The sequence below is a fragment of the Notolepis coatsorum genome, assembly GCF_963971535.1.
Source record: "Notolepis coatsorum genome assembly, chromosome: 11".
Classification (NCBI taxonomy): domain Eukaryota; kingdom Metazoa; phylum Chordata; class Actinopteri; order Aulopiformes; family Paralepididae; genus Notolepis; species Notolepis coatsorum.
In genome coordinates this window covers 118,826,336-118,898,424 of record NC_140175.1, presented here as the reverse complement: position 1 = coordinate 118,898,424, position 72,089 = coordinate 118,826,336, and the positions used below count along the sequence as shown (strand labels likewise).

At 42.5% G+C, this 72,089-nt stretch overlaps 1 protein-coding gene and 1 pseudogene across 2 annotated transcripts in view; one reads left to right on the top strand and one right to left on the bottom strand.

The window, feature by feature from the left end:
- LOC311237254 (uncharacterized protein) overlaps window positions 1-17 on the bottom strand; it is a gene marked incomplete at its 3' end in the record, with an annotated part of 25,935 nt that extends 25,918 nt beyond the window's left edge. The window contains exon 1 of the mRNA XM_084325060.1: window positions 1-17. This exon is cut by the window's left edge and continues 325 nt beyond it.
- Window positions 18-16,800: 16,783 nt separating this feature from the next.
- On the top strand, window positions 16,801-43,423 carry LOC311237253 (annotated as a pseudogene). Its single transcript has 6 exons — window positions 16,801-16,823; window positions 17,078-17,219; window positions 18,082-18,308; window positions 18,398-18,525; window positions 42,403-43,174; window positions 43,418-43,423. The product of its transcript is annotated as an uncharacterized misc_RNA (transcript).
- Window positions 43,424-72,089: the final 28,666 nt, after the last annotated feature.

The window sequence follows — 72,089 nt, the reverse complement described above, 5'->3', positions numbered from 1 at the left end:
TAACAGCGACGCGCGGCCATCTTGCCAAACCACTCGTATTTCCGCGTTCCCGTTTTGCGCTCTGATTGGCCACGCACGTTTCTGGTCATGTGACATGTGCGCCAATCGTGGGACGGCAGCGTGATTACATATACACGCCGCATTTCTCGGAGACGCTCTCTGATTGGCCGACGCCTGTTTCTACACTGGTTAAGCTTAGGCACTCTTCGAAGTTGGTTAAGGTTAGAGTTTGTCTTAGAGCATGGCCAGTGGTGCAGTCGCGGTCACACCCGGTTGCGTGAATATTAAAGGCAACCTGTCGTATTCGATTTATATAGAATAATCTTCAGGACGAAGAGATAGCGTTTATATATTTATTCAAAGGTAAGTATCGTTCAGCATGAGTGTAGCTCCATTCACGGCTGGCAGCCAACTGACTGTCAGGACCCCTGGTCAGGTATACATAAGCAAGGTGCGCCTGGCGCGCCTGTCGTAAATGATATATTCACAGCATGAATAATATAGTAAAGATATATTCAAAGCATGAATATTACATCCTCCTTCTTTTAAAGAAAGCTTAATAAGCTATGAACAAAATTGAAATTAAGAAGGGTTGTGCAATACTCTGTAAGAGTTTCTTTGTAAACAATAACAAGTGCGTTACCTGTGTCAGGACCAGGCAATGTAAACAGGTAGGATTAATATGTTAAACATAAAGATTCATGTATCAAGGTATTACAGTTCGTATTGTGTGCCCTCTTCTTCTGGATAGTCTGCTTTAATATTTGAATACTTCAGCTGTGAATAAGGTATGTATTCATGGCTTATTTGGTCGTGTCTCAACACTCTTACCATATGCAGTTCTTATTTGTAGAAGTAGCTTGCTAACAAAATGGGAATATATCGACAATTAGAAAGGTAAGTAGGTCATAGATTCAACACATATAGTAAGTCATCATTTCAGCATACATTAATATTTGTTACATTTCACCACCCCTTTTTTTTTTTTCAATGGGGCAAATGGTGTTATAATAGGGCAGCGATCCGCCTGCACCCTGTACATTTATAGGTCTAAAATGTCCCGAGGCTTCACTGCTCGCCCGGATCTGGTGTAGTATGAAGCTGAGTTCTCTTCTGAGTCCTCTGACAGTTCAGGGTCGTTGGTCTCCGGCGGTTGATCGACGCACTCTGGACTTGGCATACCGTCGCTGTCCTGGAAGTGTTCCTCTTTTGTGTCCCTCAGGTGCCTGCGGTTGCGGCGGTATTCGCGTCCATCTTGGGTGCGAACGTGGTATGACCGCGCAGTGTCGGCTGGTTGTATGACTACTGCTGGCCTCCAGCGTCCAAGTTCTTGTAGCCTGACAGATTCACCACACTGTAGTGGGGGCAGCGGTCTAGCTGACCTGTCATAGTATTTCTTCTGGTGCTTTTGTCTCTGCACTCGCTTGTCATGTCCATCTTTTTGGCTTACTACCCCTGGCCGCAGCTGTTGGTTGGTGCTCGGGAGGGTTGAGCGTAGCCTGCGGCTCATCAACAGCTGTGCCGGCGATTTGAAGTTGTCGACTGGGGTGTTACGATATTCCAGGAGGCTTAGGTACGGGTCTCTTCCGTCTGCCTTAGCCTTGTCCATGAGTGATTTTGCCGTCTTCACGGTTCTCTCCGCTAGTCCGTTGCTTTGCGGATAGTGTGGGCTTGACGTGACGTGTGTAAACTCCCACGACTTGGCGAATGCCTCGAACTCTTTAGACTTGTATTGTGGTCCGTTGTCTGAGACTATGGTCTCTGGGACGCCATGCCTGGCACAGGCTGCCTTTAGCTTGTGGACAACAGCTGCCGATGTGGTGCTGTGAAGTCTGTCTAGTTAGAAGAATCTGCTGTAGTAGTCGACGGTCACAACATAGTCCTGGTTGTTCCAGTTAAAGAGATCTGTCCCTACAACCTGCCAGGGGCGGTCTGGGATACGATGAGGCATCATGGGCTCCTTGGTGTTTGATGGGCGGCGCTCTTGGCATATTGAGCACTTCTCCACGACTTGCTCTATATGTCTACCCATTCCAGGCCAGAACATGATGTCTCGTGCTCTCAGTTTGCATTTTTCCATTCCCATGTGGCCTGCATGGATCTTGATCAGCATCTCTCCTCTGAGGCTGGTAGGGATGACTATTTTCTCCCCTTTGAAAATTATTCCATTCGTTTTGGATAGTTCATCTCTGTGATTCCAGTATTCGGTGATGTTCTGGGGGCATTGTTTTCTTTCCTCAGGCCATCCCTCCAGGATAGCCTGGCTGAGCAGCTTTAGCTGTGTGTCATTGTCTGTTGTTTCTCTGATCTCCTGTAGCCTGTCGTTGTGTACAGGTAAGCTGTTGTATACCATGTGTACCTGAAGGTCCATCCCTTCACTGAGACCGTCGTCGTGAGAGGTGAGTGATTTCCTGGACAGCGTGTCGGCTACTGGGATGTCTTTCCCAGGGCGGTGCACGATCGTGAAGTTGTACTTGTGTAGTTGTAGTATCATCCTCTGTAACCGCGGTGGGGCTGCGGCGATCGGCTTCTTCATGATCGACTCCAGGGGCTTGTGGTCAGATTGCACCATAACATGGCGACCGTAGGCATATTGGTGGAAACGTTTGAATCCATAAAGGACTGCGTACATCTCCTTTTCGATTTGTGCGTAGTTGACCTCGCTGTCCGTGAGTGATCTGGATGCGTAGCTAATGGGCCTTCCTTCCTGCATCAGCACAGCACCTAGACCATACTTTGATGCGTCCACTTGTAAGCTGAGCTCCTTATCTGGGTCAAAGTAGATGAGGACTGGCCCAGGTTCACTGGTAAGTATGTCTTTCATCTTTTGGAATGCAGCGTCGTGCTGCGCGTCCCACAGGAACTCATTCGATTGTTTAAGCAGCTGTCTCATGGGTGCGTTGATCTCGGAGAGGCTCGGGGCGAATTTCGCCAGATAGTTGACCATACCTAGCACGGTCTCCAGTTCTGCACGGCTCTTTGGCGCCTCCATCTCCTTGATGGCAGCTATCTTGCCTGGGTCAGGCTTCATGCCGTCAGCTGAAAGGATGTGCCCGAAGTAGCTCACTTCGGTGGCTCCGATGGTGCACTTGTCTGCGTTGAGCCGAACGCCTCTCTCCCGTGATCTCACCATCATTGCATGTAGGTTCTTATCGTGTTCCTCTCTGGTCGCGCCATATACAAGGATGTCGTCTACTATAGCTGCTACTCCGTTCAGTCCCTCGTATGTCTCGTCGATTTTTCGTTGGAACTCGTCCTGGGCAGAAGCGAGCCCAAATGGTAATCGTAGGAATCTGTATCGTCCAAACGGTGTGTTGAACGTCGTCAGCTTCGATGATTCTGTGGAGAGCTTGATGGACCAGTATCCCGACCTTGCATCCAGTACGCTGAAATAGCGTGCGCCTGTTAGTCTGGGTGTGATGTCCTCTAGTGTCGGCAGAGGGTAGTGCGGGCGCTTGATAGCCTTGTTTAGCTCCTTAGGATCCAAACATAGTCTGAGCTTGCCTGTGCGTGGTTTCTCAACAATGACCAGTGCACTGACCCACTCCGTTGGTTCGATGACTCTAGCGATGATCTGTGTGTCTTCCATACTCTGTAGCTCCTTCTTTAGTCGGCCACGCAGGGCGATCGGTGTCCTTCTCAGTGGGCAGACTACTGGCGTGGCGTCTGGGTCTATATGGATGTGACACTCTCCTGGGAATAGTCCTATCCCTTTAAACACGTCGTGGTATTCTTCCATGATGGTCTGTTTGTCTGTGTGTGCATTTACTGACAATACTAGTTTAATGAGGTCCATATTCAGGCATGCCTGTAAACCTAGAACTGGGGGTGCCTGAGTGTCTACTATGTAAAAGTCTAACAACATGCCACGCTCTTTGTATTTACACTTTAACGTGCATGTGCCCTTTACCACTAGCTTCTCTCCACCATATCCTGTCAGTCTGCGTGAAGTAGGCTGTATTTTGCGTTTATCTTGTAAACTGTGATACTCTCTCAAAGGAATTACATTTACTTGTGCACCTGTGTCTAGCTTAAATTTAAGCTCTGTGCCCTGTTTTCCTACTTGTATGTCTGCGAACGCTTGTTCTGTTGCATCAAACCGTCTGTCTGTCACGGTGTCTACATACAGTTCGTCTGACTCTTCTCCTGACTCAGAGCGCATGCTAATCTCGTGTACTGACTTCTTCTGGAAACTACCGGCCCTGCAGACTTTGGCAAAGTGGTTCCATTTTCCACACTTCGTGCACTGTTTCCCCCTAGCTACACAGTTATCCCCTTCCTTGTGAGCTCTACCCCCACAGTATCCACAGTTCTTACGTGTGTCTGTGTCGCTCGCTCTGTTCGCTCTCTCTGTCCACTCTGCTCTGGGGCGATATCTCTGTGCGCTATACGTCTGTTCATGTCTGTGTACCTCGTGCACGAGCTGCTCCTGCGCGCTGCTCGTGGCGCCAGTAAAGCTCTTTATCTGTGATTGTGCTAGCTCGTGGGCTCTAGCTATATCTACTGCTTTGTCTAACGACAAGTCTGATCCAACGTTTAGTAGTTTCTCTCGTACTTTTGCTGAGTGTATGCCAAACACTATGCGGTCTCTAACCATCTCATCATTGTTCACATATGCACAGTCTTTCACCAGTAGTTTCAATGCAGTGACAAATTGTTCGAATGACTCGCTCGGTTGCTGGGTTTTCTCATGGAATTTGTACCTGGCGAAAATTGTGTTCCTCCTTGGAAGTACGTATGCTTCGAAATTGTCATAGTAGCTCTTCAATACCTTTGCTTCATCTGCACTGAGAGTCCATGTGTTGTGAATGTCTCTCCCTCTTTCTCCGCTCCACAATAGCAGGTAGCTACATTTCTCGTCCTCTCCTTTCTTCTTGAGTGGGCCCGAAAACATCAACTCTGCATGCTGCCTGAACTTCTTCCATTCTCCCGGTAAGTCCAGAGAATCCCAATTCATCCGTGGCGACGGGACTCCATTGATATCCATGTTCATCCTGCTTCTGACACCATGTCGTATTCGATTTATATAGAATAATCTTCAGGACGAAGAGATAGCGTTTATATATTTATTCAAAGGTAAGTATCGTTCAGCATGAGTGTAGCTCCATTCACGGCTGGCAGCCAACTGACTGTCAGGACCCCTGGTCAGGTATACATAAGCAAGGTGCGCCTGGCGCGCCTGTCGTAAATGATATATTCACAGCATGAATAATATAGTAAAGATATATTCAAAGCATGAATATTACACAACCAACTTGTGTTCAGCTTTTCGTTCAGCGTTTCTCTGATTGGCCACACGGCCAATCAATCAATCCACTAGCACACGCCCTTGCGGCAGAAGCGCTGGTCGAACCAGCGGTGTTCTGTTGTGTGACTGTACTACAGCGGTGTTCTGTTGTGTGACTGTACTAAACTCTTCCACCACATGACCGACATTTGACATACAGTACACCGCCTATTTATGTTGGGATTATGTTTGGTCATGACAAAACAATAAAAATCGCTACTGTTAGTAATGCTGCCACCACCCACTTCAATGACAGAGCTCTCATATTTGCGAATGCATAAACTATATCTTAAATTATGGCGATGTGTCTAATATGGCTGTCGCGAAGTCATTGATAAGCGACAGCCATATTAGACACATAGCCATAATTTAAGATATAGTTTATGCATTCGCAAAATATGAGAGCGCGCCGCTGTCATTGAAGGGCTTCCTACAACAGAGCACCGCTGCTGCTGCTGCTGAAGCTGTATCAAGCCGGCGGCGGCGCACGAAAGCCGGGGATAAACCACCGCGTCGCCCCGCTGGCGCTTCAGGCTCAGCAGCCTCCACGGGCGAAATAACATATAACGTTACACTTCCACACTGATGTACAGTGAGTGTCTAATAGAGTGTCGCGAAGTCATGCCTCTCCCTCTGACAATATCATAATGATGTGTTTTCTATATTATATCCACAATCATTCATCTAAAAAATTGTATGGGCTTTGATTAAACATGTAACCTACACCTACTGTAACTTACTGTACCTCTGCTTCCTACAGCACAGCAGGTAATGGCGTTAATCAATGGAACGCGAAACATAATAACGTTACGCTTTCTAGTTCAGCGCATTTCATAACTGTATGGGCTTTGTTTATACACGAGTGAATCTGGTAGTTGGTTGTTAAAAACGCGAAACATAATAACGTTACGCTTTCTAGTTCAGCGCATTTCATAACTGTATGGGCTTTGTTTATACACGAGTGAATCTGGTAGTTGGTTGTTAAAAACGCGAAACATAATAACGTTACGCTTTCTAGTTCAGCGCATTTCATAACTGTATGGGCTTTGTTTATACACGAGTGAATCTGGTGGTTGTTAAAAACGCGAAACATAATAACGTTACGCTTTCTAGTTCAGCCCATTTCATAGCGCTCCACTGCTACCGCAGCCCAACACAAGTGCGTTGGAACAGCAGCCACAAGTTGGTTGCCCGCGCTGCCGCTCGCGCGCGCTCCTTGGATTTCATTTGGGACTTGGGACGACTGCGCTTGCCTGCGCGTGGGGGCGGGGGGAAGGGCGCGGCCAATCAGAGAAAAGCCGAACACAAGTTGGTTGCCTTTAATATTCACGCCACCCGGTTACACGCCGTGTTACCAGATCACTGAGGCAGAAGTACGCGCGATCGCGCACGGATGCGTGTACGCGCACACAAAAATGCGCTGTATCCATTCGTTGTGACTAGTACCCGGCCGCGTGTACCTGTTCCGCAACAGTAAGTGACTTCCGGGGTAGGCCTGATTGGCCCCGACAGGCACGTGACGCGGCAAACTCAGGACGCGCAACGAGGCTGCTGAGAGCTGTCGCGCGGAAATAGGCTGTCTATTGCCATTCTCTAACACAAACTCTAACCTTAACCAGCTCCTTAACAGCGCCTAAACTTAACCGTTCTAACCTTAACCAACTCCGAAACAATGCCTAACCTTAACCTTAACCTTAACCATGCCTAACCTTAACCATAGAAAGAATATTGCCATTCTCTAAGACAAACTCTAACCTTAACCAGCTCCTTAACAGCGCCTAAACTTAACCGTTCTAACCTTAACCAACTCCGAAACAATGCCTAACCTTAACCTTAACCTTAACCATGCCTAACCTTAACCGGCGAAAGAATACACGTTAAAAAAAAATCACGTTAAAAAAAAATATTTGATGGGATTCGAACTCACCAACAACGGACCGCAGGATCGCAGGACCGCTGCTCTGCCAGGTGAGCTATAGCGCCGAATGAGAGTCATGGCGTATTTGGACGGTTACGTAATTCCGTAAGCTCTGCCGCTCGGCTCCGCGGAGCGTGCCGCGCGGCAGAGAAAGTTGCGCGTCACGTGCCTGTCGGGGCCAATCAGGCCTACCCCGGAAGTCACTTACTGTTGCGGAACAGTTACACGCTACCCGGCCACCGTTTTACATAACAAAAAGCGCAGGTAGACTAAGTGTCTGGGTGTTGGCTATCTGAATGCATCTCCCCCTTCATTCTGTGTGACACAGGCAGTGGAGGTGAATACTAATGTGGCTCGGAATTCGTGATGGGGGTCTACCTGCTTATGATATTGAATCAAGCGTCTGTGCTGCGCGCCAGCTTTCCACGCGCACATTCACACAAATAGAGAGCAAGAAGAGCTTGTATGATAGAAAGATTGCACTTGCGTATATGCGCTTGTGTGTGCGTGTGCGTGCGTGTGTGTATAAATCAGTTATGTGCGCATGCACGTACCCGCGCGTGCGCGTGCACGTGGCGTGGCGTGTTACCAGTTCCCATATTAGGACTGCACCACTGAGCATGGCGATAGAACGCCAGGTAGTTTGCAGGCTGTTTGACGTGGAAATGGGCAAAGACACAGCTCGTCACGGTTTGGGCAAACGCGTCAGTGGCCAATCAGAGAGCGTCAGTCAGTGCCAATCAGAGAGCGTCTCCGAGAAATGCGGCTAGGTTTCGTAATCACGCAACTGGTTTTAGGCGCCCCGCGTGCCTCTATCCCTTCTACAACGGCGCTCAGGTTCCGGGTTCCTCTGATTGGCCACGACGCCCACGTGACCCTACGCTAGCCTGCCCCCTTCCTGCCGCGCGGCAAGCGCCGCGCTCCCTCAGCTTCCGCGCTCCCTCAGCTTCCGCGCTCCCTCAGCTTCCTCAATTTATAACGAATCATTAAAAAATATACCGTTAACTGGAATATTGTAGTGACTACATTATTGGTTCGTGTTCTCCTCTGACTGTGTTGTGTAGTGGGAGGGAACTACTAATCTGGCACCGCGGCCAGAGGGGACATCTATTGCGGTGGCACTCGCTGTTGTCATTCATTACTGTGCTGGCGATTACATGTGCTGTTGTTCTGTGTTGACTGACGTGGCTTTGTACATTAACCAAGCATTCCGTTACCTCCGTTTATTCCTCTTTCCTCCGGCACTACAGTACAACCATTAATAATTTACAGGAAATGTATTGCTCATGAAAAAAAATACATTGTTTGAATTAGTGATTATAAAAAGACACATTTTTACAAAAAAGTCACTCAAGGATTACAATTATGAGTCCCATCATTTCTGCAGTGTCCTGTTTGTTGTGAGAGTCAGTCTGTGTGGTGCTGCCCTCTGTCTCTGAGCTGAAAGACTGCGGTGGTGGTGTCTCCAGCCTCCATCTGATGCCGGGGAGCAGGTAACAGCCTCAGGATCCACTGGGTAGGAGCTTTTCCCCTCCTCCTGCTTCTTCTCTGACTCCCACTGACTCTCAGCTTCCTGCCCACCTGCTTGACAGACAGCTCCTCTGGGGGTCAGGAGGGCAAAGCTCCAGTTTGTATGAGACTGGCTGGATGGCCACAGAGGCTGGGACACACTCTATCTGCAGAACTCCACTAAGTGTGTCTGACTCTTAACCACCACTGGCTGACTGATTGATTATGACGATTATGATGCCCTCCCTCCCACAGGTGATTTTCTTTTTTTTCTTCCCCCCCCCCCAAAAGAATAATGATGTATGATAAATATAATAATAATTTTAAAAGTCCTGCCTCTGAATACCATAGTCCAATCGGTTGCAGCATCTAATTTAGTTCTGGAATGAATCTCAGAATCACTGTCTGACTCCATGGGCGACTTCTCTCTGGCTGCTGATCGCCCCTCAGTCCTCTCGTACATTCATGTGCCTGGTGCCAGTGTATGGCAGCCATTGAGCCTGCGTAGCCCAAGGTTGGGTGCTACCAGTGGTGGTGAAGGAGGCAATTTCCACCCTACATTGTGGGGAGCGATTTGAGTGTCTAGAAAAGCGCTATATAAATGTAATGAATTATTATTATGTGTTGGCATTTTTTATTTATTTTTTTACACCACAACCTCCAATGCATTTCTATGGGTTATTTTAGTGCAAGCCCTCACGGGCTTTCGTCATATGTAAGTCACACTAATAAAACAAATAGTCTATTGGCTGAGCGTGTGGCATTCGTTTGACATCACATCCGGAATCACGCCAACCAGGAAATAACTAATAGTTGTCGTCGATGAAAATTGATAATAATCACAAGATACATTCAGTGCTGGATCTAACTAAATGGATTTATAGACACATTTATGGAAAGTTCAAGCCCGGACCACAAAGCTTCTGGAAGGGTTAGCGCGACACGCAACGGCTCTTCCAATTTGTACGGCGATATTCTACTGGCAGCAACAAACATGTCACCTTTTTCACCTCTTATCAGTTTGCAGGTCTGGTTATATACTGTAGTTACTGAAACTGAGTGAATATGGCACAGCCCTGATTGATTGATTGATTGATTGAAAACCTTATTAACAGATTGCAGAATGGGTACAATACAGTACAGCTCAATACACACAATTGTTAAGGGGATGCAGACCAGAGAAAGACTTTCGTCTTGTTTACATCAGGGTCCCCCATTTTCAATTCATCAGGACATATATGACATACATGACATACAGATAGACAGTACTGCTACATCTATACATTTATGACATACCAGATTTGCAAATACAGTACTGTTTGTGATACAAAAAGAGTCAAGAAAAGGGAGTATATACATTTGACGTAGAAACTGTACATTGGAGGAGGTTGGGTGGGGTTGTGTGGGGGGGGTGTTGGGTACATTGGGATATTGACAACCATACTGGGTAATTTACATTATAACAACAACAAGAGTTTTATTTGTCACGGCATACGAGTATACAATGAAATGCGGGTGGTCTTGCCCGCAACAATGTGCAATACAGTGGTACAACATATAATAGAATCCAATACAAAAAACATTGTGCAATAACAGGTAACAGGTAACATGGTGTGACATCTCGGTATCTGTACATAGTTATTTACAGAGCATATAGGACATGCTAGGTAGCTTTGGTAGTGCAATACACTGTTACTGTTGCTAATACTAATTTAAAGTGGCCTTTCCTTTTGGCAATAAGTGTGGGTGTGTGCGGCATGAGTGTGTGCCCGCTCATGTTAAAGTGTTAAAGTGGCTGCTAGTGTGTGAGCGTGCACAGCGTGCGTGTCGTGTGTGTGCTCATGTGTGCTTATGTGTGGATAGTTCAGTGTTCTGTGGTACTCAATGTTCATTGTTCAAGACTCTGATGGCCTGGGGGAAGAAGCTGAGCCTAAGCCTCTCTGTCCTAGTAGCTGGGGTTCGCAGGCATCTGCCTGACCTCAGCAGCTGAAACAGGCTGTTATTGGGGTGGTGGGGGTCTTTCATTATTCTGCAGGCTCTGGATTTGCACCTCTTGTTGTATAGAACCTGCAGGGGAGGTAGTGCAATACCCGTGGTACGCTCGGCTGAGCGCACCACTCTCTGTAGGGCCTTCTTGTCCTGTGCCGTGCTGTTTCCATACCAGGCAGTGATGTTTCCGGTCAAGATGCTCTCTACAGCTCCTGAGTAGAAGGACTGGAGTATCTTCCCCGATACTCTGAACTTCCTTAACTGTCTCAGGTGGTAGAGGCGCTGTTTCGCCTTCTTTACTACTGTGTCTATGTGTGTTGACCATGTCAGATCCTCTGAGATGTGGACCCCCAGGTACTTAAAGCTGCCATTAGAGGTGGTTGGGGGGGGGGGGGGGGGGGAAACACTGTATAAACAAGCAAAACTGTACATTGGCGGGGGGGGGGGGGGGGGCGACACACTGTACAAACAAGCACAATTGTACATTGGAATATTGACAAAACTATACTAGGTAAATTACTGTACATTGGAGGGGGTTGGGTTAGGACATTTACAGGGGCCAGTTTCGAATTGCAGTCTCCCGTAGGTGTCCCTTGAGAGTGGTTTTGAAAGTGGGTAGTGATTCACATTCCTTTACAGTTTTGGGTAGGGCGTTCCACATTGATGTGGCATAATTGCGAAACGTGTTTAGTCCCTTGTTTGAGCCGAATCTGGGTTTAACATGATTTGTGGAGCTCCCTCTGGTGTTGTGATCGTGGTATTCACTGACCTTTGGGAAGTATTTTGACATGTACATGGGTACCTTGGTCGTGTAGTGTATCTTGTATCTTGTTTTGAGATGTTTGTAATTTTGTTTTTAGCGCCTTTGAGGCGCTTTGGTACCATGAGGTGCAAGCATAGTCGTAGTACCCTTGAATGAGTGCTCCTTCCAGAGTCTTCAGGGTATTCTTGTTTACCAGAGAGGCGATCCGGTACAAGAATCGAGTTCGTTGGTTGACTTTTTTTATTACATTGGATGCCATTTTGTCACAGGAGAGATTAGCCTCTAGGATGGAACCCAGGTAGGTAATTTCATCTTTCCTTGTGACAATATTGTCACCCACTGTAACTGAGAAGCTGTCGGTCTTGCTGAGTTTGTTATTTGAACCGAAGAGAATGGACTCTGTTTTGCCCATGTGTAATGATAGTTTGTTATCAGTGAGCCATATGCAGATTTTGCCTAGTTCCGAGGGTTTTTTCAACCTGTAACTTGTTCTTGTCAGAGACCAGCAGGGCTGAGTCGTCCGCAAACAGGAACAAGTTGCAGTCACAAGCTGACGACATGTCATTTGCATAAATTAGGAACAGTAGCGGTCCTAGTATGCTTCCTTGTGGAACACCACAGCTCACTGTGAGGGGGGGGGATAGGGTACCGTTTACCTCCACCATCTGTTCCCTCCCCTCAAGGTAGGATTGCATCCAGCTCACTGATAGACTATCAAAACCAATTGCTTTTAGCTTGTCAATCAGAATGGAGTGATTGACAGTGTCGAAGGCCTTTTGTAGGTCCAGCATGACCATGCCGCAGTATTTGCCCGCGTCCACCTCTTGTTTGATGTGGTCGTTCAAATAGAGAAGGCATGTGTCAGTGGAGTGGGATGTTCTGAAGCCAGATTGGAATTCGTAGATTAGATTTTTTTCCGCTAGGTACTTTTCGACCTGTTCGTAGACTATTTTTTCCATGACTTTCGAGATGGAGGTGAGAATAGAAACAGGGCGGTAGTTGCCTGGGTCTAATTTGCTGCCCTTTTTGTGCAGAGGGGTCACCCTCGCAATTTTGAAGTCCTTGGGGACGTGTCCCTGTTTTATGGAGAGGTTTATTATGTGTGTGATGACTGGGGTGATGGCGGCTGCTGAGTCTCTGAGGAATTTGGAGGGGATGTTGTCAGAATATTTTTCACCAGCCACCACTACACTGTTTTTCTCCTATTTTTATATTCAGAGTGAATTATATTGTTTACACTGTTTATTTGTTCTCATTTTATTGCCTATATTTATGTCTTTCTACTATTACCCTGCCCATACATGTACTTCCCCTCCACCATGCTGCCATGACGCCTGCATTTCCACAAGGGGATCAATAAAGGAATATCTTATCTTACAGTATCTTATCCTCCAAGATCTTGTGTTGAAGTTTGTGGAGCTGCTGCATGTTTCTCTGCAGTCGATCCCGCTGGCAGAGAAGAGGTGGGACCTCTGGCCAGAGACTGCAACATTAATAATAATAATAATAATAATAATAATAATAATAATAATAATAATAATAATAATAATAATAATAATAATAATAATAATAATAATAATAATAATAATAATAATAATAATAATAATAATAATAATAATAATAATAATAATAATAATAATAATAATAATAATAATAATAATAATAATAATAAATCTATCTTATATAGCGCTTTTCCAGGTGCTCAAAGACGCTTTACATGGGTAGGAGAGACAAAACTATGGCAAAACAAAAAAACAGAACAAAAACAGAATAAAAATAATACATGACAAAATAAAATAAAACCGACAGAATTAGAGGTCAAAAGCAAGATTGAAAAGGTGAGTTTTGAGGGCTGATTTAAAAGATGTCAGGGTGTTTGCATCACAGATATGGCTGGGGAGGGCATTCCGGAGGGAGGGGGCAGCAGCAGCAAAGGCCCTGTCGCCCCAGGTCCGGAGCCTGGTCGTGGGAGGTGTTAGGAGGTTGGCATCTGCAGACCTAAGGCGACGGGTGGGCGTGTGACGGTGGAGGAGGTCAGACAGGTAGGGAGGGGCAAGGTTGTGAAGTAGATTCTTTGAGTGTGAGCGCTGGTTTCAAGAAGAATTCAGACTGGAGATGGTTTTCAATGGCTCAGTTGATGAAAAAGGTGATTTAATGCAGCATACAAGCATAGGTTTCCACAGCATAGTAACAAAACGTCCATCCATGACCCAGCCTCGACTAGACTGAGTCCCTTACAATGGTCAAACCGGGTTCTTATCTAAATTGTTGACCCCTCTTCTCATCAAAAATGAGCGGCTCCAAATCACACGTATTACAAAGGTTTCTTTGATAAACAGGTTTTTAACAACAATGCTCTTGTGATCAGGGGTGGGTCAGGGCCCCACCCTAGCTGTCTGGGTTTCTGTGTGTGTGTGGGTGTCACCTGAGTCTGTGTGTGTCTCTCTCTCTCTCTGTGTGTCATTCATCAAGCTGGGACGATGTGTGTGTGTGGTCCACTTAACCTAACCAGCCTGTCTTGTTAGTTTAGACAGTGGTCACTGAAATGTCACATGAGAGAGTGTGTGTGTGTGTGTGTGTGTGTGTGTGTGTGTGTGTGTGTGTGTGTGTGTGCGTGTCTCTCTTCAATCAGGTTTGCCAAGGTCAAGCCAAACTGTGGTCAGCTAGCCATTCTGAATAATGCTATAATACTGTTGAAATAACTATTACTAATCAATCAAAAATACACTATAATATCAAATCTATTGGCCATATGAACATAAATTGTTACTACAGTTGTTTACATTACAATTACATAGTCATTTAGCTGACGCTTTTATCCAAAGTGACTCACAAGTTGTGTACAGCAAGTCAGCAGGAAGGGTACAACTCTGGCAGCTAAGTAACATTGTTCCTCAAACAGTGTTGAACTTGGGTGCTACAGTCTTGGGTGCATAGTAGTATAGACAGATTAGCATAGTAGGTAGTAATATAGGCAAGGTAGATTACTTTGTAGCAAAGTGCATGATAGTAAGATGGTACAAAGGTTAGTAAGTAATAAAAAATATATATATACATTTCAGATATTGATTGAAGAAGTGTGGCGGCGGTGGAAAATTGGGCGGGTTTTGTCAGTCCTGACTGGTGGGAAGTTTGTTCCATCATTGTGGAGTGAGGACTGAGAATAGCCTGCTTCTCTTTGATGACCCCCCTGAAGCTTAGGTGGGAGTGGGTCTGAGGCGGCCAGAAGATGTAGAGTGTAGGGATCTTGGGGGTGTAATTAGAGATTATTGACCGGAGGTAGGAGGGAGCTGTTCCCCTCCTGCATACAGTAAACATACAAAATAAATAGCAAAGACTATATTAAATAATAAGATAAAGTGAGTGGGCAGGTACACTATACCAGAAGTCTTTAGTGTCCAGGGTCAGGCAGGGTTCCCACTCGTCCTGGAAAACCTGGAAATCCAGAGACTAGATTTCCAGTCATGGAAAACCTGGGAAATTACCAAATATGCTGGAAAAAAGTTGATGTTGTCCTGGAAATGTACAATTGTATTTTAGCCCCTAGATGTGCATTTTGATTGAAACTCAACTGTTGGTAGGATTATAGCAGTACCGCCCAATTTTGGGCCTGCGGGCCCAAGTTTGGCCCACGTTCCCTTTGTTTTGGCCTAACATGGTATTTGACAAGCACATGCTTATTGTCTTATTATTTAAAGTGCTGTAAAATCCTGATGTAATGACTACAAAACGTACATTTTGTGATGGGTGTAGCAGGTACTTGTAATGAACATGAGACACTTCATCAGGAACCCTGCATAATTAAAAAAGGAGGAATACATTTGGGGTTAAATGTGTCAATACCAGGCCTACTGGTAAATTATATGACCGGTTGTGAGCAAGTGCTGTCCTGAATTGTCAAGAAAAAGTCCTGGAAAAGTCCTGGAAAACCTTTTCTCAAAAAGAGTGGAACGCCTGTCAGGGCAAATCTCTCTCCCTCTTTCTCCAGTTTGTAGGAGACTGGATGGCCACAGAGGCTGGACACACTCCACCGCCAAGATAATAATAATAATACATTTATTTTATATAGCACCTTACATAAGGTATCTCAAAGCACTTTACAGACATTGCATTACAGTACATGGACAGACACAGTACATGGACCTTTACAATGACAACATGGTGGTGACACTACAGAGAAAGGGAGACAGCTTAGAAACGAGACAGAGACAATTAAAAAAAATAATAATAATAGAAAATAATAATAATACTAATTATGTGTGTACAGATGTGAAAATGTAAGTGATGCAGGGGTTGGAGGGTCAGGAGTGAGGGTATGCAAGTTTGATTCAAATGACAATACTCCCCATGCTTGATCATAGTCTACAGATCTGCATGTAAGACCTCACTCCACAAACTTGATGTCCTCTACCACTCTGCTATCCGGTTTGCCACCAGTGCCCCTTTCAACACTCACCACTGCTCCCTTTACTCCTCCGTCAACTGGCCATCCCTGCACACTCGTCGCAATATGCACTGGTTCATGCTCATTTACAAAACCCTCCTTGGGTTGTCCCCCCCCCCCCCCCTTATCTATGTCACCTGTTGCAAATTACATCTGCCACTTACAACACTCGTTCTGCTCAACACATTCTCCTAAAGATTCAACAGACTGCAACACTGTATACCGTATACATTTATCTATATCAGTATGGATATATCTGCATATATACCTGTATACAATTCTGTACACTGTACACACTGTATATATATACTTTATCTGTTATGCACTCTGGTTAGAACTTATTTTCATTCTACTGAATTTGTGTGGTAACTTACAACCATATGTAAAGCTCAGCCTTTTTCATTGTTGTGCGACGAATCGAACAACAGAAAAAACGACAAAGAATTTGTTATTCTTGCAAGAATCTACGATGAGTCCAATCTGGAGGTGATGCCGAAGTTCCTAGACATGCCCATATGCAATGTGGGTAATGCTGAGAACTTGTATCAGAAGATATCCCAAGTATTGAGGTAAGATAATTTCACTGTCTACCTAGTTTGCATTTAATTGTAACAGCTAATATTAGAGCATAGCAGCTTTTGTCAGGTTGTTTTATGGGCATATCTTTATTTTTTTCCAATAGCAAAAGAGGAATTCCATGGGAGAACCTTGTTGCCTTCAACTCCGACAACGCCAGTGTCATGAAAGGCCGGTACAATTCTGTTATTAGCAGAGTAAGGGGAAGCCAGCCTAATGTCCAGGACCTGGGCTGCATTTGCCACCTTGCCCAGCTTGCCACTGGTTGTGGAATCACAGCAGCTAAAGTTCCAGTGGCAAGCATTTTGGCCGGCATGCACAACCACTTTGACGCAAGGTAAAAACTACAATTTCTCTCCTCTTGCCTGTACCCCCATCTCTCCCTTATGCCCCCCCCCCCCCACACACACACTCATAACTAATCTCATATTAGTAGCCTACACCATGAGCAGTCCTACAAAAATAAACTAGAACAAGGAGGGCTGCAGCGTTCTTGTAGTGTGAATCCAGTGTTTAGATGAAGAGTGTATATATATGAAGAGTGCCTGGAACTTCTTTGTTTTTACCTACAAAATATGTTCTTGTTTTCAGTGCAAAGAGGGGTGAGCTCTTCAAGGAGTTTCAGGAGTTTACAGAGTCCGATAACCTGAAGCTGCTAAAGTACTGCGTTATCAGATGGCTCAGTCTGCACACATGCATACTGAGAGTACTCAACCAGTGGGAGGCTTTGAAGGTAAGATTGTAATACTACATTTACATTTACATTTACATTTAGTCATTTAGCTGACGCTTTTATCCAAAGCGACTTACAAGTTCTGTACGACAAGCCATCAGGAAGGGCACAACTCTATCAGCTGAGTAACAATGTTCATCAAAGTGTTGAGTGCTACAGTGTAGGTTAGTTTATTAGGACAAGTGCATGACAGTACGGTTAGTTAGGGTTAGATTTTTTTTTTTTTTTTTTTTATAGTTTTTTTTAAATTCAGATAATGGTTGAAGAAGTGCGTCTTTAGTCGACGGCGAAAGATTGGACGTGATTCGGCTGTCCTAACTGGGGTGGGTAGTTCATTCCACCATTGTGGGGCAAGGACTGAGAATAGGCGACTTCTCTTTGATGACCCTCCCGGAGCTTGGATAGGAGTAGGTCTGAGGCGGCCAGAAGATGCAGAGCGTAGGGGTCTTGAGGGTGTGTAGTTAGAGACCATTGACCGGAGGTAGGCGGGAGCGGTTCCCTTTGCCGCACGGTATGCTAGGTCGAGGGCCTTGAAGCGGATTATACTAAACTCCACTCCGCCGATATCTCTATGTATTATGGTATGTTTCCATTGATTATTTTCTCCATATATTCCCCATATAGGCATACTTCAACAGCAATGAGGACGTGGAAAGTAACCCCAAAGTTCGTTTCCTGGCAAACCATTTTGGAGATCCGGTTACGAGAACATACTTTATGTTCTTAAGTTATGCTCTTAAGCCTTTGGCTGATTTCAACGCAGCCTTTCAGGTGGGTGTCATGACTTGTGATAATGTAAGGATTACCATATAAATATCATTATGATGATAATGCTTATCATTTCACTGTTGTCTGTCTACAGTCGGAGGGAGTCCAGATTCACAGACTCGAACGTGATATGTGTCAGCTGATCGGGCGGTTCTTGGGCTTCCTCATACCACCCAGGTCCATCGTGGGTGTGCCTCTCAAGGAGGTGCAATATGGAGAGGGACATCAGCTGGCAGATGAAGAGCTCTGCATTGGAGAAGAGACACGTGCATTCATCGAACAGGCAGACATCCCTGTCTCAGCCAGGAAGAAAATCTTTCAGTGAGTATATTATTATTGTAGTTATGATCTCAACTTGAGAAGTCTGTTGTGTGCCCTGAAATGACACTAATGAATATGATTTGTTTTAGAACTGTAAGAGCCTTCTATGAAGCAACTATACGAAAGATGATCGCCTGCTTTCCAATCGACTCTCAACTCCTGAAGGACCTGGCAGTGCTAGACCCTGCATTGCGGCTTGACATAACTCAAATGACAGGTATAGAAATAGTTTAAGATAACTTCTGTGGCTCCTCACAACATGCATTGAGCTGTGCATAGCCTGGTAGATGGTGCCATCTAGTGGCGATCAAAATGCTTGATTGTGATTGGTCAATAGCGCTCTGTTACCCGTATCAGCTGTCATTATTGCGCGTTGCCCATGCCAGCGGTCAGTTATCGAGAAATAATTGGCCGCTGCTATGGGCAACCGAGCGCTATTGACCAATCACAATCAAGCATTTTGGCGAATGTGAAAACGCCATGTAATAACCCTTTTTTAAAGACGGGTAGATATTAGCAACAGTTTCCAGTTAGAATAGAATTATAATTTCCAGTTGAAGACAGCAAGATACTTTGACTGTATTGTATAATGTATTGTATGGTTTTGTTTTACAGTGAGAAGGCTAGGAGCCCTGTTCCCTCAGTTGAGTTTCGATCTGAATCTGCTGTCACAGGAACTCGCCCTATACCGGACGGTCGAGCAGCTCCACTGGCCATGACAACATCCCCTCCAAATTCCTCAGAGACTCAGCAGCCGCCATCACCCCAATCATCACACACATAATAAACCTCTCCATAAAACAGGGACACGTCCCCAAGGACTTCAAAATTACGAGGGTGACCCCTCTGCACAAAAAGGGCAGCATATTAGACCCAGGCAACTACCGCCCTGTTTCTATTCTCACCTCCATCTCGAAAGTCATGGAAAAAATAGTCTACGAACAGGTCGAAAAGTACCTAGCGGAAAAAAATCTAATCTACGAATTCCAATCTGGCTTCAGAACATCCCACTCCACTGACACATGCCTTCTCTATTTGAATGACCACATCAAACAAGAGGTGGACGCAGGCAAATACTGCGGCATGGTCATGCTGGACCTACAAAAGGCCTTTGACACGGTCAATCACTCCATTCTGATTGACAAGCTAAAAGCAATTGGTTTTGATAGCCTATCAGTGAGCTGGATGCAATCCTACCTTGAGGGGAGGGAACAGATGGTGGAGGTAAACGGTACCCTATCCCCCCCCCTCACAGTGAGCTGTGGTGTTCCACAAGGAAGCATACTAGGACCGCTACTGTTCCTAATTTATGCAAATGACATGTCGTCAGCTTGTGACTGCAACTTGTTCCTGTTTGCGGACGACTCAGCCCTGCTGGTCTCTGACAAGAACAAGTTACAGGTTGAAAAAACCCTCAGCTCGGAACTAGGCAGAATCTGCATATGGCTCGCTGATAACAAACTATCATTACACATGGGCAAAACAGAGTCCATTCTCTTCGGTTCAAATAACAAACTCAGCAAGACCGACGGCTTCTCAGTTACAGTGGGTGACAATATTGTCACAAGGAAAGATGAAATTACCTACCTGGGTTCCATCCTAGAGGCTAATCTCTCCTGTGACAAAATGGCATCCAATGTAATAAAAAAAGTCAACCAACGAACTCGATTCTTGTACCGGATCTCCTCTCTGGTAAACAAGAATACCCTGAAGACTCTGGCAGGAGCACTCATTCAGGGGTACTACGACTATGCTTGCACCTCATGGTACCAAAGCACCTCAAAGGCGCTAAAAACAAAATTACAAACATCTCAAAACAAACTGGTCAGACTACTGCTTGACCTTACTCCTAGAACCCACCTCACCCCTGCCCACTTTGACAACCTAGGATGGCTTAGAGTAGATGACAGAGTACAGCAACTTGCAATGGGCCTGGTCTACAAGATACACTACACGACCAAGGTACCCATGTACATGGCAAAATACTTCCCAAAGGTCAGTGAATACCACGATCACAACACCAGAGGGAGCTCCACAAATCATGTTAAACCCAGATTCGGCTCAAATAAGGGACTAAACACGTTTCGCAATTATGCCACATCAATGTGGAACGCCCTACCCAAAGCTGTAAAGGAATGTGGATCACTACCCACTTTCAAAACCTCTCTCAAGAGACACCTACGGGAGACTGCAATTCAACACTGGCCCCTGTAAATATCCTAACCCAACCCCCTCCAATGTACAGTCATTTACCTAGTATGGTTTTGTCAATAGTCCAATGTACAATTTTGTTTGTTTGTACAGAGTCTCCCCCCCCTCAATGTACAGTTTTGCTTGCTTATACAGTGTGCCCCCCCCCCCCCAACCACCTCCAATGTAAATTACCCAGTATGGTTGTCAATATCCCAGTGTACCCAACCCCCCCCACCCAACCTCCTCCAATGTACAGTTTCTACGTCAAATGTATATACTCCCTTTTCTTGACTCCTTCTGTATCACAAACAGTACTGTATTTGCAAATCTGGTATGTCATAAATGTATAGATGTAGCAGTACTGACTATCTGTATGTCATGTATGTCATATATGTCCTGATGAATTGAAAATGGGGGACCCTGGTGGAAACAAGACGAAAGTCTTTCTCTGGTCTGCATCCCCTTAACAATTGTGTGTATTGAGCTGTACTGTATTGTACCCATTCTGCAATCTGTTAATAAAGTTTTCAATCAATCAATCAATCAATCCCCCAAGAAGACAGAATCGACAGATTTTGGGGCCTTCTAGGCAAGGACTTGAAGTTCAGTGAGCTGGCGAGACTTATGAAGGCTCTGTTATGCATTCCACACAGCAATGCCAGCTCTGAAAGGGTATTCAGTATGGTGAAGAAGATTGTCACAGAAAACAGACTGGCATTGGACAACAGTACTGTTTGTGCTCTACTGTCATGCAAGATCAATCACCCTGGTCCAGCTGAAAAATACACTCTTTCTCAGAAGGTGTTGAAAAATGCGAAGTCTGCAACGTATATCTACAACAGGTCCCTGGCCGAAGCAAGAGCCCCCCGCGCATGAAGTATCAGTCTAATTAGATTCGATTAAAATGTATTGTCATTATACAGTACAACGAAGACATTTGGCATCCAACCAGAGTGCAAATGTAACAGTAAAGTGCAATAGTAATATACAATACATCAGATGTATGTACAGTACAGATCACTTTAAAGGAAGGAGGTATTGTATAGTTTAGATACAGTTACAATTGTATATTGTAGTGTACATAGGATCCAGTTTTTCATGAACATGGCATGTCTTTTTTTATCATGCATATCTTTTGTTACCTATTTTTATTGTAATGTGCACAAAATGTCACTTTAAAAGGAAGAAGGTATTGTATAGTTTCGATACAGAGTTACAATTGTATATTGTAGTGTACATGGGATCCAGTTTTTCATGAACATGGCATGTCTTTTTTTTATCATGCATATCCTGTTAGCTATATTTTTTGCATTTTGCACAATCAATGCGGGCGTGACCACCTGCATTTCACTATGTGACAAATAAACCTCTTGATTCTTCTTGAGTTGTCGTATTAATATTAATATGTGCAATACACAATTGTTAAGGGGATGCAGACCAGAGGACTTCTTCCCCCATTTTCAATTCATAACATTTATGTATGAATTGTAAGATTTCAATAAATATGAACATGTTAATGCTACTACTAAAACTGAATTTATACTGAATTTGTCTTACACTTAATGCAGGGATGTTCACAGCATTTCACTTTCAACCAGGTATCTGATTAATTTAATGTAGCAACTAGTTCACCCAGTCCTTGTTGGACTGAGTGATAAGTGGTTGCCTAGTGGAGATTTAGGATTCACTGACTGGAGACTGTAAGAAAAAAAGCTGCAAGAAAACTAAATGTCTGGCATCTATGGTTTCCAAATACTGTCAAATTACAGTAAAATCAAATGCATTTACAGATTACAACCTTTATTTAATGGTTATTTTGATAAAAGGTAATTTACTGTATTTTTATAGCATTTACACTCTACACAGTAGGAAAACAAAATAATACCGGTTTTGACCAGCAGATGGCAGCGACGAGGCAGCTCCATTGGGAGGGGGCGGGGCCGGGTGGGATGGGGCGGGCTGAGGGGGCGGGGCCAGGATAAGGGGCGTGGCTAAAACCTGTACGGATTTTGAAATCCCAATGTTGACAGCTATGACACACACACACACACACACACACACACTCCTGTCTGCAACAGCGGGGGAAAGTCAGACTGAGAGAGGAGCAGCTGAGTGCTGCACTGTTTTAAGTGAGCATGGTCTATTGAATTGATTGATTGGTTGATTGCTAATTTTATTACTGTACGCCTGGTTTCCAACTGGTTAAGTTTAGGCTAAAAGAATAAATAAAAAAATAGGGCGAAGAAAACTTTTTTTTCCTATAGGGCAAAGAAAACTTTTTAATTTGTTTTACCTACTTTCTATAGAAGCATCTAAGAATGAAGTTCTATAGAAAGTAGGTCTGCATCCCCTTAACAATTGTGTGTATTGAGCCGTACTGTATTGTACCCATTCTGCATCTGGTAATAAAATGTTCAATCAATCATTCCAATAATACACAGTTGGATGTGTTAGTTGGTTGGATGCACTTCCGAGCTGCTTCCACATGAGGCAACTTCTCTCAATCATTCCAATAATACACAGTTGGATGTGTTAGTTGGTTGGATGCACTTCCGAGCTGCTTCCACATGGAGGCAAATTGTCTTTTTTGTAGTTGTGGGAACTACTTTTTCTGGCGGATGGTTTTTTCAATAAATCTTCGATTAATGTGTGTTTATTGTATAGCAATAAGGTTGGATGAATATGACAGTTGTATAAAAGCTTTACACCACTTGCAGTCGTGATTTGTGAACAATAAACCATGCCTAGGGGGGGTCTAACGACCACCCCTAGGCATGGTTTATTGTTCACAAACCACTCCTGCGCGTGATGTAATGCTTAAATACACACAATTGTTAAGGGGATGCAGACCAAAATACTTCCCAAAGGTCAGTGAATACCACGATCACAACACCAGAGGGAGCTCCACAAATCATGTTAAACCCAGATTCGGCTCAAACAAGGGACTAAACACGTTTCGCAATTATGCCACATCAATGTGGAACGCCCTACCCAAAGCTGTAAAGGAATGTGAATCACTACCCACTTTCAAAAACACTCAAAAAACACCTACGGGAGACTGCAATTCGAAACTGGCCCCTGTAAATGTCCTAACACAACCACCTCCAATGTACAGTAAATTACCAAGTATGGTCTTGTCAATATCCCAGTGTACAATTTTGCTTGTACAATGTCCCCCACCCACCCCTCCTACCTGGGTGGGGGGGACTGTGCATTGGAGGGGGTTGGGTTTGGACATTTAAGTTTGTGACATAAAATGGTAAAAAAAAAAAATATATTATTCAAGGAGTTGTGGAGCCACTATCTCATATATTCAATTTGTCATTGAAAATGGGAGCATTCCCTCAAAAAATGAAAATTGCAAAGGTTATACCATTATTTAAAGCTGGAGACAAGCATTTGTTTACCAATTATAGACCGGTATCCCTGCTATCACAGTTCTCAAAGATACTCGAAAAACTATATGTTGCAAGATTAGACACTTTCATTGAAAAATATAATCTCCTAATGGACAGCCAGACATGGTTTTAGAACAGCTAGATCTACCTCCATGGCATTAATGGAGCTTGTAGAGGAAATAACGGATGGTATAGAGAGAAAGAAATATGTATTAGGAATATTCATTGACCTAAAAAAAGCTTTTGATACAATAGATCATGAGATTTTACTGAAAAAGATGGACAGGTTTGGTGTCAGAGGGGTTGCTCTAGACTGGCTGAAAAGCTATATTAGTAACAGGCAGCAATTTGTTCTGATGGGTCAGCACAAGTCACAATGCTTAAACATTACCTGTGGTGTTCCACAGGGGTCAGTATTGGGACCCAAATTGTTCATTTTATACATAAATTATTATGTAAAGTATCTGACATACTGAAACGTGTTGTCTTTGTGGATGACAAACATTTTATGTTCGGGGGATGACCTTCAGCAGCTTTTAGAAGTGGCAAACATAGAAATGGACAAATTAAAAGGTTGGTTCAACACAAATAAGTTATCACTCAATTTGAAAAAAACAATTTCATGATATTTGGAAATTGTAAAATAATCACTGATCCTCAACTGAAAATTGATAATGTAAAAATTGAGAGAGTATATACAAACAAGTTTCTAGGGGTCTTAATAGACCACAAACTCTGCTGGAAACCCCATATAAAATATTTGTGTTCAAAGTTAGCGAGAAGTATTGGTATACTGGGCAAGACTAGATATATCCTGAATCATAAAACTCTATATACATTATATTGCACACTCATTGTACCATATCTATCATATTGTGTTGAAATCTGGGGAAATACTTATAAAAGCAACTTACAAAAGATATGCACACTGCAAAAAAGAGCCATACGGATAGTACATCATGGTAGATATTTAGATCACACAAATAGTCTGTTTGTAAGGAGTCAAACATTAAAATTCATGGAATTAATCAAATTCAAATCTGCACAAATTATGTTTCTGGCAATAAAAAACAAATTACCAAGCAACATTAAAAAGAATTTCACGGCTAGAGAGAGTGTTTATAATTTTAGAGGGACATTAGCTTTAAAGCAACCTACGGTACGTACAACTCTTAAAAGTATGTGCATTGCAGTTTGTGGGGTATCACTCTGGAATGGTCGGGATACGAATATAAAATTAAGCAAAAATATCAATACATTTAAAGGTACACTGTAAACCCGCACGTTCAAAATAATCAATTAGTTTGAGTAGGGTATACTCAATATTCTATGAAAGTTCTACTAACTTGAATGTCTTGAGTTCGTGTGACGTGTTCTTATGTTTTGAGTAAATAAAACTCATCGTTTTTGATTGACTTGGAACTATTCACTTATTAAGTAAGTATAGTGTAAAAGCATAACTTAAGTACAACTTAAGATAATTAAGTAGATACAGACTCTAAACCGCATTATGTTTTGAGTAAATAAAACTCATAGTTTTTGATTGACTTGGAATTATTCACTTATTAAGTAAGTATAATGTAAAAGCATAACTTAAGTACAACTTAAGATAATTAAGTAGATACAGACTGTAAACCGCATTATGTTTTGAGTAAATAAAACTCATAGTTTTTGATTGACTTGGAACTATTCACTTATTAAGTAAGTATAATGTAAAAGCATAACTTAAGTACAACTTAAGATAATTAAGTAGATACAGACTGAAAACCGCATTATGTTTTGAGTAAATAAAACTCATAGTTTTTGATTGACTTGGAATTATTCACTTATTAAGTAAGTATAATGTAAAAGCATAACTTAAGTACAACTTAAGATAATTAAGTAGATACAGACTGTAAACCGCATTATGTTTTGAGTAAATAAAACTCATAGTTTTTGATTGACTTGGAACTATTCACTTATTAAGTAAGTATAATGTAAAAGCATAACTTAAGTACAACTTAAGATAATTAAGTAGATACAGAGTGTAAACCGCATTATGTTTTGAGTAAATAAAACTCATCTTTTTTGATTGACTTGGAACTATTCACTTATTAAGTAAGTATAATGTAAAAGCATAACTTAAGTACAACTTAAGATAATTAAGTAGATACAGACTGAAAACCGCATTATGTTTTGAGTAAATAAAACTCATAGTTTTTGATTGACTTGGAACTATTCACTTATTAAGTAAGTATAATGTAAAAGCATAACTTAAGTACAACTTAAGATAATTAAGTAGATACAGACTGTAAACCGCATTATGTTTTGAGTAAATAAAACTCATAGTTTTTGATTGACTTGGAACTATTCACTTATTAAGTAAGTATAATGTAAAAGCATAAATTAAGTACAACTTAAGATAATTAAGTAGATACAGACTGTAAACCGCATTATGTTTTGAGTAAATAAAACTCATCGTTTTTGATTGACTTGGAACTATTCACTTATTAAGTAAGTATAATGTAAAAGCATAACTTAAGTACAACTTTATTAACAGATTGCAGAATGGGTATAGAGGTGTGATAGGTGTGATAGGTGTGATAGGTGTGAGAGGTGTGATAGGTGTGATAGGTGTGAGAGGTGTGATAGGTGTGATAGGTGTGAGAGGTGTGATAGGTGTGAGAGGAGTGAGAGGTGTGATAGGTGTGAGAGGTGTGATAGGTGTGATAGGTGTGAGAGGTGTGAGAGGTGTGATAGGTGTGAGAGGTGTGATAGGTGTGAGAGGTGTGATATGTGTGATAGGTGGGATCGGTGTGAGAGGTGTGATAGGTGTGAGAGGTGTGATAGGTGTGAGAGGTGTGAGAGGTGTGATAGGTGTGAGAGGTGTGATAGGTGTGATAGGTGGGATCGGTGTGAGAGGTGTGAGAGGTGTGATAGGTGTGAGAGGTGTGATAGGTGTGAGAGGTGTGATAGGTGTGATATGTGTGAGAGGTGTGAAAGGTGTGAGAGGTGTGAGAGGTGTGATAGGTGTGAGAGGTGTGATAGGTGTGAGAGGTGTGATAGGTGTGAGAGGTGTGATAGGTGTGAGAGGTGTGATAGGTGTGATAGGTGTGAGAGGTGTGAAAGGTGTGAGAGGTGTGAGAGGTGTGAGAGGTGTGATAGGTGTGAGAGGTGTGAGAGGTGTGATAGGTGTGAGAGGTGTGATAGGTGTGATAGGTGTGAGAGGTGTGAGAGGTGTGATAGGTGTGAGAGGTGTGATAGGTGTGAGAGGTGTGATAGGTGTGAGAGGTGTGAGAGGTGTGATAGGTGTGAGAGGTGTGATAGGTGTGAGAGGTGTGAGAGGTGTGATAGGTGTGAGAGGTGTGATAGGTGTGATAGGTGTGAGAGGTGTGAGAGGTGTGATAGGTGTGATAGGTGTGATAGGTGTGAGAGGTGTGATATGTGTGATAGGTGGGATCGGTGTGAGAGGTGTGAGAGGTGTGAGAGATGTGAGAGATGTGATAGGTGTGAGAGGTGTGAGAGGTGTGATAGGTGTGATAGGTGTGATAGGTGTGAGAGGTGTGATAGGTGTGAGAGGTGTGAGAGGTGTGATAGGTGTGAGAGGTGTGATAGGTGTGAGAGGTGTGATAGGTGTGAGAGGTGTGATAGGTGTGAGAGGTGTGATATGTGTGAGAGGTGTGATAGGTGTGAGAGGTGTGATAGGTGTGAGAGGTGTGAGAGGTGTGATAGGTGTGATAGGTGTGAGAGGTGTGATAGGTGTGATAGGTGTGAGAGGTGTGATAGGTGTGATAGGTGTGAGAGGTGTCATAGGTGTGATAGGTGTGAGAGGTGTGATAGGTGTGAGAGGTGTGATAGGTGTGAGAGGTGTGAAAGGTGTGAGAGGTGTGAGAGGTGTGATAGGTGTGAGAGGTGTGATAGGTGTGAGAGGTGTGAGAGGTGTGATAGGTGTGAGAGGTGTGATAGGTGTGATAGGTGTGAGAGGTGTGAGAGGTGTGATAGGTGTGAGAGGTGTGATAGGTGTGAGAGGTGTGAGAGGTGTGATAGGTGTGAGAGGTGTGATAGGTGTGAGAGGTGTCATAGGTGTGATATGTGTGAGAGGTGTGATAGGTGTGATAGGTGTGATAGGTGTGAGAGGTGTGATAGGTGTGAGAGGTGTGATAGGTGTGAGAGGTGTGATAGGTGTGAGAGGTGTGAGAGATGTGATAGGTGTGAGAGGTGTGAGAGGTAGCTGGTGCTAACTAGCTAACCATCGCTCCCGGCAGCTAACGCCGGTCCCCGACTGGTGCTAACTAGCTAGCCATCGCTCCCGGCAGCTGACGCCGGTCCCCGACTGGTGCTAACTAGCTAGCCATCGCTCCCGGCAGCTGACGCCGGTCCCCGACTGGTGCTAACTAGCTAGCCATCGCTCCAGGTCCCCGGCTGGTGCTAACTAGCTAGCCATCGCTCCCGGCAGCTAACGCCGGTCCTCGGCTGGTGCTAACTAGCTAGCCATCGCTCCCGGGAGCTGCCGCCGGTCCCCGGCTGGTGCTAACTAGCTAGCCAACGCTCCCGGCAGCTAACGCCGGTCCCCGACTGGTGCTAACTAGCTAGCCATCGCTCCAGGTCCCCGGCTGGTGCTAACTAGCTAGCCATCGCTCCCGGCAGCTAACGCCGGTCCTCGGCTGGTGCTAACTAGCTAGCCATCGCTCCCGGGAGCCTGCGCCGGTCTGTCTGTCGAAGACCGAGGGAACCGCATCAGGCTTCAGCTGATTAGTGGTCTTCTGGACAAACCTTCCACCCCCAACAACATAATCCGAGGCAATGAAGTGTTCGCTGGAGATCTTCATTCCCTGTCCAACAGGCTGATCGCGCCGCCTGAGTGCAGCCAGCCTGAGTGCAGCTAACAGTAGCTACTGTCTGTAACTGTGATGCATTTTCTGTTTGCAGTCCAATGTTCACAAAAACACACACCCACACACTTATAATTTGTTCCTCAACGTTATATAGACAGGTCATGTTTTGTAAACTAACGTTATGTTTAGAATGGAATGAATACAGTACTGCTACATCTATGACATACCAGATTTGCAAATACAGTACCGTTTGTGATACAAAAAGAGTCCAGAAAAGGGAGTATATACATTTGATGTAGAAACTGTACATTGGAGGAGGTTGGGTGGGGTTGTGTGGGGGGAGGGGCGGGTTGGGTAGGGCCGGGAACACTGTACAACTGTACAAGCAAAACTGTACATTGGGATATTGACAACCATACTAGGTCATTTACATTGGAGGGGGTTGGGACTCTGTACGAACAAGCAAAACTGTACATTGGAATATTGACAAAACCATACTAGGTAAATTACTGTACATTGGAGGGGGTTGGGTTAGGACATTTACAGGGGCCAGTTTCGAATTGCCGTCACCTGGTGTTCCTTGAGTGGTTTTGACAAACGTTTGCTTATTAAATACATTCTATACTATAATAATACAAACGTTTCATTGCCTCTCTGTGACGACAAAGTTGTTTAAATAAGGGGAGAAAAGTAGCTAAAACCAATGTATTTGGATGGGACAGGAAGTGCCATTGGCAACCGGAAGTCAGCCGGAAGTGGCTACTATCAGATTGTGCAAGTGGAGAATAGATTCCCCCTCCCCCCTCCCCTCCTCCCCTCCTCCCCTCCTCCCCTCCTCCCCCTCCCCTCCCCTTCGAGAGGGTAGTCCTAAGCAACTCGCGAGACCTAGAAGATCTCACGGGACTTGAGGTATTCAAACGTAACTTGTTGGCGCGATCGCCGCGATGATGTCTTCACTACTGGCTTGACAAATAGTCTGAGCCAAACTCCTTGGTAAGTCATTGACAATATAATGTATTATGCCATTCACATACCATAATCTTGCTGTCATCGTTTGACTACATGCTACTTTGTGAATTATTACCGTGGTGGCAAGCAACTAGTAGCCTACAGTGCAGAAAGAAGCTTGTAGCATTGTTAGCATTATTAGCTAGCATGCTAGATAGTATACTAGTTAACTGGTAAGTGAGTTCTTATGGGAATAGTATGATCACGTTCAGATACCATCACCGGGCTGTTATCGTTTGACTAAATGTTATCTCTGTGCCGTGGCAAATAGTTTGGAGCTTGTTTTAGCAAATAGTATTGCATATTATTACAGTAGCTAGCATGCTACTAACGTTAGCTAGCTAGCATGCTACTAGCGTTAGCTAGCTAGCATGCTAGCTAAAGTTAGTCTGCCATTTTGTTTCGTGATTAAAATGTACGTTTTTAATAGTTACATAAGCATTGTTGTAACTAGTGACCTGTTCCACCCCAGGTGAAAATCTGCATAAAATGTATACCTAGGTAAATGGAATATTGCTCCACTTCTACAAGGGCTATTTGCATATTCTTGGTATCTAGGAACATCTATGGACCTCAATGAATGTATTCTCAGTGTCAGAAATATTGTGTCTATTACTAGGCTTGCTTAAATTGTGATGAAACAAAGGAAAATATGAATTATGATTTTTCTTTTCATCTTTGACAGTGAATAAAACCATGATAATAATGACCAAACTTAAACATTCAGTACCCTCTTGAGATCATGTGTACAAAAGATCTAAGGAAATTGATAAAGGGAAGATGATCAAACTGAAGGTTCTGTATGTACAGTACTGAATTCTCCCATCCGGACCAATGCAATTTGAAATATTATTATAGAATATAGAATATATGCTTATACATTACCTTATTATAGCCAATTAGCACATTTATATATATATACATATAGTATATTTCAAATGGCCGAGTTCAATTTGGATATAGTATCACCAGGCGTGCATAATAACAGATACTGATATTTACTGTAATCGACTGTACTATTTTATTTCCCCCACAGTGTAACCATTTTGAAACTAATTTCAGATCTAATTCTTCCTACATGGTAACAATAGTGTGGAGAAACTGACTGTGTTTCAATATTTGTCAAAAACGTTACCTTTTGTAGCTTATTATCGCGAATCATAACAATTATTGATATGATTCATTCAGAACGCTGAACTTTGAACCACCATAGTATGTGACAGGAAGTGTAGATTGGAGAAATTTCAACGCAGGCCGATAGCTAGCGATCTCCTCTACAAAATGGCAAGTAAACTACAATTCCGATGGTTCAACATTTCCATTTCCGGTTCCGGGTCAGAATAGACGATCGCAAATAGAAAACTTAAAATGATATAAGTACACTTTTAACCTATTGCTAAACTATTGCCAACCCAACGTTTTACATTCTACATGTATTTGTGACATAGAAAGCTGATGCAGACCACATTTGCCCTGCGCCGACAGACCATAGTGAAGTCCAGCCCACCAGTGAAAGAGCTCATGGACCTCTGGCCTGCTCTCAAAATGGAGTCTGAGGTAATATAGATCAGCTCTCTTTCCTGTGTTAACATTTGGCACATTCTGTGTGTTTTAAAGTGAAACTTGTGATTCTTAAGCCTGGTTTATATACTCTAGCGGCGCATCTGCGTGTGTGTTCTGTGCGCCCCCGCCAGCTAGTCATCAGCGACCGATTCCGCAAAGCATGTAATGACATGGTTGACCAGAAATCCCGCCGTCATGCTCTGAAGCCCAAACCAAACAAAGTAAGAGATCCACCAAGTTGAAGTGACTAATTGATGTTGATATACTATATTGTCCTGCTGTTATTAAATATAGGTGTATGCAGAGTTCCAGCTGATTGCCAACCAGAACCTGCCCAACACATTCTACGCTGAGCTTGACCGCCATCTTCCTCGACTGATGATGTTATTCAGACAGAAGGCGTCCAAAACTGGGAACACGGCAGATGCTTTGGCTCACATTTAAAAAAATCCACGATGAACAGGTGAATAGATTATTATACATGACATGTCATAGGTCGAACCTCTGTAACATTGAACAGGTTCAATGATTCAAATGAGCTTTTGAATTTTACAATTAGTCCACCATTGTGTTTGCCATTTTTCTGATTGCATTAAAGATGTGAACATGTTATTTGTGGACATATCTGATTGGACTGTTTAAAATCCGCTTTGTTCAGTAAACATTTCCATATAATACAATTCTTTTTTTCTTCTTAATCTTACATCTTAATAGGAAATCCATGATGTTCACACCAGGCATACCACTGTTCTCCATGCCCTGCCTGTGTATCTGCATGAGGAAGTCTCTGGATTTTTCAAAACCGGCACAGTGAGTCCGAGTGAAAATAATTTACAGTACAACTGTATATTAAGTGAACAGTTAATCAAAATGCCAGAAATCCCGCCGTCATGCTCTGAAGCCCAAACCAAACAAAGTAAGAGATCCACCAAGTTGAAGTGACTAATTGATGTTGATATACTATATTGTCCTGCTGTTATTAAATATAGGTGTATGCAGAGTTCCAGCTGATTGCCAACCAGAACCTGCCCAACACATTCTACGCTGAGCTTGACCGCCATCTTCCTCGACTGATGATGTTATTCAGACAGAAGGCGTCCAAAACTGGGAACACGGCAGATGCTTTGGCTCACATTTAAAAAAATCCACGATGAACAGGTGAATAGATTATTATACATGACATGTCATAGGTCGAACCTCTGTAACATTGAACAGGTTCAATGATTCAAATGAGCTTTTGAATTTTACAATTAGTCCACCATTGTGTTTGCCATTTTTCTGATTGCATTAAAGATGTGAACATGTTATTTGTGGACATATCTGATTGGACTGTTTAAAATCCGCTTTGTTCAGTAAACATTTCCATATAATACAATTCTTTTTTTCTTCTTAATCTTACATCTTAATAGGAAATCCATGATGTTCACACCAGGCATACCACTGTTCTCCATGCCCTGCCTGTGTATCTGCATGAGGAAGTCTCTGGATTTTTCAAAACCGGCACAGTGAGTCCGAGTGAAAATAATTTACAGTACAACTGTATATTAAGTGAACAGTTAATCAAAATGCCAGAAATCCCGCCGTCATGCTCTGAAGCCCAAACCAAACAAAGTAAGAGATCCACCAAGTTGAAGTGACTAATTGATGTTGATATACTATATTGTCCTGCTGTTTTTAAATATAGGTGTATGCAGAGTTCCAGCTGATTGCCAACCAGAACCTGCCCAACACATTCTACGCTGAGCTTGACCGCCATCTTCCTCGACTGATGACGTTATTCAGACAGAAGGCGTCCAAAACTGGGAACACGGCAGATGCTTTGGCTCACATTTAAAAAAATCCACGATGAACAGGTGAATAGATTATTATACATGACATGTCATAGGTCGAACCTCTGTAACATTGAACAGGTTCAATGATTCAAATGAGCTTTTGAATTTTACAATTAGTCCACCATTGTGTTTGCCATTTTTCTGATTGCATTAAAGATGTGAACATGTTATTTGTGGACATATCTGATTGGACTGTTTAAAATCCGCTTTGTTCAGTAAACATTTCCATATAATACAATTCTTTTTTTTCTTCTTAATCTTACATCTTAATAGGAAATCCATGATGTTCACACCAGGCGTACCACTGTTCTCCATGCCCTGCCTGTGTATCTGCATGAGGAAGTCTCTGGATTTTTCAAAACCTGCACAGTGAGTCCGAGTGAAAATAATTTACAGTACAACTGTATATTAAGTGAACAGTTAATCAAAATGCTAAGTATCAGTCTTCCTTCCTTCCAGGTCTCCCTTGTGAAAGAGATATTTGATCTCGACAGGACTAACCTGGTTAAATAAAAATAACCTTCTCACCAAAAAAATAGTTCTAACTAAAATATAAACAACTTACAAACACAACTCCATATACTTAGTTTTGTGCTGCACTTTGTAGAAACCATGGATTTATTTGTGATTATTATGTCTCTTTCATTCCTTCAGGACATGCCTGATGAGCCAGAGCTTCAGAGTGTTGCAGTGGCCCTCCTTACTGTCATCAGTGACCATGGCACAAGTCCAGTTCACTACCAGCCTGTGACAATCTCTGATTGGTGATTCCTTCCTGGTAATGTTTGGACTAATCTATGCACTACACCTCAGCTACCCCAAGGGACTTACCAACACTTTTGAATTCATTCAGAAGATTTTACTAGGTCTAGAAGCTGGTAAACTGTTGCCCAGGTTGCAGACTCTCAAGAATGACTTGATGATGCAAGCATTTTTTTTCTTCTGATTTTTCAATGGATTTTCTCCCCGTCCCAATTAGTCGTTGTGCCAATTCCCCCCCCCCCCCTACCTGGTGCTGTATGCATGTTCTCCTACGAGTCGGTATAAGGGCGTCCCGAGTCGATCGCACGCTTCCCCCGAGACGTGCGCCGACAGCCAGTGACGTCTTTTCACTTGGCAGCGAGGGCTCTCATTGGTGAAGTGTAACGCGTGGGAGGGCACGCTATCTCCACCAAGTCCTGCCCCGCTTAGCAAGCGCCGAGACCTGACCTGTAGGTGTCGCTGTCCACAATGCCATATTCCCACCCGCCAGCTTCCCCACCCCCTAATACTGCCGAATTGTATTAGTGTGAACGGCCAGCCAAGCTGGTGACAACGCAGGGAGTTGGATTCGAACATGCGAATCCAGTGTCTCCAGCGTTGGTGACGAACGCAATCTCCGCTACGTCACCTGACCGCTCTTGCATTAAACTTTTGAAGGTATTATTTTGACATGACAAGGAAATTAATACCTCACCCCACATCCTTCTTTCAGATGAGTTTCTATTCCTTACTGTAATCAGTGATCATGACACAAGTCCAGTTCACTACCAGCCTGTGACAATCTCTATGGTCATTGAAAGTCATATCATGATCAGCTTCCCCAGATTTGGTGATTCCTTCCTGTAATGTTTGGACTAATCTATGCACTACCCCAAAGCACTTACCAACACCTCAAAAGTGTGTCTATAGAAACTCATCTGAAATGTCTTGTCATGTCAAAATAATACCTTCAAAAGTTGCTGTACTACTTTGCAGATGTTCAGCCAATAGGTCCAAACTACTCAATGTACCTTGTTCTTTATTTTTTATGTAATATGTTTACATTTGAGAGTTTTACAGTTCGAATTTTCTTAACCGTCTATAGCTGGCATTATTGTAATTTCATCCAAGTAAGTTTTAGAGTTGAAAGAGTTTATCAGAATCTCAAAGGCAACATCCAAGTCCCAAACGTTTGTTTCTCAAGGAACAATAGGAGGCAATGGGCATAAATGCCACTCTGCTCTGACTGCTTCCATTGCTTGTAGGCAGTGGTAGAGTTAGTGTTCTCAGTACAGAGTACAAGGCGATATACCAGGAGCCATAAACGCAACACAGAAGCGTTATTATTAACATATACAGAATATGAACTTATACAGAATATGAACTGGTCAATTACACAACTAGAGTGAATAAAGACACAATAATTGATTAATAAAATAACTATTCACCATTAGCTGGACTCAGTTCCGTTTCACTTGAATGAATCGCTTGGGAGTCAGCAGCAGCAGACCATCGATCTTGTATGCTGAGAGTGGGACTGTATCCTTGAGACCTTGTAGGCAGTAGTATACTGCCCTGTCAAGGGCTAACCGCAGTAACTTGAAAAAAGTAAAAATTTAGTTATGAGTGAAATTGACCTTGTCAACAAATGTTTTATCTTGTGACCAAGTTTCAGATGTTAATGTCGCTCAGTTTTGGAGATATGGGGTTTTAAAAACTGCAGTAACTACAAAATCACACTCAAAACCCAGGCAGACCGCAGTAACTTCCAAACAGTGAAAAATGGCTTTAAAGTGTTTTGACTTGCCATCCAAAATGTGTTATAGGTAAATAGATGATAGTACCCAGATTTAACATGTATTAATGAAGTAATCTTTAGGCATACAAAAATATGACGTAGTTATTTTAATTAACCCCAAAAAAGCAGATATTGCACTCTGCTGCACGATTTCCTTAAATAATTATACAGGTAATGTACAGGCAAAGTGCAGTAACTTCAAATACAATGTTGTTTTCCCTCCAGCTTTCATAACTTAACCTAGCCATTTTGAAAATGAAATTTAATACCTGAATATATTGGAATGATGATGATCCAAATAAAATGGCTAGGTGAAGTTATGAAAGCTGGAGGGAAAACAACATTGCATTTGAAGTTACTGCACTTTGCCTGTACATTACCTGTATAATTATTTAAGGAAATCGTGCAGCAGAGTGCAGTATCTGCTTTTTTGGGGTTAATTAAAATAACTACGTCATATTTTTGTATGCCTAAAGATTACTTCATTAATACATGTTAAATCTGGGTACTATCATCTATCTACCTATAACACATTTTGGATGGCAAGTCAAAAAACTTTAAAGCCATTTTTCTCAGTTTCACTGTTTGGAAGTTACTGCGGTCTGCCTTGACAGGGCAGTATAGTTAGTGTACTGTATAGTGTTCTTAGTACAGAGTACTGTAGTGTTCTAGTTATCATTCTGCAAACATAGCCTGCTCTAAATGACGGATGGTGCCTCTGACATTCTGACTAACTCTTTCAATGAAAACACCATCTTGTTCCATGATACATCATGGAGCAAATACATGCAGCTGCATTTCCATATGTAGGTATGTGCACTATTAACAGTATTGCCAGCTGTATAGCATGTAATGTGGATTGGTATTTTGGTTCCACATTGGCAGGACCCAATATACAGCACAACGTTTGTGAATTTTACATGTGCCAAGCGGATTGACAATTTTCAGATAATCTATACATTTTATTCTGTACTGTACATAGATACACTGTGTTATCCCAACGGTCACAATAGTTGCCGTCAAAACATGTTTGCTCATTCTATGACCACACTATACAAATTTGAGTAATTCAGCCAGGATGTAAACGGCTCTGGTCATGTGCACTGCACATATTGAGACCCTTTATTATTTCAATATTTGCTGGAAATACATTGATACATCATTCAGTAACATTTTCAGAGCCTTATAACAAACATTATTACACTATTGTGACCAGAGGGATTAAATGTGTAATATACATTACATTGTATGTACATGTTATAACATGCATGTATTTATTTTCTATATATATTTTCTATATATATATATTTTCAATTTTAACATTGCCATAATGTTGGAGAGGGCAACACAATGTTTTTGTAAGATAAATAGATGTATACTCTTTGAATAGAAATAAATATAAAGAGTTTGAAGTTGTAACACAATGTTTTTGTAAGATAAATAGTTTCGATGAAGAACAAAACCTCCTAAATACATACAAAAAAAGGGGAAAACTTCATATCTGCACTTTGCAAGGCACTAATACCTGGTCGGTATTGTTAACATATATAGTCCAAAAACAGTGTACGGTGTTTACAGTGTTATTGTACATTGCTAACATACAGATTATATATGTATACTCTTTTATACTCTTTGAATAGAAAAAAATAAAAGAGTTGTTTGAAGTTGATATAATGTGCTTGTGTAGTTATTTTTCTGTTAACTTTTTCACATGGATTTTAAAACTGAACATTAAGTTATAGTAACTGCAAATATTTGAGTTGATTAACTTAGAAATTTTTGTTGATTAACTTAAAAGAAATGAGGCATGGGATGGCCTCAATGTCGTTGAGTTCTGTTAACTTAATCACATGGATTTAAGGTTGAACCTTAAGTCACAGTAGCTGAACATATTTGAGTTGCCTCCACTTGAGAACCTTAAGTCACAGTAACTGAATATATTTGCATTGCCTTAACTGAGAACTGTAAGTCACAGTAACTGAACATATTTGAGTTGACACCACTTGAGAACCTTAAGTCACAGTAACTGAACATATTTGAACTGCCTTAACTGAGAACTGTAAGTCACAGTAACTGAACATATTTGAGTTGACACCACTTGAGAACCTTAAGTCACAGTAACTGAATATATTTGAATTGCCTTAACTGAGAACTGTAAGTCACAGTAACTGAACATATTTGAGTTGACACCACTTGAGAACATTAAGTCACAGTAACTGAATATATTTGAATTGCCTTAACTGAGAACTGTAAGTCACAGTAACTGAACATATTTGAGTTGACTCCACTTGAGAACTGTAAGTCAGAGTAACTGACCATATTTGATTTGACTTAACTGAGAACCTTAAGTCACAGTAACAGACCATATTTGAGTTGCCTTAACTGAGAATTGTAAGTTTTAGCCAACTGAAAACATTTGAGTTTATCAACTTAAAAAAATTGAGGCCATGTATGTTCTGGAAACTTATTCGGGTTTACAGTGTAGCTATAAACAACCACTTATGGACACATATAAGAGAGAGGAGCTTGAGCAGTAATGTGACTGCCTATTATTTTTTTCTCATTTGGATATTTGGATATATAAAAAAACTGTACTTTTATTTTATTTTTTATTTGTTATATTATTTTTGTTTTTATTAAATTATAATGTCAAATATTGTAAGGAAGGGGCAGGGCTTGATAAGTTGTTTTACTTCCCCCTGTTCCTTCTCGAACACTTATTGTATGGAAATAGTCTTTGACTATTTACCTTTTGGTTTTTTAAACTTGTTTTATGTTTCTATGTTCGAGACAAATAAAAATCAAATCAAATCAAACATACAAGATATGCAAATATGGTTAGAGTTACATAGATGGAGAGACTGTTAACTGGTTAGAGTTACATCAGAATAAGTGGTGGTCCACCCGTCACCTCTCACTTTACCATGACTGCACATAAACCTGGCACACAACATACTTGTTCACATATATCATTTTTCTTTCACTAAGGAAATATGTCTCACATACAGTAGACCCCCCCAGTACTTTGTGGAGACGAAGATGCGAGGCCCGTCTGTGGACCTGCTGATGAGTACCAGTCTTCTCCTGACATATAAAATCAGTTTTTCACATTAGGATCTAACATCCCAACAGGCCACCTTGTTTATGGTTTGATTCAGTTTTAGTAGAATGTGAAAGACATGAATGATGTGACATACTATAAAATCAGTTTATTTACAGTGCAATGAAATAGTTCTGGATTACTGTACAGTTCAAAGTAATGTTTACCTTCTGTTGATAAGCGATTGTTTTGATAATCAACCATGTGAGAAATGACTGTATATCAAGTGCAATGCTGCATATTTCCATCTCTAGATTCCACATACTATAAATACTGCCAACAATGTAGAATGCATTACAGTTACCAGGAATGGAAAGATTGTCTACATAACATCAACGACATTGATCTACCCTTGTGCCTTTACTTTAGGAATGTTACAGGTTAGAAACTGGCTGACAACTTATTAAATGTACATGGACATTTGAGGCTCTTACAGATTGAAACTGTATTAACAGATGCAGAATACAATACAGTACGACTCAAGACACAGAACATGAGTATGCAAAATAAAAAATGAACACAGATTTGAGGGCGAATCGAGTGACGAGGTTTAGACAGATGATCTGTTTAATGCTTTCTCTTTTACAAGTCGATTATTCATTTCGATATAGAATATTCGTTGACAGCCCAATTGTACAATTGTACTACAAGTACAATTAGTTACTGCACACTACATCACCCCTGAGTGGAACATGTACCGAAAACCCGTACCGAACTTCAAAACCGAGGTACGTACCGAACCGTGGTTTTTGTGTACCGTTACACCCCTATTTCCCATTGTTTACTTTGTAAAACCACACACACATGGAGGATGATCTACAGAGTTGATTTATAAAAAATTAAAAATCCTGCTTTCGTGGAAACATGTGCCAAACCTTGTCATACCATTGCCATTGTCCTTTTCCTTCCTTTAAAGTGTCCTTTTCTTGTGTGTTTAAAGTGACCTGTGGTGCGTTTGTGTGTTTTTCCTCTTTTTAACTTCTCTGTATGTCAAGTAATTTCCTTTTTAGAGTTTTAATTAGTTTCCATTTTTTACCTCTGTGCCATCTGACCGCTTTATTTTATTGTTTATTCTATCCAGCAGTGCAGTGATGTTTCCTATTTATTAGAAGTGCTGTGTGTGTGCTCTATAGAGGTGCAGTGCTGATTTTGTCTGCAATATTCTTTTTAATTACTGCAGCTCACCCCATCCGTGCTTCCTGAAAAAGAGGAAAATAACACACATTAGAATATACAAGAATGGAAAACATAACAAAACAACCTAAAGCTATCACTGCTCTCTCTGTGGCCACACACAAAGGCAGTTTCACAAATACAAAGGCCAATAAACAAATGCAATATTGTCAAAGTCAAGGTTACAAAATCACACCAGGCCTAGCCTCATGCCATGAGACATGATTGAAGTGAGGAGCCTTTTTTTTTTTTTTTTTTTTAATACTTTATTTCTCAGTTTACTATAGACAAGAACAGACAAACAAAAAGGAGGAGACAGAACAAAAATAAACAGACATAACAAAACGAAAAAACGAAAAAGACTGCCAGACAGGAAAATAAAATAACAGTGTGACTTAACTCAAAGCATTACAGTGTGTTGTATAGCCAGGTGTTACAAGGTGCAGGTCAAACATGAGATATACACGGGTGAGTCTCTGCAGAATGCAGTTATTTGTACTTCAGATAGTCAATGAATGCTCCATATGTCCGAAAACATATGGCTCTTTGGATCTGTAATAGCGGATCCTCTCCATCTGTATGATTGTGATCATTTCATTTCTGGAAACACGGGGCTGTAAAAAAAAAATAATAATCACAGGAAATTCATTGTATTATTTTACAGATTACCTTTGTTTTTCTACTTCAAGTGTAAATACCATCAAAATACAGTAAATTACCTTTTATCAAAATATTAACCATTAAATAAAGGTTGTAATCTGTAAATGTATTTGATATTACTGTCATTTGACAGTAAGTATTTGGAAACCATTGATGCCAGATATTTACCATTTTCTTGCAGCTTTTTTTCTTACGGTGTAGCTTAGAACTCAGAGGCATTGTTGGTCTACACAGCTAGCTTAGAACTCAAGAGAGAGGTATTGTTGGTCTACAGCTATAGGCTAGCTAGTCCATATCCTCTTCCCTTCATTTGTACTAAGCTAGGCTTTCAGCCAGCTAGCTTTCTACTGAACGCACAGAGAGGAAATTGATATCAATCTTCTTCGTCTGACTCTGGAGAAGATGGTAAGCACATTTCCCATAATGTTGGCATGTTCCTTTAAACCACAGAGGTACAGAGAAAGAGTTTTCAAAGTAATGACTTCCACCTGTTAGATTTCAGGGTAATTAGCCTGTCGTTGATGGTTACCAACCTCCAATCAGATTGTTTTTAGTAATACTGTGCACGAGCATTACACTAGAGGTTCCAGTAGGGCACTGCAGCTTGAATTGCCAGGTCCTAGAACCAGCGCTTTGGGGGAGATATTTTATTTTTAGAGCATTAACTCTTTGGAATGGCCTGCCTCGGAACCTCTGCTGCATTTACAGTAGATTCACTTTGAAAAAAGAATCTTAAATTGTTTTTAAATTGTTTTTAACACTGTAAAGTAATTTTTTGTTTTTGTTTTACACTCATGTAATTTTAGCTATCTTAATTGTTAAAGTAGTTTCATTATGCATTGTGTGTACTGACTTTTAATAATTTAGTTTTTGCAATAGTGATTGTTTTTGTATGTTTTTTTGTGTGTGTGGACCCCAGGAAGACTAGCTGGTTGCTATCGCACCAGCTAATGGGGATCCCTAATAAAATCAAATCAAATTCAAATCTCCTCTTCCATGATGCATCTGCATTGTGTATTGTTTTGTCGTCCATGGCTGCAACCGTTCGGTGGAATTCTGTCCCACGCACCGACAGGCTAAAACACTATCTCTTTCCCCTTTAATGCATCAGGAAAATAATGTACTTGGAGTCGTCGTCCTATCAGCATGGTGTTTATTTCCTTAAACATACGATAGCATCTTGTACAGAATGAAACACATTGAAAGTATTTAAGGTTAAGAACCTAAGTACATTCTATTTCTCCTTGGTTGTGTGGCCTATCTAGCTCGCTAGCTCTCTCTCTCTCCTTGTGGTCTCCCCTCCACCAGCCTCCATTCAGAGGCTGGCTCTCTCTCTCTGTCTTCTCCAGAAACACAACTGGTCTAATAAATAAGCGATCTACCACTGTCTTTCTGTAATTTGCTATCTAACCGTCTCATCACCTAGGCAACCTCTCTCTCCCTCTCTCTCTCTCTCTCTATCTCTCTCTCTCTCTCTCTCTCTCTCTCTCTCTCACACCTGTGCTGAGGTACAAAAACATGGAGTCTACATACAATGATGATTATAGAGTAAAACTATTAATACATATTTGTCCTCTTCACAAACCTTGTGAGCCTTTCTGCTTTGCTAATCTAGACAATCTGCTGGATTTGTAGAGAAGGTAATGAGAAAGTTGAAACCGTATCACAAGACTGAAAACTCAAGAAATAGATTTTTGGAAGTTGTGAATGATAATCATGGTCTCAGTGTTACATAATATTAGAATAATGTAATCTTGATCTTGATTATATTTTCGACTCCCACCCCTAATAACAGTATTGTTTTCTTCCATCAGGACCCATTCTAAACAATGAAGAACTCTGCATTATTTTATTGGGGAAGACTGGAGCTGGGAAGAGTGCCACAGGAAACACCATCCTGGGAAGAAAAGCTTTCCTATCCAAGTGTTCAGCTACGTCTTTGACAGAAAGTTGCGATAAGGAGAGAGGAGTGGTGAATGGATGACATCTTGCTGTGGTCGACACTCCAGGCATCTTTGACAACAGATTTGAAGAGGAGGAAAACAATAACGAGTTGAGAAAGTGCATTCGTTTTGCTTCTCCTGGTCCTCATGTGTTCCTGGTTGTGATCAGGATTGGAAAATACACGGAAGAAGAGAAGAACGCAGTGGAGATGATTCAGAAGATCTATGGTGATTAGGCAGACAAGTACACCATGGTTCTCTTCACTAACCGTGACCAGCTTGATAAAGATCAGTCAATTGAAGAGTTTGTGCGTGGCAGTCCAGATCTCCATGGATTAGTTTCCAAATGTAACAACCGGTATCACGTCTTCAACAATAAAGACGAGGAGGACCGCTCTCAGGTCACTGAGCTGCTTGAGAAGATCAAGAAGATGGTGACGGAGAATGGAGGAAGCCACTACACACCAATGACATGTTCCAAGAGGCTGAGAGAGCCATAGAGGAGGAGAAGCAGAGGATTCTGAACGAGAGGGAGGAGCAGATACGCAGAGAGGAGGAGAGAATTAAGAGAAAGCATGTGGAAGAGCTAAGGGAGGAGGGGAAAGAAGAGATGCAGAGGAAGCATGAGGCAGAATTGAAGAAGGTGAGAGAAGATGAAGTCAGAGAAGCCAGAGAAAGAGCTGAGAGATGTAACAATTGGATTGTGATTACTGTGTTGTTATTATAATACTTAAGATTGGTTCCGCCCTGTTAAGGGAGTACTGTGGTAAAATCCAAACATAAATCATCAAGGATCTAATCAAACTGTGGTGTAAAAGTCTTAAAGAAACAGTCAAAGTGGAACAACAATCATATTGTGTATTCTGATCTATTCTCTTCTATCCAGTTCTAATTTAATCACCAAGACCTTGTGGTCACCCCAGGAGGGCATTTGCATATAGTGGCAGCTGAGGTAATACTTACTTCCCTTTAGGGGGTGTGTAAGAACAAAGGGCAGGAAATTCTAGAGAAACATGTCTCCTTTTAGGAGACATCAAAGAGCCAACTGGTCTGCCAAAGACAATGATTAGGTCACATATTGATGGCTACATGTGACCATCAAAGGTCTGATTACACACACACATAGACTCACACACACACACATTCAGACACACACACACAGACACACACACACACACACACACATAGACTCACACACACACACACTCACACACACACATTTTCACACACACACACACACACACATAGTCACACACACACACACACACTCTCACACACACACACACACACACACACACACAGAGAAGATCACTATTGAAATCCTTAATTTTGAGCTCCAAACAAGCTAACTATTTCCGGGTATATTGTACTAGTAATCTTGAATTCTGAAGTCATTGAAGTAAGTTAAAATATAATTAGGTTTGGTCATACTTAAATTAGGTAATTAGTTAATGTGCCTGTTCTGTTTTCATTTATGTTCAATATGATTAATTGATTGTTATGGTATTGATTTGTATTCTATTAAGCTAAATGATTAGATTTGTTAGATATTTTCTGAAAGTCAGTAGACTTAGTGATAAAGAAATATATCTGTGTTTATGTGGGCAATTGTAATTCAAATATAGATATTAGGAAATGAAAATAATGCAATGTTTAAGGACAGCCTCCGTTTGCAGTTATGTGAAGGGGGTTGGGCTATTAAGCCAAACCCCTATTTTTCAAATACCAGCTTAGCAGGCTTGTGATTGGGGCAAATAATGTGATGATGTCATCAACTCCGAGACACTGGGCCTTGGCTATAAGATCCCAGGTGTGATGGAGGAGAGGGACTCTGAAACAACCAACCGACAGGACAAGACCTCTCCACCACCCATCCACAAGGCAAGGCAGCAGGCAACAAGGACAAAGAACTTCTTGGAGGGAAAACCAACTCTTTGTTATCAAACAACAGAGACTTTCAACAACTTATCAACTATCATTCTTTATACTGTAATATTAGTCTGGTTGTTATCACTCACGGCATAGTGTTTGTGATCACAACCATAGCATTTTCTTATTGTAATTTGTATACACTCTTAAACTTTGATTAAACAGCTGCTATATAACCTTTTTCCTCCTAAATTCCTTCTGCCTGCACCGCTCAGTTTGAAGAGAAGTGATTCCCAGAGCTTTAAGGTATTGAATCACAACGCAGAGTACCAGCAACCCGGTTACTGATCAGAGCAGAACCGGAATAGCTTGGGAAATCCACTTCATTTTGGTGCCGTACTTCAGTGAATCAGAGCGCTCGTGTTATCACCACAACAAAAGAAATTTTTTTTCTCTACACGCCGGTCGACGAGGAGAACAACTGATCGATCGATCGTCTTCAAGTGACTGGAAAAGTTACTAAGAGGTGAGTGTGATGATGTATGGGTGCTCTATTCGAACCACGGAGGGGGTTGCTAGGAATTTAACCTCATGTAAGCATGATGTAAGGGAAAATTGAATTGAATGTTCTGGCTGGGGAGGGCGGCTCTGTAAACACCGTGCGTCGTATTTTCTGAAGTAGAGATTTAGCACAATGAACGGAGCGCCGCTGCCAGTCGGAACAAGTAAGGGAGTAGGAACATGTATAGATTTGTGCTCAGAGTTAAACCAAGGTAAACAGGTGTGCGTTGTATGTCTTAAAGTAGAGGCTAAAGCTCGCCGTGCGTCGTATTTTCTAAAGTAGAGATTTAGCACAAGTAGGTCTGGTTTAAACCTTGGGCACGGCGGGCGTGTTGAATTTAGACGGCGTTAGGCTATAACAAAAAATAGTACTTACGCGCCGCTGTGCGGCGTTCGAGAGACGGTAATGTGCGTGAATGCTGATTTTGTATTTTTTATTTGTGTTAGGAAGCGTGTATGAATGTATGGTTGGCGAATGTTTATGGTTAGGAGTGTTTGGTGGGATGTGTGAGAGTATAGTTGTGTTATTATGTAATTTAAGTCACCGATTGGCCGTGGGGAAATGTAAGGATAACGCCGGTTTTCCGAGGCCCGTCGAACGCAGCAGCGGTTAGCTGTTGTATTAGCCTCTGAGGCACCGGAGGATACGGAGGGAAAAGTAGACGTAACTCAAATGTATAAGGTCGATCGATAGTGTCTTGAGATTACGGGGATGTGTAAGGCACTTAAAAGTTTTCATATTCGTGGCGGATAAATTAGATGTGTAATGTTTAAGGTATAATAATATTATTATATTATTATTATTATTATTATTATTAAAAGTTTTCATATTCGTGGCGGATAAATTAGATGTGTAATGTTTAAGGTGGTTGGGATTATCTAGACGGGGACCCGGAAGTCGTTCTAAGCTCGCCGGAAATGACGACAGAGGGGTCAAACTAGTGTTTTGCTATTATGTTTTTATATTTCTATTTAGATCACTACACTGGCGTTTTGAGGGAAATAGGATTCTGTTGTGGGGAATGTGGGGTTATATTAACATTGCGAGGAGACGGCCCGCGCGGCGGAACGGGTCGTTGGGGAACGTTTTTATGGGATCATGGGAGAAGCTAAGCTAATGCTACCTAGCCGCGCTAACGGCTAAAGCGGTCACCGGTTGTGACGTCATAAGGGTGCGCGGTCTGACGGCCTACGCGCGCTGGGTTGAAGCTAACGAAGCTAATATGCTAAGCTAACTGTGCTGACGTCATGGCATGACGGGGCTCTCGGGATGTCTCGCGATGGGACGGCCATCTTGGTAGGGGCGCCGAGCGTCCATCTTGGTAGGGGCACCGAGCGTCCATTGTTAAGGGGAAGGTGGAGTTTATTTAGGAATACAGCAGGGGGCAGAAGAGGACAGGATGAATATGTTTGGATTCTACTCACAGAACGTTTTCATTGTACACTCTCTCTCCCCCTCTCTTCTCTTTCTCCTCTCTCTTTCTCCCCCTCTCTCTCTCTCTCTCTCTTCCTCTCTCTCTCTCATTCTCTCTCTTTCTCCCACACGCACCATTCTCTCTCTCTCTCTCTCTCTCTCTCTCTCCCTCTCACCTCCCCCCCTCCCTCTCTCTCTCTTTCTCTTTCACCCCCCCCCTCTCTTTCTTTCCTTCTCTCACCCTCCTCCCTCCCTCTCCCTTTCACCTCCCCCCTCTCTCCCTCTCCCTCTCACCTCCCCCCCTCTTCCCCTCCTCTCCCTCTCTCTCTTTCTCTTTCACCCCCCCCTCTCTTTTTTTCCTTCTCTCACCCCCCCCCTCCCTCTCTCTCTCTTTCTCTTTCACCCCCCCCCTCTCTTTCTTTCCTTCTCTCACCCTCCTCCCTCCCTCTCCCTTTCACCTCCCCCCTCTCTCCCTCTCCCTCTCACCTCCCCCCCTCTTCCCCTCCTCTCCCTCTCTCTCTTTCTCTTTCACCCCCCCTCTCTTTCTTTCCTTCTCTCACCCTCCTCCCTCCCTCTCCCTTTCACCTCTCTCCCTCTCCTTCTCACCTCCCCCCCTCTTTCCCTCTCCCTCTCTCTCTCTCTCTCTCTCTTACACCCCCCCTCTCACTCACTCCCCTCATTTCATCACCGCCTCTCTTCCATGTACTTCCCCCCCTCGGCCCCCCCGAAACGCTTTCTCTTTCTCTCCTAGTTTAGGGCCTGTATATAGAGGTTTTTTTTATGAGTTTCAAACGCGGTGTAGTGCTAGGTATATTGTTTATTGCTGTTTACTGTAAGGTTTCAAAGGCGGTAGGCTGAGTTTGGGACTTATTCCATATTCGGTTTTATTGTTATTTTTAGGGAATTTCTAGTGCTGGCAGTGGTATTGGCTGGCGTTGGCGCTACGCTTTGTTCGACAAGGCGCTCGTACTTCTTTCCTTACATTTGGACGGGGGCTCCGTGTCAGTTCATGTTGGTGGGCCGTAAGTCGGAGCATAATTACTCTACTCGGCTGCGCCTGCGATGGGGGTGTGGGTAGACAGTTCGTCGTGGCTCACTGTCTGCCTCCACGCTTTGTGCGCTGTGTGCGACTCGTCGGTGCTCGCTGCCACACTGCGCACAGTTTTCATTTTACCAGGGGTACGGGGACTGCTAAACGTCGTGGCGGGGGTGGGCTCGCTGTCTGCCACCGCGCATTAACGGGGGTGCGCTATGCGTGCACTCGTCAAAGGCTCGCTGCCACACTACGCGCGTCGAATTATATTGTGTGTGGGTATTTGGGTGACTGGTTACGGTGGTGTCAGAGGTGCTGTATGTGTGTGGCAGTGGTTGTGAGTGGAATGATCTTTGATTATCCTTGAGTAGGGGGCCCGGGGTTTCACGTTCCAGGTTGCAAACTGGGGGTGATGCCGTGGGCCACAGGACGAGTTGGCCAGTGGAATGTCATTGGTCGGCAGGATTTTCAATGTGGGGATGGTGTCGGCACCGGTGGTTATGAACGGGTTGTGTGACACTGTTCTAAATGCACGGGGACTTCAGTGACATAAGGCACTGAAAATTGATTTCTGTTCCCGTGAGAAGCGCGTTGTTTAACACCTAAAGGGTTAGGTGTTAAGGGGGGAATATAGTAACTGTGTGAGAGGTTATGAATGGAAGATATGTATGTTACTGATATGTATAATGTAATATGAGCGAAATACATACTAGGCTTTCACGGACAGAAATAAATATAGTTACACATACACATAGTCATTTGCAAATAACGATTAGAGTAAAAGTGAGATTATTCACCTAAATTACCATGTCCGATACAGATGTTTAGAAATGATAGGCTGTAAATAACAAATTTCTGGTTGACCAACAGAAGGAAACAGCTGATGCGAAATAAGTTCCCCGGAGTTGTGTTAAGGAGGATCAGGACAACAGGATTGAGAGTCTGAGTTTCCAATGGAGACAACTGGAAAAAGATTAAGGCTGTGTCATTGATAAATCAAAAACGAAAATTGCACAAATGTTCTCAAGTGATCTTAGTATAGGAGATGCCCGACATTCCATGCTTAAAGACAAATGATGGATTGTGAATGGGAAATGTCACTGATAATTAAGTGTATTTTTTGCTTCTCTCTTCACAGCTGCTCCAGGACGGATGGCCAGCGCTGACAATTCCGAACCCCAACAGGGAAATCAAAGAGACCGTTGACAGTCAGGGGGTATAGTATCACAAGACCGAGATTATCAATTCCTGTTTACACCAATATAAAAGTGTGAGTGAAATTAACTCAAGTTTGGTAAAAATAGTTTGAATACAGAGAAACTTGCTTTCCAAACGGTGACGTTACGAGTGTTTGAAGGAAAGGTGAGAATGGAAAATACACAGATAGGAGCAACCGGAGGGTTAGATGCACTGACCATAGGAAGGGTAGACAATCTGTCTATTTCAACGACTGGAGATGTCACAGTAAAAGTGACGAAAAGATGGCCAAAGATATTCAGGCCATTACAGAACCTTGTAGTTAAAGGAGGCCGGTATAGAATGCGTACCCAAATCAAGATAATGCCGATAGCCTCTGCAGACATTACATTGACCGAATTGGACGTTGACTTGATTGGCTGGAATGTGATCGACTCCCCTCTAGTGTCCAGTGAGACGGAGGGACTGGAAATAATGTCTTTTACTCCGCCACAGGGAGTCGTTGCAGCAAGCGACCCAGAGACAGCTGTATTACCCGAGTCAATCCACGCTGAAGTGTCCGTTGCAGATGACTGCCAGTTAAAGACGTGCCTCTCTCTCGAACAACAGCTAGCCGTGGCTAGACAGGTAGTGGACTATCTCCAAGGCCTAATCCAGTCCACACAGCCCGGAGGGGAGACAGGTTCCAATCGCCTCTCTCCCTCTCCCTCTGGAGAACCAGATGGCCAGAGACGGGCCCAGTTGGGGCCACAAGGGGGTCCCGTGCCGGAACAACAACAAACCCCAATAAGACCACCCACGAGGTGGCAACCACGAGGAAAAGGTGGAGGCAGAGGCAGGAATCCGAATGGCTACCGTGTGCGGCAGGTGCATTGTTGGACGTGTGGGACCCTCGGACACATTTCTCGGGACTGTGCAGAGCGGGACCATCTATCCACAACAGGGCGTGTTTGTACAGAAACAGGTGGCGGGCCCCTCCCAACCACGGGCCCCTCTCAAGGAACTGTGACTGGACCAAATAGGTACGTGGCTTTCTCCTCCGAACAGGCTCCAGGGAACCATGGCGATGATGGCATACCACCAGGACATGTTCTGGGCCCGATGACCCCAGGGTCATCCGGTCACAGGCAACTGACCCACCGGGTCCCACAACCCGGGGGAGACCGCCAGTGTTGTTGGAGCTGTGGAGTGAAAGGTCATTTTCAAAGGTCGTGTCTGCAGAGGCCACAGGCAGAATAAAATATATGCAACTGACTAGGGTAGAGGTGGGATATATTGAATGATAAAATATGCTCCTAATTAGATTAGAATAAAAATAGAATAAAAAATAAATAGAGGTGTTAGGTGATTAGATTATGAATGAAAGTTACTAAAAACGGATGTATGGGTGACTGACAAATGCATGAACTAATCAGACTAACAAGAGGATCAAATTATGTTAAACAGTTAATCGATATTAGACAGTGTGATGATGTGACACTGCGGCAGCTAGTGATCAGTAAATTATCCATGCTTGGTCAACATTCAGATTGATCAAAGGGTGGACTGCATGATTAAGAAATTAAAAAGACTCATAGTTGTTTCTAGTATTTTATAGTATTGATAGAAGCGTATTAACAGTGTTTATTTACTTTTACTTTTACTTCTCTTTTCTAGTGTGTTACGAGCAATTCCTGACTTAGGCCGGGAGCGTACATTTTGTTTATTCTTTTGATTTCCCTTTTTGTTTCTTAGTTAAAAATGAGCTCAGAAGAAAAAAAAAAAAAAAAAGAAAGCTCACAAGTTTGGTTTATTTTTTCATTTATTGGTTTGGCAGCGTTTTTCTTTGTGTTTTGTTTTCTGTTTTCTTTCTTTCTGTGTGTTTTTTCTTAGGGTACCTGGCAAGCTGGGAGGAATCTCGACACATCAGGACGGGGTAGTATATGTCTGTAAAATGGACTGGGAACAAAGTGAAGGAACATGAGCTAGTTATGGATTTTTGTTCTCCGCCCATTGAATACCCAGTTTTAGGGGCTGGGGGTGTGTCGTGGTTGGTAAAAGTGTTGGGAAGCATGATTCTCTGTACATTAATGAAGCTCAATAGGTTTGGTCGCTATTGGCCAAATTAGTCTTGTGTAGGGTGTGGACATGTGTAATTGATAATTGGCTTGTGGTGTGGAAGATGTGTGTTTAAGGCGGCCTGTGATTTGTTGCCATACACACAGGTTACTGGGAGAGTGGATGTGTCGGTGCTGACCGTCCGGTCCGGGTGCGGCTGTTCAAAGGACGACGGTAACGATGTTTCATTGTGTATTTCACATCGAGAGGTGGAGGAGTATACTGTTTTGACAGCATAATATAATGAGAGCCATGTGAATTTTTCAGAATTTTGAAAATTAATGATCTAAAAACCATGAAATATATAGATAAATGATTTGGAAAAGAAAGTTGTCAAAGCTCAGACCAGTAAAGAGAGTCTGAGGGAGGAAAATTATGGAAATTATGGATTCTCAATCAATTGTTGTGGTAGAAGTGACCTGCACTGTCCCCCGAAGGATATATATTCACTGCAGGATACGGATGGGAGATTGGGGGATCCGCAGTCATCAGAGAGTGGTACAAGGAAGACCGAGGACTCCATCGGTACCGTTGATCCAGGACACTGGCTAGTGTCTACCCAGCGGTTCCATGGGGAACCACAACACTGCGGAGAACCAGGAGACGCCTACCTCTCGGGCCGGGAGAGTCTTGGCCAACGCAGTGACCGAGTCTTGAGGCTTCAGAGGGAAACGACAGGCAACCAACGAGGAGACAGGCGGCTAGGCCTCAGCAACAACTCCGGCTGTCAACAGAAGCAAGGCCTCAACTATTGACCAGGGGGTCAACAAGCAAAGGGGGGGAGCTGCTATCGCCCCTATCGACGACCAGGCGGAGGGGAGGAAAAACAAACCTCTTCCACTAATCCGAGGGTCAACGGGGGTTGAGCAGCCAGCAACGACCTCCCCACCGCTGTGACAGCAATAGAAGATACAGCAGGGGGCTCTACCCCCTAATAGAGGTCAACACGAGTCAAGATGTTCTTGACAGAAGATGGGGTGTAATAGAAAGGCAATTTGCTTTCTGAGTTGCACCCAGCAGTTGTGATACTGCATCAGCTCTGAGCAACAAAGAGGAGGCCGGGTCAAATCTAGAAAACATAGACCCCCCCCTCCTCAATGCTCCAGAATTGAAATGGCTAATTTGAATTTTAGGATCTGAGTGTGGCAAATCAGATATATATTTTATCCTAATAAAATGTCTTAAGTGTTATCTAGATAGTAGTGTGTAGAGATTGATATCTATGTTTGACATATTAAGGATAGGTAAACTATCCAAGTGGGGAACTGTGGTAAAATCCAAACATAAATCATCAAGGATCTAATCAAACTGTGGTGTAAAAGTCTTAAAGAAACAGTCAAAGTGGAACAACAATCATATTGTGTATTCTGATCTATTCTCTTCTATCCAGTTCTAATTTAATCACCAAGACCTTGTGGTCACCCCAGGAGGGCATTTGCATATAGTGGCAGCTGAGGTAATACTTACTTCCCTTTAGGGGGTGTGTAAGAACAAAGGGCAGGAAATTCTAGAGAAACATGTCTCCTTTTAGGAGACATCAAAGAGCCAACTGGTCTGCCAAAGACAATGATTAGGTCACATATTGATGGCTACATGTGACCATCAAAGGTCTGATTACACACACACATAGACTCACACACACACACATTCAGACACACACACACAGACACACACACACACACACACATAGACTCACACACACACACACACACATAGTCACACACACACACACACACACTCTCACACACACACACACACACACACAGAGAAGATCACTATTGAAATCCTTAATTTTGAGCTCCAAACAAGCTAACTATTTCCGGGTATATTGTACTAGTAATCTTGAATTCTGAAGTCATTGAAGTAAGTTAAAATATAATTAGGTTTGGTCATACTTAAATTAGGTAATTAGTTAATGTGCCTGTTCTGTTTTCATTTATGTTCAATATGATTAATTGATTGTTATGGTATTGATTTGTATTCTATTAAGCTAAATGATTAGATTTGTTAGATATTTTCTGAAAGTCAGTAGACTTAGTGATAAAGAAATATATCTGTGTTTATGTGGGCAATTGTAATTCAAATATAGATATTAGGAAATGAAAATAATGCAATGTTTAAGGACAGCCTCCGTTTGCAGTTATGTGAAGGGGGTTGGGCTATTAAGCCAAACCCCTATTTTTCAAATACCAGCTTAGCAGGCTTGTGATTGGGGCAAATAATGTGATGATGTCATCAACTCCGAGACACTGGGCCTTGGCTATAAGATCCCAGGTGTGATGGAGGAGAGGGACTCTGAAAACCCCAACCACAAGACAAGACCTCTCCACCCATCTCACCCATCTACAGCAGGCAACAAGGACAAAGGACTTTTTGGAGGGAAAACCAACTCTTTGTTATCAAACAACAAAGACCATCAACAACTTATCAACTATCATTCTTTATACTGTAATATTAGTCTGGTTGTTATCAAGACGGCATAGTGTCTTTGATCACAACTATAGCATTTTCTTATTGTAATTTGTATACACTCTTAAACTTTGATTAAACAGCTGCTATATAACCTTTTTCCTCCTAATTCCTTCTGCCTGCACTGATCAGTTTGAAGAGAAGTGATTCCCAGAGCTTTAAGGTATTGAATCACAACACAGAGTACCAGCAACCCGGTTCTGAAGCAGAGCAGAACCGAAATAGCTTGGGAAATCCACTTCAGTACCCGGACCGAGGACCAGGGGTACAGGAAGAGTGCTTGATGTACGGATGCACAACAGAGAGAGTGCCTTGATGTACGGATAGACAACGTAAATAAAAGCCAGTAAAGAAACCCTAGCCTAGCCTGTTTATTCCTAGTTAGGAATACTGGAAACAACAAACATAACATGGTGTCAGATAATGGAACTGGCGACGCGGAGTTGAATCGACGTCAAGAAGGAATGTGCTGGATTCCGAAGGCACAAATGTGCGCACTGCTAGCGAGAGGATCAGCATGCGAGCATGTCTAGTGAAAGTGAAAGTGATCGAGCTAACGACGTGAGTGAAAACGTTTCAACCAATCAAGAAGGAGACCAAGAAAATCCTGCACCCGTAGTGTTTCCCGTCATGGATAAGCTCAGTCCTCCCACACCCATGCAGTTCAGTGGCAATCTTGCTGATAATTGGAAGAGATTTAAGCAGAGATTTAGTATTTACTTGGCTGCAAGTGGGGCGGGTGGAGGAGATGAGAACAGAAAAGCGGCTATATTTTTGCATGTAATAGGAGAAGATGCATTGGATATTTACAACAGCTTTCAGATAGATGAGGGAAATATAACATTGACTGAGCTAGTGACAAAGTTTGAGGAGTACTTTGTGCCCAGTAAAAATGTCACTTTTGAGAGATATAAGTTTTTCTCTGCCAGTCAGAAAACAGGTGACAGTTTTGATCAGTACTTAACTGAACTACTTACGTTGAGCAAGTCATGTGAATTCGAAGATTTAAGAAACTCATTAGTCAGAGATAGAATAATATGTGGAATTCCTGATAATGGGCTCAGAGAAAGATTACTACGTGAACATGATTTAACGCTAGAGAAAACAGTTCACATGTGCAGAGCAGCAGAAACCACTCGTGCACAAGCAAAGGAGCTGCGCACGGATGAGTCGGCAGCAGTGCATGCCGTGAAAAGAGAGGGACAGCGCCCAAAACAGTTTGTAAAACAAAAGCCTACAGAGCAAAGTCCCAGGAGTCCAAACAGTAGATGTGGAAGATGTGGAGGCAAGCATATGTCTAGGGCATGCCCTGCTTATGGGAAAGTCTGCCACAAGTGTGGGAAGGATAACCACTTTGCGAAGTATTGCAGAGCTGAGGCTTCAGGGATGAAAGTGAACACAGTGGAAGAAGAGCCAGAGGAGTTCTTTGTGGACTCAGTAGTACAGTCTAGCACGGCAGAGGCGGCAGAATGGATAGTCCCATTAACTGTGAATGAGACCATAATTCCATTTAAGATAGACACTGGTGCACAGGTCAACCTGTTGTCCATAGACGATTACAGGACCCTCACAGTTAAGAGCAAAATACACCCTGTGAAAGTAAAAGTGACTGGTTATACAGGAGAGACTGTTCCAGTTAAGGGGTGTTGTGTAGTGACTCTAAAGCACAAGGGACAGCAGTTAAGGGCACAGGTGCTCATAGTAGAGAAGAGCGTACAGCCAATCCTAGGTCTGAGTACCTGTGAAAAGCTTGACTTAGTGAGGAGGGTGTTTGTAGTGAATTCCCAGACTAGCACAGACCACAAAGCAGTCATGCAGGAGTACAGCGATGTCTTTGAAGGACTAGGATGCTTGCCTGGTGAGCACAAGATATGTGTGGATGACACAGTGACTCCTGTAGTGCATGCGTGCAGAAAGATTCCATTTGCACTGAGAGACAAACTAAAAAAGGAGTTAGCCCGCATGGAGAAGATGGGCGTCATAAAGAAAATAGATGAGCCAACAGATTGGGTGAGCTCACTAGTAGTATTGACGAAGACAAATGGATCTCTACGCACCTGTCTCGATCCACGGGATCTAAACAGGGCTATAAAGCGTGAGCATTTCAAGCTTCCAACAAGAGAAGAGATCATGTCACAGTTTGCCGGTGCTAAATGGTTTAGCAAGCTGGATGCGTCAACAGGCTTCTGGCAGATGAAGCTGGATGAGGCAAGCTCAAAACTGTGCACGTTCAATACACCAGAAGGAAGGTTTCGCTTTCTGCGTTTACCTTACGGTATTCTGTCTGCGCCCGAAGTTTACCACAAGACAATCCATATGATCTATGAGCACATAGAGGGAGTGGAGACCATGATGGATGACATCATCGTGTGGGGATCCACAAGAGAAGAACATGATGCACGGCTGAGGGAAGTACTGGATCTGACACGCAAGTCCAATCTGAAATTAAACCGAGACAAGTGTGAGTTTGCAGTGAAAAGCCTTATATTTGTGGGAGATGTGATTTCAGAGCAAGGTGTCAAGCCGGATCCAAGGAAGACGTCAGCCATAGTGAACATGGAACGTCCACAGAGCAAAGAAGATGTGAGGAGATTTCTGGGAATGGTCACATACTTGGCTAAGTTTATCCCCCAGTTGTCTGCCCAGTCAGCACCACTCAGAGGGCATCTAGAGCAGAAGAACGAGTGGGAATGGTCTCATGAGCAGGAAGAATGCTTCAAAATGCTGAAAGAGATCTTAACCAAGGAACCAGTGCTCAAGTTTTATGACCCAGAACGGAGCACTAGGATATCGGCAGATGCTTCTCAGTACGGCCTAGGAGCAGTACTGCTACAGATGTATGACAACAGCTGGCAGCCCGTAGCCTACGCATCTCGTGCATTGACAAGTGCTGAAGTTAGATATGCACAAATAGAAAAGGAACTTTTAGCCAGCACATATGCATGTGAACGTTTCCATCAGTACATATACGGAAAGGCTTTTGAAGTGGAAACAGACCACAAGCCCCTAGTATCAATAATGGCCAAGCCCCTCAATGATTGTCCTCTGAGGATTCAGCGACTGTCAATCAGACTGCAGAAATATGATGTGAACATGGTCTATACACCAGGAAAATTCATGTTTACTGCTGACACGCTCTCACGCGCAGTCAACAAAATGGAAAGTCCAAATGAACAGAAAAGCATAGAAATACAAGCCTATGTTGACATGATTGTCACATCACTTCCTGTGTCTGCTGAGCGAACAGAGAAGATCAGGAAAGCAACTGAACTAGATGACACAATGAAAGAGCTCAAGAAGACCATACTGAAAGGGTGGCCTGAGCAAAAGCGTGAATGCCCGGGTCAGATCCAAGATTACTGGGCATGCAGATCAGAGCTCTCAGTTGCTAATGAAATTGTTTTCAAAGGAAGCAAGTTTGTCATCCCGGCATCCATGCGCAAGGAAATGCTGCAGAAAGTGCATGAGGGACATTTGGGTGAGGAAAAATGTAAGCGTAGAGCGCGTGAAGTAATGTACTGGCCAAGACTCAACCAAGACATCAGCCACACCACAGCTGCATGTGAAATATGTCTCACCTACAGGTCTAAACAACAAGCAGAGCCGCTCATGCCCCACCCTGTACCTGATCGCCCGTACCAGAAGGTCGGAGTCGATTTGTTTGACTGTAACGGTAAAAGCAACATTGTAGTCACAGATTACTACTCCAACTATCCGGAAGTTGTAACACTGCAGTCAACATCCAGCAAAACAGTCATAGCCTACCTGAAAACAGTCTTCGCGAGACATGGAGTTCCCTGTGAGCTGTTTTCAGATAATGGGCCACAGTTTTCCAGCAGCGAGTTTGCTTCGTTTGCAGAGGACTGGGGTTTTCACCACGCCACCTCAAGCCCGAACTACCCGAGATCCAATGGGCTCGCAGAGAGTTCAGTCAAGATCGTCAAGGCCCTCATGAAGAAGGCTCAAGATGGACAGGAGGAGTTCCAGAGGAGTCTGATGATATACAGGAGTGCCCCATTGGAAAATGGTTTGTCCCCAGCCCAGATGCTGATGGGAAGGCGCTTACGCACTAACCTTCCTATCCATGAGAACCTGTTGACACCAGAAGGAGCGCACAAAATCAGCTAAAGGAAACAAGAACAAAAAGAGAAACACAAATTGCAACATGACAAGAAGGCAAAACACTTACCAAGCCTCAAGCCAGGCGATACAGTCCGTATCCTGGATCACACAACAGGCACATGGAGACAAGGAGGACGCGTGCAAAGAGAAGTTTCACCACGCTCATACCAGATCCAGACAGACCATGGTGCTTCTCTGAGACGAAACCGTGTGGATTTGAGACCACAGGTGACAGTCCCAGAGACAGACTATCAACAACGAAGCACTGCAGAGGTGTTAGATGCTCCCAGGAGTGAGCAGTTTTGTCAGAGTTCCCCAGACCGCAGTGACTCTGTCATGCCAAAAGGGGGTAGCACGCCCTCTGAGACCTGCTGCAGGCCTAAAAGGAATGTTAAACCTCCTGAGAGACTTATTGCACAGTGCTGAAAGGCATGTGGACTGTGGACGTGGATAGGGTAAAGAAAAGAGGACACTTGATGATGAAGGTTAAATGAAAAAAAAAAAAAAAGGATTGTAAAGAAAGATTTGATGCATATGCTTATTGTTTGAATGCATACGTTCATGTTTAAAATGTATGTTTATTATTGGAATGTACAGGTTTAAGAACAGTCGGAAACGAACGTTTTGTTATAGACGACTACAGGAAAAGAACAAGTTGTTTCTGTTTAAAAGAAGGGAAGATGTGTTGTTATTATAATACTTAAGATTGGTTCCGCCCTGTTAAGGGAGTACCCGGACCGAGGACCAGGGGTACAGGAAGAGTGCTTGATGTACGGATGCACAACAGAGAGAGTGCCTTGATGTACGGATAGACAACGTAAATAAAAGCCAGTAAAGAAACCCTAGCCTAGCCTGTTTATTCCTAGTTAGGAATACTGGAAACAACAAACATAACAATTACTACAAGTGTTGTTGGAACAGGAGCACTTTTAGTAGGTAAAATGATAATAAAATGAAAAAAAAATGGAAAAGAAAAGTGGGTGCAGTAGTAGGAGCAGTAGCTGCAGTAGTAGGAGGAGCTGTAGATGCAGTAGCTGCATTTTTTAGGCGCTTGGAGCTTTGAGTAATTGCAAAACTAAAGGGTGCAGTAGTGGGTGCAGGAGTAGGAGTAGTTGTAGGTGCAATAGAAGTAGGAGCTGTCGCTGCAGTTGAGGCTGCTTTTGGATACTATAAATGAACGTGAATCATGCCTTGGATAAATACATTCACATCAGACACATCATTGGTGTGGAAACTGCTTCAAGAGTAATCAATGTGATGCCTATTAAAATTAATATAATTTGAACCTGTGTCATGTGTCTTTTGATGTGAGGACTTTGCTCAGTTTTTTTACCAATAAAGTAACTACTAGGGCTGGCATTGGCAGACATACCAATGATATACACAGTTTACCTAGTAACAAACCGCCAACTCTGAAGACATTTTGCAACATCTCTGAGGCGGAACTTCATAAAATTGTAATGCAGAATAAATCTTCAACCTGCAATCTCGACAACGTTCCCACAACCTTTTTTAAGAATGTCTTCGATGTCTCTCTGAATAATTTCGAAAAATAATTAATACATCTCTTGAGACTGGAGTTTTTCCCAATGCTTACAAAACTGCTGTTGTAAAACCATTACTGAATAAATCAAATGTCCTAAGCAACTATAGGCCTATTTCCAAATGACCTTTTATGAGTAAATTACTAGAAAAAACTGTTTTTAATCAATTGAATACTTTTTTTTAATGTAAATGGTATATTAGAGAAATTCCAGTCTGGTTTTAGGTAGGACGGAGACAGCTCTGGTTAAAATAACAAATTATCTCAGGATTAACCCTTTCACTACCACACTACCAAAGGGTTAACCCTTTCACTGCGACAATACAGAAGGTATGCCACACGACAAAGGGTTAACATTCTGTAGTGTGGTAGTGACAGGGTTAATACTGATGCCGGCAGAGTCTCTTCTTTTGGACTTGAGCGCTGCATTCGACACACTCGATCATAGCATTCTAATAAACCGCTTTAAAAACTGCGTTGGATTATCTGATCTGCACGGAATTGATCTGTCCTATCCATTTGACCAGCGCTTGACATTGTTGTTTCAAATGTTGTTTTTTTACTGTTGTGTCAATAAAGTATCCAATCAATAATTTTTTTTAAAGAATTGGTTTTTGAAAATATACACTTTGACTGCTGTTTTGATAGGGTTAGGGTCTTTACTCTTGGCTACAATTGAAAAAGAAACACAACATCACTTAATACGGACTGTATTGATGTATTTGTGCAATGTGAAATATGGCTTAAGAGGTTAATTAATGTAGAGCTATATACTGAGTTGATTGACACCTCCCATAAGTCTCTACGACAAACAGTTATTTGTGTGTGTGTGTGTGTTTTTCCCAGTGAAAGTGTAAGAGGCTCATTTATGTGTGACCTCACTGCCAGCCTTAATTGATTCAAATCTTAAGACACACATCCATCCTCAATGCATTTCAATGAGGCGGCGCTTCTCTCACTTTTTAGAGTACAATAAAAGCAAAACCATAAGAGATAAAGCTTAGATATTTAATATGAGGGAGTTGATGAAGCTTTATGTGCAATTATATTCATTCAACAATTGTGGCCTCTGTGGCGATCTAAATACATGTGAAAAAGGAGTGGAGAGTCCATTAGTGTGTAGGTGGAGTGTGACTGTTAAACAAATGGCTACAAAATTATTGACATGTCCAATTCCATGAATTTATTTTATCACTGAGGGGACAGTCGTGGCATCATTTTGATGTCTTGTTTTTATATCTAGGTGCAAAATGTAGGCCAATGTCGCAATTTAAAAAAACATCTTGTAAAAACAAAATTAAATCAGTTTTCGACAGTTTTCAACATTCCATCATTCATTCCTATGGAGAAAAATTGCTCGTTTAAAGTCTATTTTTCCCAAACAATGTGGTGAAACATTCCACAAAGCAATAGCAACTCAAGTTGGAGCAGGCCGGTCGTTTTGAAACCTGACACGTGTGTGTAGTGAGAAAGCTCAGGGAGCAGTAGCCAAACAAAAAAAACATCAGAATAAAGCAGAAGAATAATATCATAGATCTACCAGGTCACCCACACTAGTAAAGAGCATGCAATGTTCTTTCAACACGTCTTTTATACCTTCATTGTGCTACACCAGGAAACTCATTTAACTTTTCCTTTATGATAAATGTTGGTTTGCTATTAGTCAATATTAGAAGAGTTGAGGACTACATTTACATTTACATTTAGGACTATATGAATAACTTAGTTCTCTCTCAATCTCATGGACATGCATGAACAGCCAAATAAAAAATCAGATGTGCCCTATTGTCCTTACTTGTGTCACTGTAGCCAACCTTTCACTTTGGGGTTTTAAACATGGGTTCTCGTTTCCAGCATTGCCTACTAGCTCTTATTGTCTATGCAGGCAGTATCACAGAACTGTGTCTATGTGTGTCACTCACTGAGTGCCCATCCTCATGTACCTCTCTGAGATTTAATAAAGAACAAAGAAGGGAGTCTGCATGATAAATCATGCGCTGGAAGACAGAGAAAAAGAGGACAAAGGAAAGCCTCCACTTTCGCAGGTGGGTCGGTACGCAGTGGAGTCTAGGAGGCTGTAGATTTTATCCTCTGAATGATTTTGACATCACAGGTTTGAGTCTTACTTCTCTCATGTGGGCCCTTTTGAGGACGATTTGCCCACTGGCACTTTGGATTGAGGCTCAGTGATTAAGTCCTGTTCCACACAGAAATGAAAGAAGACTTTGATTAACTGATGAGTATTTGTGGAAGAGGGTTGAGCGAAGGTGGAATGGTCTGCAGATAAATTGTTTGATGTGTAAAGGACGACATCTAGTGGACAAGACTTATAACACACTCCACAAGTAATGAGACTATCAAGGTTGATATTGTATGACATTGTATTCTAGTTTAAAACCTGCTGCAGGGACCCAATTTTCCAGTTATGAATATATATATATGTCTCTTCTAAAACTGCATAGAACACCTTAAATTGAAAGGACCATTTCTGAAGTGTGGACCCTGCTTTAATAAAGCACTTCAAAATGTTTTCTTGATTTACTACCACTGGCACCCCACCCCACCCCTTGGATCCTTTATTGTCCTGCATGAAAGGTGGCAATCCTGGGTGTTCTTGCCATCAGTTTCTATGCAGGCCAAATACAATAGGAACGGTGTCACTCTCCTACGCTACGCTCGGAGGGAGGATACCGCAGGCGGAAGACGGCCGCTGCTGCTGGAGCTGGACCGAGTCATGTGAGACAAGCCGGCAGCAGCGCGGTGCACGGAGCCGGGGAGAAACCACCGCCTCGCCCCGCTGGCGCTTCACAGCGCGTCCCAGGCAAGAGTGTAAAGGGGGGCGTAATAGCATAGGTCAGGGGCCAATCAGAGGAACCCGGAAACACAACTGCGTTGGGTAAAGCATACACGCATCCAGGAGCACTCATACAAGGGTACTACGACTATGCTTGCACCTCATGGTACCAAAGCACCTCAAAGGCGCTAAAAACAAAATTACAAACATCTCAAAACAAACTGGTCAGACTACTGCTTGACCTTACTCCTAGAACCCACCTCACCCCTGCCCACTTTGACAACCTAGGATGGCTTAGAGTAGACGACAGAGTACAGCAACTTGCAATGGGCCTGGTCTACAAGATACACTACACGACCAAGGTACCGATGTACATGTCAAAATACTTCCCAAAGGTCAGTGAATACCACAAATACCACAACACCAGAGGGAGCTCCACAAATCATGTTAAACCCAGATTCGGCTCAAACAAGGGACTAAACATGTTTCACAATTATGCCACATCAATGTGGAACGCCCTAGTTTTCCCCACCGACCCAACCTTTTCCAATGTACAGTTTCTTCCCCCTCAAATGTATATACTCTCTTTTTAGACTCTTTTTGTATCACAAACAGTGCTGTATATTTGTAGATCTGGTGTGTCATAAATGTCTAGATGTAACAGTACTGTCTATCTGTATGTCATGTATGTCTGTTATGATGCATTGAAAATGTGGGACCCTGATGTAAACAAGACGAAAGTCTTTCGAAAGTCTTTCTCTGGTCTGCATCCCCCAATTGTGTGTATTGAGCTGTACTGTATTGTACCCATTCTGCAATCTGTTAATAAAATTTCCAAACAATCAATTGGCTAACACGTGTCTGTTGCACTAGTAACACGTAGGGAGAGATAGATAGAGAGAGAGAGAGAGAGAGAGAGAGAGAGAGAGAGAGAGAGAGAGAGAGAGCGAGAGAGAGAGAGAGAGAGAGAGAGAGAGAGAGAGAGAGAGAGAGAGAGAGAGAGAGAGAGATGAAAGATGAAATTACCTACCTGGGTTCCATCCTAGAGGCAAATCTTTCCTGTGACAAAATGGCATCCAATGTAATAAAAAAAGTCAACCAACGAACTAGATTCTTGTACCGGATCTTTAAACAAGAATACCCTGAAGACTCTGGCAGGAGCACTCATTCAAGGGTACTACGACTATGCTTGCACCTCATGGTACCAAAGCACCTCAAAGGCGCTAAAAACAAGATTACAAACATCACAAAACAAACTGGTCAGACTACTACTTGACCTTACCCCTAGAACCCACCTCACCCCTGCCCACTTTGACAACCTAGGATGGCTTAGAGTAGACGACAGAGTACAGCAACTTGCAATGGGCCTGGTCTACAAGATACACTATACGACTAAGGTACCCATGTACATGTCAAAATACAACAAATCATGTTGAACCCAGATGCATCGAACATTGTACATATGTCTATACTGAACACTGTGACCTCATTTTTTTTTTTTTACTTCTAATTTACATGCTATACTATGTTATTTTATTTCATACTTATCTTGTCTTGCACAGTCTCTGGAGCGTAACAGTAAGAAGCATTTTGTATAAGAGTATTCTGTACTTCTGTATGACAACTATTAAAGAAACTTGAAACTTGAACTTGAGATGCGGCTCAAACAAGGGACTAAACACGTTTCGCAATTATGCCACATCAATGTGGAACGCCCTACCCAAAGCTGTAAAGGAATGTGAATCCCTACCCACATTCAAAACCGCACTTAAAGAGCACCTACGGGAGGCTGCAATTCTAAACTGGCCACCGTAAATGTCCAAACCCCCCACCCCCTCCTAATAGACAGTCTCCTCCCCACCGCATGTATATATACTCTCCCCGCCGTATGTATATTTCTCTCCCACCCACCCACCCCCTCCAAATGTACAGTCTCCTCCCCACAGTATGTATATTTCTCTCCCACCCACCCACCCCCTCCTAATGTACAGTCCCCTCCCCATCATATGTATATACTCTGTCAGGATCTATGAGTAACAGTACTGTATATTTGAATACCGTTTATGCCACAAATGTATCAGTACTAAATACCTGTATGTCCCTATGCCATAAATGGCATGTATGTTGTGTATGTCATAAATGTCAATATGAATTGAAAATGGGGGACCGTGATGTAAACAAGACAAACGTCTTTCTCTGGTCTGCATCCCTTAACAATTGTGTGTATTGAGCCGTACTGTATTGTACCCATTCTGCAATCTGTTAAATAAAGTTTACATTCTTCATTCATTCAGAGAGATGCGCATGCGTAGTAGTGCAAAACAAGGTACACGCCCCGACGCCCAGCAGTATCTATAGAACACTAGATCTATAGCTTAAGGCGGAGTCACCTGCGTCACTGAACCGCCGCCATCTTGCTCCAGTTAGCCTTGAGTGAGAGTGAGTGAGCTGCACAGACAAAAATACTCATAACTCATATTGACGGATTTACAAACGGGTTGGTTTGCTATAAACATCAAAGATGTAGTTATGATACTGCATACTTATAAAAAAATTTTTTTAAAGATGTTTTTTTTTTTACAAACCGCTTGAATCATAGCCACGTTAATAATGCTTGTAATAAACCAAACCGTTTGTAAATCCGTCAATATTTCAGCGAGTTATGAGTATTTTTGTCTGTGCAGCTCACTCACTCTCACTCAAGGCTAACTGGAGCAAGATGGCGGCGGTTCAGTGACGTCGCTCTCCATTGGCCGGCAGCGCGGGCAAGCTATCTAGTGTTCTATATATATATCTATGGTCGCGAACGCGGAACTGGAAATCGGTTGGTACCGCCCAGCAGCGTGATTACCAAAGGTAGCCGCATTTCTGGCAGTCGTTTCTGGTCATGTGACATGTGCGCCCAATAGCGTGACGACTCGAGCTGTGTCTTTGCCCATTTCCACGTCAAACAGCCTGCAAACTACCTGGCGTTCTATCGCCATGCTCTAAGACAAACTCTAACCTTAACCAACTTCGAAGATTGCCTAAGCTTAACCAGTGTAGAAACTGGCGTCGGCCAATCAGAGAGCGTCTGCCAGAAATGCGGCTACGGAAAGTATAGACGTTGTAATTCGTGTTTTAAACGTTATCTACTTGTTGCTACATGTTCCGTAAAATATTCCACTCATCCTGTGTACATTCTGTTCGGATCCAAGATCACTAACCCACCTTTGTATTAGTTTAGTCTCGGAGAAAGTAGGCTAATGCTAACAACGAGACCGCCTGTTTGCTAGCTCCTTGCTAGCTTACATAGCTCATGTATAGCTTGCTACTAGCTGTTGGATTTTACTAGCTAGCTTGCTACTAGCTGTTGGATATTACTAGCTAGCTTGCTACTAGCTGTTGGATATTACTAGCTGTTGGATATTACTAGCTAGCTTGCTACTAGCTATGGTCTATTACTAGCTTGCTAGTAAAAGCCCTCGGCTTTGAACTCGGCAGAATCTGCAGCTGGCTTTGATAAACCCTCAGGGTTAGTGCCCTCAGGGTAAAGATACAAGGCTTTTTATATCAGGGCATCTGCCCTGCGACCCTGTCTCTTATGAGATAAATTACTGACCCTCGAGCCGTAGCCAATAACGGCTGATCCTATCAACAAGAGCCTAAGGGTTTAGACATAGTAACAAAATAACTGCAGGAATCAATACATCGGGTTTAATTGTTGTCAGTAACATTATACTTTTTTTTACTGACTGTTAGTACAGGTATATGGGTAAAAAAGGCAGACAAGGTAGATGTCAGCATATATTGATTGATTGATTGATTGAACATTTTATTAACAGATTGCAGAATGGGTACAGTACAGATCAATACATACAATTGTTAAGGGGATGCAGACCAGAGAAAGACTTTCGTCTTGTTTACATCAGGGTCCCCCATTTTCAATTCATATTATGACATACAGATAGACAGTACTGCTACATCTATACATTTATTATGACACACCAGATTTACAAATACAGTACTGTTTGTGATACAAAAAGAGTAAGAAAGAGTATATACATTTGAGGGGGAAGAAACTGTACATTGGAGGAGGTTGGGTAGGTGGGGTGGAGGGGGGGTTACATGACATACAGATAGACAGTACTGCTACATCTATAAATTTATGACATACCAGATTTACAAATACAGTACTGTTTGTGATACAAAAAGAGTAAGAGAGTATATACCATTGAGGGGGAAGAAACTGTACATTGGAGGAGGTTGGGTAGGTGGGGGGGGGGGGGACTGTACATTGGAGGGGGTTGAGGTTTTGAAGGTGTGTAGATTCACATTCCTTCACAGCTGTGGGTAGGGCGTTCCACATTGTTGTTGCATAGTTGCAAAACGTGTTTAGTGCCTTGTTTGAGCCGAATCTGGGTTTAACATGATTTGTGGAGCTACCTCTTGTGTTGTGTTTGTGGTATTCACTGACCTTTGGGTAGTATTTTGACATGTACATAGCCGCTGATAACAAACTTCCATTGCACCTGGGTAAAACGGAATCCATTCTCTTTGGATCAAATTGCAAACTCAGCAAGGCCAATGTCTTATCTGTTACAGTGGTAGGGATGGGTATCTTTAGGATTTTATCGATACTACTACTCTTATCGATACTGCTTAACGGTTCGGGAATTTATCGATACTCTTATCGGTTCTTTTTGAGTATTTTGCACACACAAAAATATTATTAACACTTTAACTGCCGGGAAACTCAAGAACTCAAGTTGCCGAAGACGCTTTACAGCGTCTTTAATATCAATATTTCAAAAATCTGGGATCGGATTCATATTTCCCCTCCGCTGGCCTGAGATCCACCAGGGCCCTGTTTCATGTACGTGGTTCAACTAAGTCGATCAAGATGTCCATTATCCAGCTTCAGTTAACCCGATGTTCGAAGCCGGGATTTTCCTGTTTCACAAAGGTGGATTCAGTCTCGTTAACTCAAGCCAGACTTGCGAGTCAGGCTAAATGCGCGCGGCCGTTTTAGGTGAAAAGCCAGCACGTATCGATGGCAGAGACCCTGATTCTCAACGGCATTGATTGATTAATTGATTTAAGACTTTATTGACAGATTGCAATACGGCTCAATCGCCTCGCCGACAAGTTAAATGCGTTATCTATAGGCTAATTCTAAGTCCCTCATTACCTCAATCAATCAGATTATATTTCTTTAAACTTGCCTGCTGGATTGAATAATCAAATGAGATCTTGCTAGCGAAAATAACTAGTTAACTGTTATACAGAATTACGATACGGCCCTCTTGCCCATTGATTGATGTATAGTCAATCTTTAACTTATCTCCAATGTGGTCTAACGGGTTGTTCTTTTGACTTTCACACGGACGACCGGGGTTCAAGACCCTAGTTGTCTCCTTTTTTTTGCAATATAGGAATAATTCAATTTGGTGCACGTTGAGAGCTATATAAAGAATGACATCCTCAATGCATGTAGATTTATAATATTTTAACTTAAAACCAGGCTACTTTGGCGTATAATCATTAATATTATATTCAAAAAAATCATATTGGAAACACCGGGATTTGAACCCGGGTCGCAAGGTTGGCAGGCTTGAGCACTACCGCTGGGCCACTGTGCCAGATGGGATAAATTCATTGTTTATACATTAATGAACGAGAGACCCGTGTTTAGAATATTCCTTATTTTGAATGAAGTTTTATTTCTTTATCCTCATTCATTCATGTGACGTCAACGGCTCATTCAATTTCTCAAATCCGTCAAACAGCGCATCTCATCAGACATCTTAATCCCAGTTACAATTAAAATAACCACATTTTTGTGTACATCGCACGAGCGAGCGCCACCGTCGCCACGGTATATATAACGTGCATTATTTAGGACAAAGTGAATTTAATATCAGCATTTTGGGTCTATTTTACATTTCAAAAGCCCCCTCTGGAAGAATGGAGCACAAAAACGTAATTCAGAATGGTATAATGCAGATCGTAGACTGTGGGAATAGTTTCAGGAAACGAGCTGTCACTTCTTTGCGGGGGCGTGGCTCTGCGTGATCGGGCTAACTTGAACTTGAACTCTGCTTTCGAGCAGGCTCAAACTTTTGGATCTGTTGGCATGGTGATCTGGAAAATCCACGTACATGAAACCGGAAAGTCCGGCTAACCCAGTTATCCAGCTAAAGTTATCCGGCTAACTCAGTTATCCAGGTACATGGAACGGGGCCCAGGAGGACCCACTGAGCTCTCTGGCGGTTCAGGAGCGCCATCTGGTGGCCGATCGGCGCAATCGCCAAACAGGAAGTGCAGTGGAGGTTGTGCTGGTCGGCCATATTACTTCCGGGCACTCGCTATAGGTCCCGGGACTCGATCTCGACACAATACATAGCGATCCGTTGCCAATAACTCGATAAACAACATGATTTGGACGTATATAGTATTATACAAGCTGGAAATGGACCGGGTAAATCGACATCCCATAATGGTAAAATTTCTACTCTACGATGATCGCCCAACGGCGCGCGGAGACTGGGGTGAGTTTTAGCGTGTAAAATTACCGTCTTCGATACTAACTGCTATGATCAACATTTGACCCACATTAGATGATTGGTATAACGCTGCCCACGGAATTATAAACACCCCCTCGCCCATCCGGTCAACATCAGATGACGTGTAGTAACTTCTAGAAGTACGTCTAGTTGGAATTTTTTATATCGCGCCGATTGCCATAAAACTGTATTGCATCATCAATATAATGCATTTGGGGCTATAGATCACATTCTGGAGAAAGCTGCAGAAAGAGATGAAAACATACTTATACATTAGACCATATTTTACTATGAATATGTGAATGAAAAAGTTTAACGTTGCTACACAATGAACAATACATATAGGACTTTGAATGGGCCATAATAATGGCAATGTAGCAATAGAATTTAAAAAGTTATAGCCCTGCAAAGAAGGGGAATTTCTCCATAGACAAATAGCGCTGGCAATCCAGTCATTTTCCGGATTTCTGGTCGGCACCCATAGTGTTAAGAACATAATCGACATTGCTTTATTATTCTTTAATATAACTATATTAGATATTACTGCACATGGCTACTTTTTGATCAATTAATACAAGCAGTCAGATAAATTAACTATTTTGGGACTTTCTATTTAATTTACAAAGTACTTGAATCAGAATGTCCCACCCAATACCCAGCTGTTAAAAACGGTTCAATACTCTATTTTATTAGTAGAGGCTGTGACACTATTTCACCCTATCCTCTGTCATCCTTCCTCTAGCTCAGGGGTGGCCAACCAGTCAGAGACTAAGAGCCACAAAAATTACTGTGGTACCACAAAGAGCCACAGTCACGCACCCTTCATGTGTTTATAGGTCTCACCCTCTGGCCTCTGAAGTTGCTAATGTCTTTTTTATTTGGGCCTCACAGGGTTAAAAGTACCCTGTGAGACCCACGGTTGCAAAATTACAAAATCACTTTTAGCCATTTAAAAAAGGAATGTTTATTTAAAGTGTTAAAGGGGAACTATTTGACTATTTCTTTCACTATTTGCACACTTTTACACAATTCCTGTGAGTCTATGGAACACATAGGTTTTTTTCAAAAAAAAATGCATTGTTTTGTATTTCTAATCAAGTACTCAAAAACCGCATTTTTCTACCTCAAGATCTTAAGCCGTTTTGAGGCTGGGCTCCAACCACTGTGTGGCCTGGTGCCAACTGCCACATCAACTGCCACATTATTATGCAGCTGAGAAATCTCTGACATCACAGATATGCACATTTTCAGATGACTCAGTTCAGTGAGGGTGAATATTGTGAGAGGAGAATTGGAAGAATGCGCCAATATGAGAATTAGAGACATAGATCCTATTAATATAAGCCCACATAGCTAAGAAACAATGGTAAACACTGAAAAAGGCCATTTATAAGATAGTTCCCCTTTAAGCACATGTATAGTCAATTGGTCCTGTTCAGCCTCACAATGCTATTTGATAGTAAATGTGTTTATATGTCCCACCCTCTGGCCTCTGAAGTTGCTAATGTCTTTTTAATTTGGGCCTCACAGGGTTAACCTCTTAAGCCCGAGATATACAGTAAAAGTGTATATTTTCAGCATTACGTTTGTTTACCAATTATTTTAACTGTTATTAGTGAAATATAAGATTATAGAAATCTCAGGGCATTGAGTCAGAAACCGGCGCACATTGACAGGAGGAAGTGGCACATCCAAAAGTGAGTGTAGTCTTTTGAAGGAAGAGACTCAGGGCGTTCAAATTTCGAAAAACTACCCTACCCAGCTCACACCAGCCCCTGTCAATCATCTGACTTCTGGATTTACTTTTTTATTTCTCTAATTTTTTGGGATTATCTCCCACAAACCTGAACGTTATTGCCATAAAACAGAACACAGTTAGTTTCTCTACCTTTCTGTGAATGTCTTGCAAAAACAGTGTTGCAATATGATGAAAAATGGTGGAGAAATTTACATTATAAAAAGATGGCAGAATTCAGTACTGTATCTACAAAACCTTCTGTTTAATCATCTTCCCTTTATTCATTTGCTTAGATTTTTCAGGTCTGGTCAATTTTAGCATGGTGTTATTCACAGTCAAAGATAAAACATTTTTTAAATAGAATTGATATTCTCCTTTGGTTACAATTTACTCAAGCCTAGTAACAGACACACTATTTCTGACACTGATCCATATATGTCCCTAGATTCAGATACCAAGAACATGCAAATGGACCATTTAAAAAAAAATTGTGAATGTTTATTCTACGTCCTTATGGAATGAGTTTTTTTTTTTTATGGCAGAGCCGCACATTGACGGGCATGCGAGCCGCGGGTTGGCCACCCCTGCTCTAGCTGCTAGGGTGAAGGGACTTTGGGCTTGGCTGAGACCGGTGGTGGTAGAGGGAGGAGGGGTGGGCTGGGACATGGTGGCTGCAGCCTCAGCCTGACGATCTATAAAAAGTTGTCATCTTTCAAATATATTTGTAGCTAAACAATTAGCTAAGCAATTATATTTTATTTATTAGCCTATTCGTAATAATTCGTTATTAGCCTAGCTAACTCCGTATCTTGGCTTACCTGCAGTGGATGTGGATGCAGATGGAACACTGTGAGCAAAGCAGTCAAAAACGGTGCATTTCTGCACACTAATATTATGTTTTGCCAACAGATGTTTTGATAAATTGCTCGTATTGCCACCCTTACTGCCAAATGTTTTGTTGCACTTGTGGCAACGTGCGTTGCCGGCATCGACTCTCGTAAAGTATACCCATACTTTCGAGCGCTTCGCTCTCTCCGCCATGACGAGCGCATGCAGATCTGTCTGTGTGCAGCGCGCTTCAGCAGCACGGAGCCACGGACAGGCACCTCCCTTAAGTACCCGTAAGTGTGAGCGGCTCGCGACGAGTGTGTGTAATAATGGCTCGCTGCGCCTCGCTTCTCGTGCAGAGACAGAGAGAGGAGAGATAGTTCGCAACGTTTAAATTCCTCGAAAAAAACCTCATAATAATAATAATTTCTAGAGTATCGATAGCAGTACCGATAACGTCGGAGCTTATCAATACTCAGTTTTTTTCTAATTTTGTACCGGTTCCCATTTAGAACCGGGGTCCAGGGTAGGGCTGCACGATTTTGGGAAATAATCTAAATGCGATTTTTCTGACAGATATTGCGATTACATTTGCGATTATAATCTTTTTTAAGCAGCCCCACAGAGGTTTATTGTCAAATGCGGCTTGCATCTGGCCTACGCGGTGGGTCTGTTCGGGACACCGAGTCTGAAAATGTTTCTTTTTACCTGGGAATCGATACCGGTACGGTACCCAACGGTACCTTTTTTTCTGTACTTCACTCTCCCTCTCTGAAGTAAACTTCACAACACACAATCTAAAACCCCTTACCTCCCTCTCCCAAACTGTTCCTATAACAATTTTTTTATGTTGCATGATCATGTATATTTATTTTGTATTATAATTTTTTTTTTGTTTAAATATCAACATTATCTGGCAATCCTCAGTAAATACTATCAAACTCCTGATGTCAGACCAGATATGAGACGCGTGCACACACACAGAAAAGGAGAATGGCTTAAATGATTTTAGAATACTTCAGCTAATGAAGTTAAATGTTTATTATCATCAACTATCCAGTTCGTTTTTATAGTGCAACGTTTTTCTACTTTTCTACATTAATTGAACCAGTAGAGAGATGCCCCCCCGAGCCCCGCTCCCCCCCACCCTTTCCTTACTCAGCTCAGATGTTTTCTCTGGCTTGAGCAGGGTTAGCTAGGAACAGCTTTCTCAAGCTTTGCACCTTGGGCATGGAATGGGCTACAGGACCATTACACCCCTTCCTGACAGGGAGCGACGCGAGCGAGCGTGATTGCGAAAATGATTAAAATGTATTCGTTTCAATCAGACTATCCTGACCTGCCGCGA